General features: G+C 51.9%; 3 protein-coding genes, 1 long non-coding RNA gene and 3 other non-coding genes across 7 annotated transcripts; 3 read left to right on the plus strand and 4 right to left on the minus strand.

Moving 5' to 3' along the window:
• Window positions 1-5,559: 5,559 nt before the first annotated feature.
• On the minus strand, window positions 5,560-21,943 carry NAT16 (N-acetyltransferase 16 (putative)). The gene is made up of 5 exons (XM_033170535.1): window positions 21,819-21,943; window positions 16,934-17,068; window positions 12,586-12,804; window positions 8,600-8,824; window positions 5,560-6,155 (listed from the first exon to the last, which is right to left on the minus strand). The coding sequence occupies exons 3-5, from the start codon at window positions 12,772-12,774 to the stop codon at window positions 5,598-5,600; spliced, it is 972 nt and encodes a 323-aa protein (XP_033026426.1). The 5' UTR covers window positions 12,775-12,804; window positions 16,934-17,068; window positions 21,819-21,943; the 3' UTR covers window positions 5,560-5,597.
• A 4,501-nt stretch (window positions 21,944-26,444) lies between these two features.
• Window positions 26,445-26,516, plus strand: TRNAW-CCA. Its single transcript has one exon. It is a non-coding gene; the product is annotated as a tRNA-Trp (tRNA).
• Window positions 26,517-27,770: 1,254 nt separating this feature from the next.
• TRNAT-AGU lies at window positions 27,771-27,844 on the plus strand. Its single transcript has one exon. It is a non-coding gene; the product is annotated as a tRNA-Thr (tRNA).
• A 5,265-nt stretch (window positions 27,845-33,109) lies between these two features.
• Window positions 33,110-40,218, minus strand: MOGAT3 (monoacylglycerol O-acyltransferase 3). Its single transcript, XM_033170180.1, has 6 exons — window positions 40,214-40,218; window positions 38,149-38,248; window positions 37,683-37,887; window positions 36,918-37,089; window positions 36,262-36,479; window positions 33,110-33,264 (listed from the first exon to the last, which is right to left on the minus strand). The coding sequence occupies exons 1-6, from the start codon at window positions 40,216-40,218 to the stop codon at window positions 33,110-33,112; spliced, it is 855 nt and encodes a 284-aa protein (XP_033026071.1).
• Window positions 40,219-42,147: 1,929 nt separating this feature from the next.
• Window positions 42,148-44,792, minus strand: LOC117058370. Its single transcript, XR_004427856.1, has 3 exons — window positions 44,765-44,792; window positions 44,441-44,510; window positions 42,148-42,258 (listed from the first exon to the last, which is right to left on the minus strand). It is a non-coding gene; the product is annotated as an uncharacterized LOC117058370 (long non-coding RNA).
• Window positions 44,793-48,718: 3,926 nt separating this feature from the next.
• LOC117058812 (2-acylglycerol O-acyltransferase 3-like) lies at window positions 48,719-55,205 on the minus strand. Its single transcript, XM_033170181.1, is given in 11 exon segments — window positions 48,719-48,943; window positions 49,500-49,562; window positions 49,565-49,701; window positions 50,163-50,334; window positions 51,610-51,685; window positions 51,687-51,734; window positions 51,736-51,816; window positions 52,025-52,095; window positions 53,395-53,406; window positions 53,528-53,623; window positions 54,953-55,205. Coding segments are annotated over 11 exon segments (1,164 nt in total). The 3' UTR covers window positions 48,719-48,788.
• A 12,574-nt stretch (window positions 55,206-67,779) lies between these two features.
• LOC117059505 lies at window positions 67,780-67,914 on the plus strand. The gene has a single exon (XR_004427924.1). It is a non-coding gene; the product is annotated as a small nucleolar RNA SNORA13 (small nucleolar RNA).
• The last annotated feature ends 1,703 nt before the right edge of the window (window positions 67,915-69,617 follow it).

Raw genomic sequence — 69,617 nt, forward strand, 5'->3', positions numbered from 1 at the left:
AGATGACCCTGAGGGTCCCTTCCAACTCTCCAGTTCTATGATTCTATGAATGTGTGTGTGAGAGAGAGAGAATTCCCTTCTAAAGAACCTGCTGATCATTATTTCTAATGCGGCAGAACTGCCAAGCAAAGGCATTTAGTAGGGGCAGGAGGTTAGAGGAGGGTCTCCCACCAGGAGTAGCTGGCTAGCTAATAATAATGATAATAACAATACCGTACTTTTCTGTGTATAAGACTAGGTTTTTTTTTACTTTAAAATAAGGTTAAACATCTGGGGGCATCTTGTACATGGATAGTGCACATGCCCATTTTCTAAATTTGGGGTCCCCAAAAGTAGGGGCCATCGTATACATGGGGGCATCTTATACATGGAAAAATACGGTAATTTTATTATTTATACCCTACTCATCTGGCTGGGTGGCTTCAAGTGCAGCTAAGCCCACCTGCAAGGCAAAATAGCAGCCTCTCTCTCTCACACACACACACATAAACAGAGAGAGTAGGATACCAGTTTCCCACAAGCCGGAGGAAATGCAGGCAGGTGTGTATATTGGGGGGGGTGTGTTTTTCTGGGATCACCTGTCGGCTCCGCCTCCCAAGGGATCCCGCAGGCAGGCCGCCACGCACAGCGCAAGAAAGCTCCCCACACATTTTGCACACCATAGATTTATAAATATATCTCCATTTACAAGAATCTAATATTGCACGTTAGTCAGTCTGAAAGCGGCGCTAGGGGGAAAGGGCTGGGGGGGGCTGGGGGGAGTGCAAGGCAAGGTCATGGGTGGGGGGCAGGTGGGGGGGTGGTTCTGGTCCACCAGGGTCCGCTAAGCCCCACCAGGTCCCTTTCTGCATGGGCCGCGGAGGTCGCAGAGACCTTGGTGCCTTCTGCCATCAGTCATCACATCCCCGGCCTCCATCGCCACGTCAACCGTTGCCAGGCGCCGCCCTGTGCGTCAGCCTCGTTGCTAGGCTCCCTCAGCCGCTGCCATGTCAACCGTTGCAAAGGGTAGGGGGGCGCCTCCTCCGTCACCATGTCAGCTGTTGCTAAGCTCCTGGCTGGGGAGGGAGGGAGGGAGGTTGGAGGGGGGGGCTGCACAAGTGAAGGGGGCTATTGCTGTGCGACTATCGCTGCCCCCCCACCCGAAAACACACACAGAAGTCTGGGAGGAGCCCCGACTGGGGCCAGGGGCTCTCTGGTGGCCCACCCCCTCCAGGACCTCATATGGGCTTCCCTTAAAAGTGTCTGCTGCAGCACAACATCCAGGAGAACCCCAGCGTACTGGAAGAAGCAGAGATCACCAGCAACAATTCTTCAATGTCAACTTTAAAACAAAATCGAAAATTCTTTCTAGTAGCACCTTAGAGACCAACTGAGTTTGTTCCTGGTATGAGCTTTCGTGTGCATGCACACTTCTTCAGCTCATACCAGGAACAAACTCAGCACACGAAAGCTCATACCAGGAACAAACTCAGTTGGTCTCTAAGGTGCTACTAGAAAGAATTTTCGATTTTGTTTTGACTATGGCAGACCAACACGGCTACCCACCTGTAATGTCAACTTTGTCGGTTCTGGTCATGTTGTGCGGATGCCTGATTATCGTCTTCCAAAGCAACTACTCTATTTCAAACTTAAAAATGGAAAGCGTCATGCTGGTGGTCAACAAAAGAGGTTTCAAGAGGCAACCCCCCCCAAAGGTAGTATGAACCCTGACAACTGGGAAACACTGGCCTGCGAGGTGTCCAGTTGGAGAACAGCCTTGACCAAAGGTGTCGTGGGCGTTGAAGACGCTCGAACTCAGGACGCAAGGGAGAAAGGAGCTAAGAGGAAGGCACATTTGGCAAACCCTCACCGTGATCAACTCCCACCCGGAAAGCAATGTCCCCACTGTGGAAGGAAGGACGTGTGGATCCAGAATTGTCTTCCACACTCACTTACGGACTCACTGTTAAGACCGTGTTCATGGAAAACAATCTTACTTGGCTACAGGTGATCGCCAGAGAAGCCATCATGGACCTAGAGATGAGCTTGCAAAGATGGGATCCATTACAGGTGATATCTCAGCATCCAAACCTCGCGGCTCATCAGCAACAGAGCCAAGGGCTTTCGCAACAAGACCATTTGAATATGCTTGAAATTAGGTCCAGAGTACCTGTGTATCAGATCCTTCAGGACAGATCCTGAAGTTGAGGCTCCAGTACTTTGGCAACCTCATGAGAAGAGAAGACTCCCTGGAAAAGACCCTGATGTTGGGAAAGATGGAAGGCACAAAGAGAAGGGGACGACAGAGGATGAGATGGTTGGACAGTGTTCTCGAAGCGACCGGCATGAGTTTGGCCAAACTGCGGGAGGCAGTGGAGGATAGGGGTGCCTGGCGTGCTCTGGTCCATGGGGTCACCAAGAGTCGGACACGACTGAAAAAGAAATGCAATATGAAGATCCAAGCAGTATAGTGATCAAAGGAGCAAAGTTGGGGGGGGGATGGGGTGCCATTTGTGCTTCAGCCATTCCCTCCACCCACTACCCACCCCGCACTTTCTTTGCTAGGTTCTTCAGTCTTCTAAGGTTTCGGGACAAACAAACACACAAATGAGGAGGGGTTCCCCTCCCCGCCCTGACCTTACATGAGAGCTGTGTATTTTAACTTGCATTCAAGAATTGTGTTCAGAGGTACCCAGGGCTTCAGGTGGAAACTCTCTACAAATCCTGAGTGGAGTCCCTAAGGCAGTTGGACGGCGCATTGTCTGCCTCCTTCCGGCAACTCTTGCAGCCAAACGGGATTCCTCTGCTTTCCTTTGGTCCACCTCAGCCAGGCTGAGAGTCTTGTCATCCGGGCAGGAGCTCCAGGCACACAGCCCAGGCTTGCACCCCCCCCCCCCGAGAGGCCACTTCTTTCACTCCTGGAGGGACACTCCTTCGTCCCTCGAGGCATAGGGATGCCCAAAGCAGCTCAAAAGCGTAAGGACGTTAAGAAGAGCGTGCAGAACCAGGCCATTGGCGCACCGGGCCCAGCCTCCCGTTCTTGCAGGGCCCAAACAGATGCCCATTATGGATAACTCACAGGCAGGATCGGAACCCAACTCTCCCCTCCTGTGGCCACCAGAGCTGAACACAATATTCCAACGGCGGTTGCAAGATATACTGTCCTGTATCTTCCAAAGGCGTTTCAAACGAAACCGCAAATCTTAAGCAGAGAAAATGGTGGCCAAGGTGTATACTTTTTGTAATGCGTAGATATAGAGCTTCTATCGTTAGGCTGTCGTATTTCTTTATGTTAACCACCCCGTGCGCAAGAATGCGTTTCCGGAAGATGCAGTGCATAAATAAATATGTCTCATGATGGGAGAGCTCAGTGGATAGAGCAGGAGACTCTTGAATGCAGGGTGGTGGGTTCGAGTCCCACATTGGGCGAAAGATTCCTGTATTGCAGGGGGTGGGACTAGATGACCCTGAGGGTCCCTTCCAACTCTCCAGTTCTATGAATGTGTGTGTGTGTGAGAGAGAGAGTGAGAATTCCCTTCTAAAGAACCTGCTGATCATTATTTCTAATGGGGCGGAACAGCCAAGCAAAGGCATTTAGTAGGGGCAGGAGGTTAGAGGAGGGTCTCCCACCAGGAGTAGCTGGATAGCTAATAATAATAAAAACAACAATAATTTTATTATTTATACCCTGCACATCTGGCTGGGTTTCCCCAGCCGCTAACATCTAACAACCTTTCTCCCTCCTCTAAAAGGATGTCATATAGAGGAGGGTGAAAGGTTGTTTTCTGCTGCTCCAGAGAAGCGGACACGGAGCAATGGATTCAAACTACAAGAAAGAAGATTTTACCTAAACATTAGGAAGAACTTCCTGACAGTAAGAGCTGTTGGACGGTGGGATTTGCTGCCAAGGAGTGTGGTGGAGTCTCCTTCTTTGGAGGTCTTTAAGCGGAGGCTTGACAGCCGTCTGTCAGGAATGCTTTGATGGTGTTTCCTGCTTGGCAGGGGGTTGGACTGGATGGCCCTTGGGGTCTCTTCCAACTCTAGGATTCTATGATCTAAGTGCAGCTAAGCCCACCTGCAAGGCAGAATAGCAGCCCCCCTCCACCCCGCCTCTCCTCTGAATTTGAATCGGGGCCCTTGGCATCACCTCCAGGCATGTCACACTCCGTCTCTCTCACACACAGAGAGCAGGATACCAGTTTCCCACAAGCCGGAGGAAATGCAGGCAGGTGTGTATATTTTTTTTGGGGGGGTGTTGTGTGTTTTTCTGGGATCACCCGTCGGCTCCGACTCCCGAGGGATCCCGCAGGCAGGCCGCCCCGCACAGCGCAAGAAAGCTCCCCACACATTTTGCACACCATAGATTTATAAATATATCTCCATTTACAAGAATCTAATATTGCACGTTAGTCAGTCTGAAAGCGGCGCTAGGGGGAAAGGGCTGGGGGGCTGGGGGGAGTGCAAGGCAAGATCATGGGTGGGGGGCAGGTGGGGTGGTGGTTCTGGTCCACCAGGGTCCGCTAAGCCCCACCAGGTCCCTTTCTGCATGGGCCGCGGAGGTCGCAGTGACCTTGGTGCCTTCTGCCATCAGTCATCACATCCCCGGCCTCCATCGCCACGTCAACCGTTGCCAGGCGCCGCCCTGTGCGTCAGCCTCGTTGCTAGGCTCCCTCAGCCGCTGCCATGTCAACCGTTGCAAAAGGGTAGGGGGGCGCCTCCTCCGTCACCATGTCAGCCGTTGCTAAGCTCCTGGCTTGGGGGGGGAGGGAGGGAGGTTGGACGGGGGGGGGCTGCACAAGTGAAGGGGGCTATTGCTGTGCGACTATCGCTGCCCCCCACCCGAAAACACACACAGAAGTCTGGGAGGAGCCCGGACTGCGGCCAGGGGCTCTCTGGTGGTCCCCCCCCCTCCAGGACCTCATATGGGCTTCCCTTAAAAGTGTCTGCTGCAGCACAACGTCCAGGAGAACCCCAGCCTCCGTTTTAAAGGAAGCCGGGTTTCTAGTCCACATGGTCCTAGAGATGGGCTTGCAATGATGGCATCTGTTCCAGGTGAAATCTCAGCATCCAAACCTCCCGGTTCATTATCAGCAGAGCCGAGGGCTGCAAAGAGCAGTGTGCAAATGGAATCGAGGCCAAACTCCTCTTGGTTTCCTCGCAGCGCTAAGATCTGGCTTGTTTGGCTCCCGATTTCAAAACAGAGGCTGCCTGCTCTCTCCCCCACCCATGGGTGCCTGCTGCTCAGGGTGGAGGGTGGGGAGGGCTTTGCCAAGGACCACCTCCAAGCCCCGCCACCCCCCGACTTCTCTGCCACCGCCCCATCCAGTTCCCCGGACCCAGGGAAGGAAGGGAGAACTGGGGTTTATATATATCTAGTCATTCTCTACGTCAGGGGTGGAGCTGGGGGGGGGGGATCACTGGGTTTGGGTCGGGGTAACCAAGTATTTCCAGGATAAAATGTTAAAAGGCTCAGAAAGTGCTGCGTTGCAGGGGAGTGGGGGGAGGGCGGGGGAGGGAGGGAGGGGAGAGGGAGGGGAGGAGGGGGCCCCGCCGCTCCTCCCTCTCCCCCCCCCACCCCTGAGCCCCCAGCCGCTGCCTCCTTGGCCTCCCCCAACCCCTCAGATGTCGGACTCCAGCAGGTACTGTTCGGTGTAGTCCTTGGCCAGCTCCAGGCCCAGGGCCGATTGGCAGAAGGCGGCCATGTCTAACCACAGGGCCGGCTCCAGGAACAGCTGACACATGACCTTCCCCTGCTGGGCGGCCGGCACCTGGAGGCGCAGGTGGTGGAGCAGCTGGCTCTTGACGTGCGCCAGGTCGTGCCCAAAGGCGTCGATGTTGAGGTAGAACCAGTCCTCTCCCAGCGGGATGGGGAAGGGCCGGGTGCTGAGGGTGGCCACGGTGGGGCGGGCCTTCTGGTCGACCACCCAGCAGAGGTCCTTCTTCATCAGCAGGCCCAGGTTGCCGGCGGTGGCCTTGAAGGGCTGCCAGTCTTGGATGATGGTCTGGTTGGGCAGAACCTCCCGCCGGAAGGACTCCCGCAGAACCACCTCGGGGACCTCGCTCTCCAGGAGCAGCTCGGACGGCTCCGGGCAGAAGCCGCCCTCGGCCAGCGCCAGCACCACAGCGTCCAGACGAGAGAGGAGCTCTTGGGCATCGAAGCGCACCAGGAGGATCCCCTGGAGAGAGGGAGGAAGAGGAAGGGGAGGAAGAAGAGGAGGAGGATTCAGAGCAGCAGGAGGAGGAGAAGTTCCACCAGGAGGAGGAGGCAGTCTCCTCACCTGGAAAGGTCCTGAGATGGAATCGGAGAGTTCTTTCTCAGGATCTGACCACAAGCAACCCAGGACCATAGGGAGCAGGCAGCTCTCCACTTCCGAGACAGAGACAGCCCCACCCCACAGCGCTCTCTTTGCAGTCTCCCCACCCCCACCCACTTGGGACCTGACCTCAGCCCCGAAACATGCATGGGAAGAGGGGGGCAGGGGTAGATTTAGGGGAGCACGTCCGGTTTGCCCAAAGTGGGCTGGCGAGCCGAGAGGCTGCCACAACAAAGGACTCTCACGACGGAAGGGGAGAGGTGCCAAATTTTGGTGCCGCTGAAATTTGAAAGCCCAGAGTCCACCGCTTGGGATTGGGGGACGGGGGAGCTGGCACCCCCACCCCAGAACCTATTTGACATAGCTTCAAGGACGCAGAAGGCTGTCTGAGCCTCTTCAGAAAGGACCACCCCTCGCTCCACTTTGGGACGGGCCCCTAGAGTCATAGGACAGCAGGACAGCTCTGTGGGTTAGAGCCTGGTGCTGATCATGCCAAGGATGTGGGTTCAATCCCCATATCGGCCAGCTGCATATTCCTGCATTGCAGGGGGTTGGACTAGATGACCCTGGGGGTCCCTTCCTGTGGGATATTTACAGCGCAGTCAAACCAAGGATTCAGGTTTGCTAGATAGACACATGGTGGGAGCTGAAGCTCACAGAGTTTCCCTGTAAGCTTGCTAGAGAGGAGTCTGAGAGAGACACTCCCTCTGTGCCCTGACGGGGTGGGCGGCGTCGCCATGTATCTTCTCCCACCAGCCTGGGCACATCCTCTTTCTTCTCTTCCCAACAAGCCAACAGTGTGAGAACATTTGCATGTCCGAGCTCCAAAGCTCAGACATTGCTTTCAGCTAGACTGAAGGATGTCTTGGAAACTGAATTACCATTTTAAGCCGGTCTGAACGAAGCTGCTGTATCAGTTACTCTTCAACAAGAGTACAGTCATACCCTTGGTTCTCAAACGGAATCCGTTCCGGAAGTCCGTTCGACTTCTGAAAATGTTCGAAAACTAAGGTGTGGCTTCCGATTGGCTGCAGGAGCTACCAGCTCTCAGGCGGAAGCTGCGTCGGGACATTCGGCTTCCAAAAAACATTTGGAAACCGGAACACCGGAACCGAGGTATGGCTGTAAATGCTCTTTTTACCTTTTGCAACATTGTTTTGTGTGTGATTATTACTTTAAGGGGAGAAAGAGGGGAAATACAAGGATTGCTTAAACTGAAAGCCTAAAACATGGATAGGCAACCTAAGGCCCAGGGGCTGGATCTGGCCCAGTCAGCTTCTCAATCCGGCCCATGGACGGTCTAGGAATCAGCGTGTTTTTACATGAGTAGAATGTGTCCTTTTATTTAAAATGCATCTCTGGGTTATTTGTGGGACAAAGGGATTTGTTCGTTATTATTTCCAGGGCCGGCGCGTCCATTTAGGCAAACTAGGCAATTGCCTAGGGCGCCAAAAATGGAGGGGGCGCTTGCCAGCCCCGTCTCGTCCATCGAGGCTGGTGGCGCGGTGTGCCAGGGTGCCGGCCCCCCCAGGAGCACCCCCGCGAGCCCGCCGGCATAACGGGCGCCCTCTCCCCAACCCGCCCGCATGGGTGGGCAGGCGCTCTCACGCCGGTGGCACACCACTGCCGCCCATGCTGCTCCCAGGTGGCTGCGAGCCGGCCACCCAGCCCCGTCTTTGAGCGCAGCGAGCGGGGGGAGCCGTGCAGCCCCGCCGGCGGCCTCCCCCCGCCCCCATGGGCGGCTGGGTGCTTGCATCGCCCGCACTCCCCCCCGGACGCATGGGGGCACTGGAAGGATCACCGCGCCACGGCGGCAGATGTGCCTGAGACAGCCCTGGGGCTAGCTGCAGCTTCTCCACTGTAGCGGAGAAACTGCTGCTTGCCTCTCCACCACCCCCACCTCCCGCTAAAGCAGGCTTTGGCGGGGGGGGGGGAGCGCCAGAAGGTGGTTCGCCTAGGGCACAAGAAGCCCTAGCGCCGGTCCTGATTATTTCCCCCTTCAAAATATAGTCTGGCCCCCCACAAGGTCTGAGGGACAGTGGACCGGCCCCCGGCTGAAAAGGTTTGCTGACCCCTGGCCTAAAACTTCCCCATCTAAGCTGCAAAGGGATGCTCTCTGCTGAACTCACAAGGAAGGAAGTATAATCTCTAATGCCCTCTCAGCATCTATTCGCATCCCTACCATTCCAAGCCCTGGGAGCTCCCCTTCCGGCCAGGCTTGATCCCCAGTGACTCTGTGCATGTGCAGAGTTCCTCCCTCCCTCCACGTGCTCTGACACATACCCCTGTCCGCGCGGCTCCCTCACCTGCTTTGCGATGACACGGTACTTCTTGAAGTCCTTGGGTCCCAGCTTGTCGTCCCGGGTCAAGCGTGACACCTTGACCTCAGGGTGCTTCTCCTTGACCATCTCCGAGCAGAAGCGCTGCAGGACCCCGGCCACGCCTTTCCCTCGCTCCCAGGGGGCCACGCGGAGCCCCTCCACCAAGGCCGTCTCCCCGGCATCGATGATGTAGACCGACTGGAGCCCAATCTGGTTGTTGGGTTGGGTTGGGTTGGGTTAGGTTGGGTTGGGTTGGGTTGCGGATGGGAAGGGAAGGGAAGGGAAGGGAGGGGAGGGGAGGGGAGGGGAGATATAGGGAGGGAGGAGGGGGAGGGGAGAGAGCAGAGAGTTTAACCCTTAGTGCGCTGCACCAAGTCACCTACAATCTTGAAAAAATCTGTAATTGGAAAAAAATGGTGGCGTTAATTATACAAAGTTAGGTGAGGGAGGGGGCAGGGGGTGGGCGGGTAGGGGGGGTGTTGGGCGAGGAGGGAGGCAGAGAGAGAGAGAGGAGCGGGGGGGGGGGGACCGCTGTTCAAACGCCAAGCGTTGGCACACATTTTTAAGCAATTACACGAAAAGAGAACAACAAAAAAATACAGGCATATAGAGGGGTATATATATATATATTTATATATAGGGAAGATCACAGAGTAAGCTGATCATACTAGTACCATTGGACGGGGCCCTTTACGCTACGGGGGTCTCAAGAGCAGAGACACACAAAGAGGGAGACATTTATTTTGGAAACTTGTGTCCTGAGGCCGAACTGTAAGGATTTAGGATCCGCGATGCAGCAGCCCCTCCACGGTTCCTCCGAGGGAGCCCCGCCACCTTCCTGGACGGGGGGCCTGATCCCCCACACACCTACGTGAATAAAATCCAGCGAAAATCATTCGGTTTTTATCCATTGCTTTTTTTTTCTTTTCTTTTTTAATTATTTAAAAAAAATTAGAGAGAGAGAGAGATAGAAAGAGAGATAGAAAGAGAGAGAGAAAGAGATAGGGAGGCAAAGAGAGAGAGAGAGAAAAGGGGAAAGCCCAGAGTGAAGCTGGAAACAGAATCCCATTAAATCATCAGTAGACGGGAGAGAGAGAGAAAGAGAGAGAGAGAGAGAGAGAGGGTGAAGAACGCCCAGGCACCGGAACTGGAGGAATCGCAGTCGGGAGGGGTCCCCAAGGGTCATCTAGCCCAGCCCAGGAGTCACAGTTAAGCGGGCTTGTGGGTTTGGGGTTATGGAGGGCGTGCCAACCTCTTTCCATCCGCAGGTGACCCCAGCAAGCGAGGGCTTTAATACCCAACCCTTGCCTTGGAGGGATACAGCCTCCTCAGGACATCATCATCATCATCATCGTACCATCTCACTTGGTTTCCCCAGGCACATACCGTATTTTTCGCTCCATAGGGTGCACCTTGTTTTTAGAGGAGGAAACAAGAAAAAAAAATTTTTTTCTGGTTTTCCTCCTCTAAAAGCCCTGTTTGTTTGTTTTTTAGGATCAGCTAAAAGTTTTGCAGCTTTTTTTGCAAAGGGAACAGCCCTGGTTTTTTGAGGATCAGCTAAAAGTTTTGCAGCTTTATTTGCAAAGGGGGGAAAGCAAAGAGGAAAAGCCCCATTTTTATGGGGTTCAACTCACATTTCTGCAGCTTCTAAAGGAAAGGGAGCCTTTTCTACAGATTCCTGCAGACAGATAATCTAATCAGCCAGTCACATGTCGCTGGGGAAACAAACAACCTCCCTCTGCAGCACATTCAACAATGGAGGCCGGGGCTGAAAGGGAGCCGGGACTCTTATCTCTCTCCCGATCTCTTGCTGATCAGCTGCTGAGCGGGGTCCTTTCAACACCCCCTTTTCTCTTTGTAAAATAAAAAGCACGATCCTCTTTTGGCCCCTGGGAAATTCAGCTCCAGGGACCACCATTCGCTCCATAAGATGTACAGATATTTCCCCTTACTTTTTAGGAGGAAAAAAGTGTGTCTTATGGAGTGAAAAATATGGTACATAAAAGCAAATGGCACACTGAGCCCCCCCAGAGGGAAAGGCTCCAAGCCCACCCCCTGCAGTTCTCCCCCAAACAGTCCAGACTAAGATTTTATGCAGGGTGACCTGTAAGTGTTTGAGGTCACATGGGCCAGCGATGCAGATTTTGGGGAACATCCCATTACTTTGGGGGGGGGTGCTCCCCCACCACACGCACACACTGCCCTTACCAAGTGCCATAAGGCTAGGGGGGGGTCCAGTCGCATCCACCCCTGTAGGATTTAGGCTCCTGCTTAAATTGGCAGAATTAGCTGGCGGCAGATTTGATCCGACCGGACAGAGTTTGGCCTTATTTCTCAGCCACTTCCCGGCTCTCCCCTGCTTTCCCGGAAACCCCCGCAAAAGTCACGTCCAGTTCCGGTGCCGGCGTTACACACGCGTGTGCAACAGACTTACCCATAAGCTCCAGGCTCCCCCAATTTCCCCAGCCCCAAACCCGATGTGTGTGAAGAGTGCGATCTGGGGGGTGGGGGGGGGGAGAAAGCCACAGAGGACCCCTCTTCTCTGGCGCCCGGAAGCTGGCACCAGGGGCACAGAAGTGGGAGGGGGTGCCAGGATGTCTCGGGCTGCTCAGGACCCTGCTATGGAGCAAAAGGCACGGCCGACCGCAGGAGCAAGCGCTTCCCTCTGCTCAGAAGATCTGCCTGGATCGGGGCCGCGGAAATGCAGTTTGCCTCCCGCCGAAGGAGGCCAGAAGACCCCTGATGAAGCTGGATCAGGCCGGGTGGGGGCCAAACAAGTGACCCAAAGGGAAACTCACAAGCAGAATCCGAACACGGGGTCCGAATCCCGTCCTGCAGATCCCAGCAACTGGGATCCAGAAGCATCGCTGCCTCCAGGTGTCTAGGCAGAGCCCAGCGCATGAATTTCCCTGGTCCTGTTTGAATGCCATCCAAGTTGGCGGCCATCCCTGCCTCCTGAAGCAGGGAGTTCCATAGTTTATCTGTGCACTGTATGAAAAACGACTTCCTTCTCTCTGCCCTGAGTCGCCAGCATCCGATCCACCGGGTGTTAGGAGAGAGGGAGGGAAGCCTTTTCCTCTGCACTGTCTCCTCGCCCCTCCCTCACCCGTTCTCTGAATCAAAAAGTCCCAAACACAGCAACCTTCCCCGTACAGGGGAGTGGCTCCATCTTCCTCCATCGCTTTGGCTGCTCTCTCCTCAACCTTCTCCAACTCTGCGATATCCTTTTTGTTGTGAGGCGACCAGAACGGCACACCGTATTATTTAAATTGTGGTTGCACGATGGCTACTTTCCTATTGATCCCTAGCGTGCGAGAGATGCTGTATCACTTGAATCACCTCCGTGTTGGTTTTGTGGTTATAGATCACCATTTTCCTCTCTTTTTTTTTGTAGAATCATAGAGTTGAGAGGGACCCCCAAGGGTCATCCAGCACAACCCCGGCAGTGCAGGAATCAACTGGCCTCTCCTTAAAAACCTGCAATGAATCGCGGAACCGTAGATTTGGAAGGGGCCCCCAACGGTCATCTAGCTCAACCCCACTGCAATACAGGAGCCGCAGCTAAATTTTATTTGCAGGCTCTGGGAGTTTCTGCTTCTGCTTACTGTCATTCCTATTCCCATGCAGGAAAACATCAACGGTAAGGATAGAACCGTAAGAGTTGCAAGGGACCCCCCAGTGGTCATCTAGCCCAACCCCCTGCCATGCAGGAAGGAAATCCCTAGCAAGGATCCTGGCAGGCAGCGACTTTACTGGGCCCTCCTTAGTCTGAGTTGCTCCATAGCAGCACCCACCAAGACGACCCCCCCCCATCCATTTCAGCCTCCCAGGTGGCAGAGGTCCTCTCCCCCCAGCCTCAGCCTCCCAGGGACCACGGTGGCTGCTCAGGCCAGCCGGGGGCCCCGGGAGGAATGGCTCTCGTGGGGGGAGAGGATGAAGCTGGCCGGCCCGGCTCCCCCCACCGCTCTCACCACAGCTCCGTTCTTCTTGGCCAGCACGACGGTGCGGTTGGGCTCCCGGATCCAGGCATGGTAGCGGCTGGGGAGGTAGTCCAGCCCCCCGTAGATGCCCTTCGACATGGCCATGATCTCCTCGAACTCCTTCTCGGTGGCCACCACAAACTCCAGCTGCGAGTCGGCGCTGGGGCTCTCCAGCTTCATGTCTACACGCGGGGCTACAGACTTGTGCGGCTGCAGGGAGATAAACCTCCATGAAAACCACCCTGGGGGGGCTCCGCGCTGGCCGGGGGTCCCCAAGCTCCATGGGCCTCTGAAAACAAGCCGGTTAGACAGACACAGACGGGCAAGAAGGGGGGGGAGCAGGGAAAGGGCTTTGCTGCCTGGGGAGGGAGGGGAAGGTGGCGACGTGGCCCCCCTCCCACCCCAACCCACTAGTCCCAAATCCAAAAGGGGACCGGCCTGGAAGTGGGGGCATATAGGTGTGGTCCCTGCCTTGCAGGGGGTTGGGCTGGATGACCCTCGGGGTCCCTTCCGTCTCCACAGTTCTGTGATCCTAAGAGCCCTGCCCGATCATATTCTAGTCATAGAATTGGAGAGTCGGAAGGGACCCTGAGGGTCATCTAGCCCAACCCCCTGCGAGGCAGGAATTGTCCAGCCTCCTGTTCTCTGTAGTGCCTGTTATGGGGAAATCCCCAAGCAGGATCCGAGTGCGAGAGCTGAGCTCGCCCCTCTCCAGGGACTGGTATTCAGAGGCATTTGCTACCTTTGACCGTTGAGGCCAGGAGCCCATGATGGGCTGATTCTCCTCCACGATTTTGTCTGGTCCTCTTTCCAAGTTGGTGGCTCTCACAACCTCTTGTGGGAGGGAGTTCCGTAGTCTAATTGTGTTTGTAATCTTCCTGGTATCCATCCTGAATCTCCTCCCTTGGGAGATCAAGCGGGGGGGGGCGGGATGATGTGGGGCAGGCCATGTTTAAGACTGCACCTATCCCAGGCTCTGGGCTTCTCCCCCCACTGCCTGGGGTCTGTCTGTCTGTCCGTCCCTCTCTCTCTCTCTCTCTCTCACACACATACACACACACACTGCAAAAATATTTCTTGTGCACAGGGCTTTTGGAGGTGACGGGGAGGGTTAGCTTCTCGTATGATTCCTCCCCACCCACCCCAAAAAATCTTGTTTTCTCTGCCCTGTTTACAGTTCATCTCTGTGGCTCCGCTCTTATTTCTATCTGGTTGTTTCCCCCTCCACAGCCACACCTTAAGATGCCATTTTGGACAGATTTTTTTTTTTTTTTTTTAGGGCACATAGAAAATACAAACAAGCAGAAGTCTTATTATGGGCTGCCTTTGTTCCTTATTGCCGGTGTGTCAAAGCCAAACCCTTCGCTGTTGCCGCTTCATCCAAATCGTGTTTGCAGGGAAAACAAACGTTTCAAAGGCAAAAAAAAAAAAAAACTAAAAGGAAGGGGGGTGGAGAGTGTGTTTTTCAAAAGGTGATGTCACCAAAGGTAAGGTCTCTTCACGGAGGTATAATGCACAGGGGCCGGTTCATCCATTCACACACACACACACACACACACTCCAGAAACTGGGATTCCTGGGGAAACTAAGATGGGGCATTTCTCATTTTCCAACTCTGTGCAGAATAACGAGACTCAAACCATGTGGACAGGACTCAGCTTCGATATGGAGATGTGCTCCTCCTGATCTTTCTCATCCTCCCCACAAATTCTCCCTGCCAATTGTCCGTCAGATTAAAAATCCAGGTAACCCCTAGAAAGCAGCACCAGGGCAACACCGGGACAAGGTCCACTTTACCTGAAGTGTCACAGCAGAAAATCCTCCCCTCCCCAAATCAGGTGCACGGAGCCTGCGTCCCACATGGAGAGTCCCCCCCCCCCGCTCTCCTGATCTAACCAGTGCAGAACTAGCCTCTCTGTGTTCCTGCAAGCTTCCCACCCCCGGGCAGAGGAGGGGAAGGGTACCTGCAGAAGAATGTCAGCAGAACCTGCTGGATCAGGCCCAAAGCGGCCCATCTAGTCCAGTATCCTGTCCTCACAGGGGACAACTCGATGCCTCAACTGGGGAGCCCCCAAGCCAGGACCCGAGTGCAAGATTTACACTCTCTCCCCCCACCCCCAGGTTGTTTTCAGGCACTGGTATTCGGAAGCATTTGCCACCTCCGGCTGTGGAGACAGAAAACAGCCCTCTCCTCCTCCTCCTCCTCCTCTTTTGCAGCCATCCAACTTGGTGGCTGCCATTCCCTCTTGTGGCCGGGAGTTCCAGAGTTTAACTCTGGGCTGCGTGAAGAAGGGCTTTCTTTTCTCCATCCTGAATCCTCCAACATCGGGTGTCCACAACTTCTAAATTACAGCACTTTCTGTTCCGTTGGCTTGTCAGCTATGTTTAACTATAGTTCTGCTTCGCGTTACGTGAACTTTTCCCCGTCCCGAATCTCCTAACGTTCGCCCACACCGGCTGGCGGGAGGGGGCAGGTGGGGGCCGTAACATTTCAGGTTAAATGGGCAGCTCTGACGGGAGCCAGACCACAGGGAGTGAGGATGTCGTATTCTGAAGGGTCCTGTGTTATCTGAAAGGGGGCAGAGGCTGCAGAGCCCAGAGGCGGGTGGGCAGAGTGAGTTTCCGGACTGTCCGGAGTGGGTGTGGGAAGGAGAAAAAGGCCCAGCGCCCGGCTCCAAGCTTGTCCCCCTTGATTTGGGAGTTGCAGTGCTGGCTCCAGACCTCGTTGCACAACAAAATGAGCATCGATCCACAGCCTAAAGCAGCGGGGTGCGGGGGGGGGAATCTGGGGGGCCTTTTCTCGTCCAGGAAAGGACTAGCCTGGGCTCCACCCCAATTTCCTGGCAGAGGCAGTATTCAGTCTACGGTAATCCCCCCAAAAAATATTTTTTCCCCCTATAGAATCCTAGAATCCTAGAGTTGGAAGAGACCCCAAGGGCCATCCAGTCCAACCCCCTGCCAAGCAGGAAACACCATCAAAGCATTCCTGACAGATGGCTGTCAAGCTTCCGCTTAAAGACCTCCAAAGAAGGAGACTCCACCACACTCCTTGGTAGCAAATCCCACTGTCAGGAAGTTCTTCCTAATGTTTAGGTGGAATCTTCTTTCTTGCGGTTTGAATCCATTGCCCCGTGTCCGCTTCTCTGGAGCAGCAGAAAACAACCTTTCTCCCTCCTCTAGATGACATCCTTTGATATATTTGAACATGGCTATCATATCACCCCTTAAGCTTCTCTTCTCCAGGCTAAACATACCCAGCTCCCTAAGCCGTTCCTCATAAGGCATCGTTTCCAGGCCTTGGACCATTTTGGTTGCCCTCCTCTGGACACCTTCCAGCTTGTCAGTGTCCTTCTAGCTTTCATGGGTGCTGTTGATACAGACCTCTTGACACATCCACAGGCCAACAAACAGCTCCTTTGTCCATTGTGTCTCAGCCACAGCCCAGAGCCTCCTTTGCTCTTGTGTGGGGACATTGACTTCAGTGGGTTTACTCAGAAGTAGGTGTGTTGTCAGCTGCAGCTTAGGAACTTGCTCCCCACTCCCCGCCCCGCATTTGCCAAGCTTGGGAACTTAAGAGAAATTGAAAAATGCCTTCAGAGGCCTCCATATCCCCCCCATCAAAGAAGTGCTTAGGAAGGGGCACCAACTATAGGGTGCCCTGGGGATCCGAGCACCCGCAAAACTTTGGTGCCACCGGAAGTCAGGTTCCGAGGCTGAAGGGCGCATGACATCATGACGCCCATAACCTGGGGGCCAAGTCAGAGCTCCTGTGCTTACCAGGTGAGGAACCCCCAGCCCCATTTATTCCAGACAAAGGGATGCAGCTCAGTGCCTGAGTCCTGGCAAAACACCCATTTGGCACCCCAAAAACGAAGGTGGCCAGATGGCCAAATCCACAATAACTGTCAGGGAGGGAGGGGGTTCCATTCCATGCTGTGCATTAAGAAAGTGGGGTGCCCCCAGGCTTCCCCTATTCCCAGAAGGGGCTTACGACCATACAGTTTACCCCCCAGATATGTTATTAAGAAGCAAAACATGCAGTCAGGGGGGAAACCCCCCCCCACAGGGGAGTCTCTTCTTCAAGGCACAGCAAGTTACAACCCTGACTCTCGCAGATGGTGCCCACCCACGAAAAGCCCCATTATGTGGGCCTAAGTTCGCTCTTCCACCCCCGAATCCAGAACTGCCCCCCGCCCTCGTTCCACACGTGCTCCCCCTGCCCTTCCCCACAGCCCCCCCAGAGTCAGCCACTGTGCCTTGAACCCACAGTTCCCGCCACTGCCGCTACAGGCATTTGTGAGAAGTTCGACACCAGATGGAAACAAAAGCAAAAGGAAACCTCTGCTTTACGGCTCGTCGTTACTTGGCGGATCTGCTCCCAGGGACGCTCTCACTGGTGGGGAACTGGTGGTACTGGTTGGACTGGTGGCCGCGGTGCTCCTGGCTCTGGCAGCCTCTGGCCTCAACCCAGGCGCTTTGGAGACAAAATCAGGACAATGGGGGGGGGGGTATTTTGATTCAGTCTGCCTTGGGGTGAGTGGGATGGGGAGCAAACAGGCATCCTAGCTGACTTTAGAAACACAAAAAGTTCTCTCTCTCTCTCTCTCTCTCTCTCTCTCTCTCACACACACACACACACACAATCTCACCACTCTGCCATGGGATGAGGCCTTGGGGGCATGTAAGCTCCCCACTCCCCTCATATATTCGATTGTACAGTTGGGATCCCCCCCCCGCAAGGGTCATCTAGTCCAACTCCCCACAATGCAGAAATCCTCGCCAAAGAATCCCTCCCAGGTGGCCGCCCAACCTCAGCTTAAAAACCTCCAAGGAAGGAGAGCCTCCCACCTTCCGAGAGAGACTCTTCCACTGTCAAAACGGCTCTTAATGTCTTCCAAGTTCTTCCGGATGTTGAGTCAGGATTGCCTCCCATGCAACTTGGAGCCATCGGTTTGAGTCTTACAGTCCAGAGCAGGAGAAAGCAAGCTGGGCTCCTTTTCCCATGTGCCACCCTCCCCTCGGGTGACCTCTCCGTCTTCTCTTCTCCAAGTTAAACACCCCCAGCTCCTTCAACCATTCCTCACAAAGCTTGGGTTTCCAGGCCTTTCATAGTCTTGCTTGCTTGCCCTTTTCCTGCGCTCCTTCCAGCTTAAACTGGGGTGCCCAGAACTGGACATAGGACTCCAGGTGGGGCCTGATCAAGGCAGGAGAGAGCAGCGCTATTCCTTCCCTTACGGACTGACGCCATCCTGTCTCTCTCTGCCAGAGGAACTCAGAGAATCTCCCAGGCCTGAAGAGGAACAGTTGAGTGAGTTGGGTCTGTTTAGGCTGGAGATATGAGAGCCATCCTCAAACATCTGAAGGGCTGTCTCGTCGAAGTGGGAGCAAGCTTGTTTCCTGCTGCTTCAGAGGGGAGGACCCAAACCAAGCGCCCTCCCCACTGAAGGGAGATTCCGACTAAACGCCAGGAAGAAGAACCATCCGACAGCGGAAGGGACCCCCTCAGAAGATGGTGGACTCTCCTTCCTTGGAGGTTTGGGGGCCACCTGTCATGGACCCCTTCCAGCTTTACAATTCGTCGTTCTATTAGGAACTGCAGCTTATTGCTTATTGTGACCTCTGGGGCTGGCAGGGGGGTGGTGGGTGAAGGGGGCCACGAAGGAAGACAGCGGGATCTCAGCAAGCAGAAGAGTGGCTGATTTCGTGGGGTTGTGGAAAGGACAGCTCTTCCCCCCCCCCCAGACCGCAACGGACACTGGAAACGCAAGCCCAGCCTTGACTTGCAGGACCTGAGCTCCGGAAGCCCTTGACCCAGGTAGGGACTCGCACCTGAGACGCCGGCATCGTGTTTCCTCAGCAACTGGTCATGAATATTCCATGCCGCGGAACTCGAGGCCCCTTCAGCCGGGAGACGGAAGAAAGAGGCCCCCGGGAGAAACGAGGCCTGGAATATAAAACCAGGCGGAAACACTCGAAAGACCGATATTTTCCATCTCCCTGCAGGTGGGTCAGAGGGATCCGTTTGCTCCTGCGGCAGGAGGGGCTTCACGTGAGGCAGATCTCAGGTTCTCTCTCCCCCCCCCCCAGCCGTCCTCCCATCCCCAACGCCACCAGCCAAAGAACCGTGTTCATTGCCAGCTCTTGGCCTTGGAAGGAATCATGTGACACCCGGCAAGAAGGAAGGATTTCTGCTCACCTGCAAAGGGCACACAGAGGAGGGGCCTCTCTGCAATTCTGGGCATGAGGGGTAAAGCTGACTGCTTTGGGACTGGGCTACTTGTATGCAAGACTGACCCCCCCACACACACCCTGCCCCTGGAGAGCTGCATCGCAGGCCTGCTTAAGTGCCCCCACCAGTGAAGGAGATTCAGCGGACAGGCCAGCCTTACAGCAGGGCCTTCTTAGCAATGGCCCCACGGTGACTAATAATAAGCTAAGCAAATGAATTCAGTTCCTGAGGAGGAGGAGCCTACATGCCTCTCCTCCCCCTGAGCCCCATGGAGACACCTCCACTGCCGGACTCTGGGGGCTGGCCCGCAGGGGCTCCTTCCTTGTGCTGATGGGGTCAAGAGAGCCCTGAGAGTGGCATATCCACACCTGGGGACCCCTTTGCCCCTAAGGAGGCAACAGCTGCCAAAGGTGGAACTGGCCTTTCAACTGCCAGGAGGCAACACACTTTTTAGAGGGTCAACGAATGTCAAGGCCTCTTATGAAACTCAGCCGGTCTCTCTGCAGAATCTTAGAATCCTAGAGTTGGAAGAGACCCCAAGGGCCATCCAGTCCAACCCCCTGCCAAGCAGGAAACACCATCAAAGCATTCCTGACAGATGGCTGTCAAGCCTCCGCTTAAAGACCTCCAAAGAAGGAGACTCCACCACACTCCTTGGCAGCAAATCCCACTGTCTGACAGCTCTCACTGTCAGGAAGTTCTTCTGAGGGCAAAGACTGTTTGGCCGCCTCTGGGGGCCCTGAACCCACACAGATGTCTCCCCTCTGTTGCTGGGCCTGGCCTGGCCTGAGCCATCACCCCCTCCTCGTTCGAGACGCAAACGGCACCGAAATGACCTCTCCGGGGCACAAGCGTGTGCCATGCGCCTGGAGGTCCTGGGCTGCCCAGATGACAAGACCGCCCCCTCGGCCTCACTGGTGTGCTCAAAGGAGAGCAGATCAAGACACTGGGCACCAGTCTGGCTGCAGGAGTTGCTAGAAGGAGGCGTACAAGGAACCATCCAATTCCACTCTGGGTTTGTGTAGGGTTTACTCCTGCCTCTTTTCTTCTCCTGAAGAGATCCCTCAAGGCAGCGGAGGCTGAGGGTCAGTTTTCCAAGATGGGCTCCCTTCCCAGGTGGACGGGCCCCACCTGCCCCTCACTTCCCTCTACGGCAGGTGCGGAAACCCCTCCTTGACCGCTGGACCCCTTCCCTAACACCCCACACGCCCCGCTTTGATTATATGTGTGTACACACAGACGCACAACTATAGACCCACTTTGTGGCGCTCTGTCCTCGGAAAGCGTCTAGGAGATCCACTTTCCATAAACAAACAAATAAATAGAGATTTGCAGCTGGATCGGCCAAAGGGCTCCCGTCCGGCCCAGCATCCTTTCCTCAGGATGGCCAACCACCTGCCCCCCTCAGGAGCTCTTCCCCTCCCCCCCACCCTTGCGATTCCTAGAAACTGCCCTTGCTCAGAGACTTTCGCTGTGTTATCCGATTCTGGCAGCAGAGGGAGAAGCACAAATCGCGCAGCCTCTGAGGCTGGGAGTCATCCTTGGCCTCCCCCCCCCCACTCTTCCCTGAATTTGCCTGGCCCTTCCTGCGGGAGGGAGTTCCGCAGTTTATCTGTGTGCCGCATGAAGAAGAGCTGCCTTTTGTGTGTCCTGTCGGGTTCTGCTGCGACAGGGCAGAGATACATAGTACGTGGGAGAGGCGCCCCCTCCACCTGTACGGAGGAGGGGGAGGGGAACCTGCGCCCCCCCCCATACCCTTGGCGTGACCTCTGCCGCCACGCTCCCCAACCCCCGCCGGTGCTGCCCCACAATCAATCCCCATCGATCTTCATGGGGATTAATCAGGAACTGCCAAGACTGACGGGAATGGAAATTAACCAGGGGGGGGGCCAATTAAAACGATCACCTCACCAGACTCCTCCCCCGCCCCCGCTTTCCCAGCTTTGAACCAGTTCCATATAAAGCAGATGGTGTTGGGGGGGGAGCAAGGAGCTTTGCAGCAACGCAGAGAGATCCTGATAGCCCTCCCCACCCTCACCCCCAAAGATCTGACGTGGGGTGGGGGGGGGAGGCAGGGCGGGGGTGGCAATGAGGCCCTGCTCCTTCTCCTCCTCCTCCTCCATCTTTCCTGGCCGCCCTCCCTCCATCTCCCATCCCATCCCCTCCCTCCCTCGCCCCCCCCCCTCTGGGCTCCATCTGTGCCGATGAGCCCCCCCCCCTTCCCAAGTCACATGCCCAGCCCTATAAATAGCAGGCACGAAGAAAGGAAATGTAACACCACCACCCCACCCCTGGAAGTGGGGCGGGAGGTGGGGGGGGGGAGAGAAAGCGGAGCGGGAGGGGGGCACCTGAAAATTCATTGGGGATCCACGCCGCCGCCAAGCATCTCTGGGCGAGCCGGCTGTTCGTCGCCTCCCCCCACCACCCACAGGACGAACCGGCGCCCCCTCCCCAGCCAAAGCACAGGCCCCCTGCTGGGAGGGGCTTCTCTCTGAGGAGATGGGAGGCGGTGGCCGGAAATGGACCCCCTCTTTCCCCGGACCATTCCTGGTAGGGGCATTAATTGGCAGAAGGGGGGCGGGAGAAGGCATAGCCAGGAGCGATTCCCCCTTCCAGAGGTTTTGCAGTGGGGAAGTGATGGGGGCGTCGGACGCGTCTCCCTCCCAGCTCACTTCGACCGGGGGGGGGGGGCTCTCATCGGCAGCCGGGAAGAAGACAATGCCGGGAGGGTGGGGGAGAGAAATATGAAAGGAAGTCCTAGCACAATCCCCCCCCCTCAAAGATCAGGGCGGTTCCCAGGCCCCCACCCATCTGCTCTCCCCAGGCGACCCCCTTCGTGCACCTCCCCGCAAATCCTCCCTGAGCCCCCAAAGACCGATCCCCGTAAAATGGGTTGCCCTATAGAAACTCGTTCCCCCTCCCGGAATGAAAAAGGACGCGGAGATTCTGGGCTGGTAGAGGTGAGCTGCCCCCCCCCCAACCCAATCCGCAGTACCTGCTGCGCGCAAGGAGAGAAGGAGAGCCGGGCAGACGCCGGGAACCGAGGCTGGGTCGGTGGGTCTTCCTCCTCCTCTTCTTCCTCGGTCCCTTTTCGCCCAGGCTGCGCGCGGAGAGCCCTCCTCCGCCTCCCCCTATAAAGATGGAGAGAAGCCCCGCCCACCGCCGGGAAGCCCCGCCCTCTCCTGGCCTCCCTCCGGGGCGGCGGGGGGTTCATCACTCCGGCTCGGTGGGAGGCCCTCCCCCTCCTCCCGACGTCAGAGACGAGGATGGAGGAGGAGAAAGTGGGGAGAGAGGGCACTTGGGGACAAGGGCGCAGGGCGGGGAGGAGGACCCAGAAAGGAGACGGTGCTCACGACCCCCTCCCCGCCCCCCAACCATGCTCCCGCGCCGGCTTCGCTGGATGGACGGCGCCCCCACCCCCCGAGTTAGGCAGGACAGAAGACCCACCCACGGCACCTGTTATGCGCCCCCCCCCCTCCAGAGCGCACCTGGCAGGTCGCGCAAGAGAGGAGTCCCCCCCAACAACAACAACAACAACAAGCACGCGCGCGCGCTGCCAGGCTCACGAGCCGCGAAGGAATCGCGGAACTGTAGAGTTGGAAAGGGACCCCCAGGGGTCATCCAGACCAACCCCCTGCAAGACAGGAGGGAGAGGCCGCTTCGGACTGCCCAACCAGCCCCGACGGGTGCGAGAGCGCTCCTCGGCGCTTGCACAGTCAAGCGAGGGCGCTCAGACCTCGAGGCTCCTGGTAGCCGCCGGCAATGAGCGGCGTCGCCTTAACAAGCTTCTTCTAAGCCTGTGCGTGGAGGGAGGGGGCAGGGGGAGACCCAGCAGCTCTTCGTCCAAGCCTTTGATGTCCCTTTTAAATGGAGAGGGAGGGGTTTTGAAGGGGGGTATTGTATTTTATGTGTGTGTTTTTTATCTTGTAAACCGCCCTGAGATCTGTGGAGGGAGGGCGGTATACAAATTGAACAAATCAAAATTTTCAAACCGTTAGCGTTAGACAAACTCGGCGGAGGTGGGGGGGGGGGACGACGACGACGACTGCAGGACTCGAAACCCGCAGATCCGGAGGGAGGCAGCGCCCTCCCAGGTGACGGGCAGGTTCACACAAGCACGCGCACCCTCCCAGATGCAGGACCGTGAAAGGCACCTGCGCTGCCTCTGGGTCAGGCCGGGACTGGCGCGGTGCGTTGGCCGAAGGCATCATCCGGAAGCGAGCCTCCCGCGAGAAACTTCCAGACCAGCCGCCAGGGGCGCCCCCCTTTTCCGACCACCCCCAGCGATCCCAAGTGGGGCAGCATGGAGGTGCCGCTTCTCCAGCCAGCGCCACACGGGACCCCCGGGTGACTGGGGATTCCTAGACCTCCTTTCTTCTTCCTCTTCCTCTTCCTCTTCCACTCCTCTCCCCCCCACCCCCGGGGCTTCTGCCTTTTGCTGTCTGCTTGAGCCTGATTCCACCGGGGGCCACCCATCTTATTTCCTCTCTTTTTTCCTGCTCTTCTTTCTTCGCTCGATGACTTTGGCCCTTTGTAGTGCAGGCCATGTGCTCGCTCTTCCTTCCTTCCTTCCTTCCTTCCTTCCTTCTTTCCTTCCTTCCTTCCCGGTCACTGTCACATGTCAGGGGTTGGACTACAATAGATCAGGCGTAGGCAAACTCCGGCCCTCCAGATGTTTTCGAACTACAATTCCCATCATCCCTAGCTAACAGGACCAGTGGTCAGGGATGATAGGAATTGTAGTCCCAAAACATCTGGAGGGCCGGAGTTTGCCTATCCTATCCCTGGACTAGATGGCCCTTGGGGGTCCCTTCCCTCCCCACCTGGAGACGTGCTCTCCTTCAGAGTCTGTTTTCTACGCATCCACGTTCCCTCTTCCCTCTCTGGCTCCTGTTTCCCCCACGGTCCGCGAGCAGCAGGTGCCCCTTCCGGGAAGCCCCTGAGCAGGACATCGTCCTCTTTATCTATTCAGTGAAAGCAGATTTTAGCGTGGATAAAAAGATTGTTTATAAATATACAACCTTTAATAACTATATAAAAGTATGGAATTAATAAAGGCATCCACACAGAGCATTCATAGGGGAGTCACAGCTATATTATAATCCCACACTATACAAAATCAGAACAGTTTCTTTCGAGCTCTTTTGGATGCAGACATCAATTATTTCATTCAATTCAGTTTATCATTTTCTATGCAGAGAAGGCTTAGATCAGAAAACTGATCTTGAGGAGGTCGCAGGTCATTTTATTTTAATACTTTTTAAGTCTCTCTCCTTCAAAACGGTCTGCCACCAGCACACCGGAACAATACGTCAATCCACATCACCCGAATTTTCTCCAGGAATATATATTGGTGGCTGAGATTTTCTTTCTCAAGGTGAGTTTGTTTGAGGTGCAGGCGGAAGCGCAAAAGTCCATCGGCTAGGCTAAGGTCAACATCCTTTGCATATTCTTGCATTAACATCTTGACGCCATTGTGAACCCGATCCTTGGTTGCTCGCAGGTTCACCAAAAATGAAAAATTGCCATCTTCATTCCTACACGCACTTCTTCTGTCTCGCTTGGCTACAAGAGCATCCATGACAGGGATAAATGAACTCGCCCTAAACTTCCCTCTTGGAGAAAGTTCGTCTGAGGCTCCAAAGCTTGTCTCACAGCATACTTTTGGTTTTTTCCGTACCCTCTGCCTTCTTTTGAGAGTTTTGTATTCTGCATCCGGTAGAGTAAATGTCGCTTGCTGTTCAACTTCATCAATATTAGCACGAGTGTTTGATAGGAAGTGCAAGAGTGAGCTGTAAATATTTGCACATGTGCTCAGTGAAATTTGCAAAAAGGGCCTTGCTAACTTTATGAAATGTGAAGCATGGAAATAAATTCAAATTCTTCCTCTTTTTTTGCAGAAGATTTTCCGCCTGTCATCTAGTAGCTCCTTTTTCAGTTTCATCACAGTGAATATGCTTGAGGGCTTCAACAATAATAGAAACCATACAATTGCAGGCCCATCTTGTGTCTGATTAAATGTTTAGGAACTTATAACTCAACAAGCAATTCCACACACACACACACACCCCAGCGCTGCCCGTATTTTTGTAGAAGCTGAGAAAAAACATAAAGCTCATGTATTGTTGCAAATCAATCGATCAATCAATCACTGCATCCAGGCATGAGTCAACGGCAGTTGGTCCAACTAGATTTAGGGGGATTGTCCAGAACATGGAATAAATTTTGTTCCTTTCCAGATTTTTTTGTTGAATGCCGTTATATTTTGCAGTCATATGATTGTACATTTATTTACTGAAATCTAATTCAAGTTCCCTGAAGTAGTATTAGCTCAGCCATACTTGCACTGGTGTGGTCTTTCAGCTCGATGAAACTCAGAAAGCATTCCATCACGAGGAGAAACACATCTAACAATGGCAGTAAGTTGATCGATATCGAAAACATCAGGGGGTTGAATCGATGGATAAACTAAGACAGGCTGCCTGTGTCGGGTACCTCCCTCTGGGGGCATCGTTTTGCCTTGGTCAGGCGACCCTACCTAGAGTCCTGGGTCCAGTTCTGGGCACCACATTTTAAGAAGGATATTGACAAGTTGGGAGGGGGGCAGAGGAGGGCAACCAAGATGACCAAGGGTCTGGAAACCAAGCCTGATGAGGAACGGTTGAAGGAGCTGGGTATGTTTAGCCCGGGAAAGAGGAGACTGGGAGGAGATATGGTTGTTGTTGTTCAGTCGTTCAGTCGTGTCCGACTCTTCGTGACCCCATGGACCAGAGCACGCCAGGCACGCCTATCCTTCACTGCCTCTCGCAGTTTGGCCAAACTCATGCTAGTAGCTTCGAGAACACTGTCCAACCATCTCATCCTCTGTCGTCCCCTTCTCCTTGTGCCCTCCATCTTTCCCAACATCAGGGTCTTTTTCAGGGGTCTTCTCTTCTCACGAGGTGGCCAAAGTCTTGGAGCCTCAACTTCAGGATCTGTCCTTCCAGTGAGCACTCAGGGCCGATTTCCTTGAGAATTGATAGGTTTGATCTTCTTGCAGTCCATGGGACTCCCAAGAGTCTCCTCCAGATATGGTAGCCATATCTGGAGATATGGTAGCCATCTTCAAATATCTAAAGGATTGCCCCATGGAAGAGGGAGCAAACTTGTTTTTTTCCTGCTTGGGGGGGGGGGGGGCGGAGGACCAGAACCAATGGAGTCAAAGTACAAGAAACGAGGCGTGAGAGCTGTTCGATGGTGGAACAGACTCCCACGAGAGGCGGTGGACTCTCCTTGCTTGGAGGTTGGATGGCCATCTGTCATGTATCATCATAGCTGTCAACTTTTCCCTTTCCTTGCGAGGAATCCTATTGGGAGTAAGGGAATTTCCATTTAAAAAAGGGAAAAGTTGACAGCTACGTGTATGATCTAGTTGAGATTCCTGTATGGAAGCGGGTTGGACTAGATGACCCTAGGGATCCCTCCCAACTCCACAATATTCCCTCTGCCTCTTGCCGCCTCAAAAAGGGAGAGTCCAGCTCCGGAGGAGGAGGAAAGAGGCTGGGCAGCCTCAGGAAGAGAAGCACCGCCGAGGAGGCACGCACCGCCTTGCAAGGGCCTGCCCGGAGCGCCTGGTACGGCAGACCTCGTGGCGCAACGGTAGCGCGTCTGACTCCAGATCAGAAGGCTGCGTGTTCGAATCACGTCGGGGTCAAGAGCAGCGGGCGCCCAGTGGGGGCTCCTTTTGCGCGGGTGCCGGGTGGGACACGCGGCAAGGCGCTGCTCCTTTTCAGCCAGGAAGCGCGAGAGGAGAAACCTTTGCGCAGGAGAGGAGGTCGTCTCTGCACATGGTCAGAGGCACTGCTCCTCCTCTGCTAGGTTGCAACCTTGCGGAGCTGAGAAGGAACAGAACGCCCACCTACCCCACCCCTCTTCTACCCCACAGCTTCCTTCGGGGCTTTGACTCCCAGACCCCCCCCTGCGTGTGGTGTGACCCCCCCCCACCTCCTGGTTGGAGGTTGGCAACTGACTGGAGGTTGGGTGCTGGCAGCCGGCGCGCCCCCCTCCCCACCCCCGCGCCCTGTGGGTGGCCCCTTAACCAACTCTTGGCAGGCGATGGCAGGCAGGTCATTAGCGGATAGGGCGGGGGGGGGGGCGAAAAGCAGCAAGGAACATTCCTCCCCCCCCCACCCGCGCACACAAAGCATCCATCCACGACAAGCGCCCCATTGAATCATCCCGTGTGGCCTGGCACGGGTGCGACGCTTCTCCCGCTCGTTAAAATGAAGCAACGGAGTGGAAGGAGGACGGGGTGGGGGTGGGGGGCTGGCAAGGGAGGGTTTGGGGTACGGGGGGGCGAGAGAGGGGAAGAAGGGAACATCAATTAACCCAGCCCCCCCGCGGCGAATCACAGAATCACAGAGCTGGAAGGGACCCCCAAGGGTCATCTAGCCCAACCCCCAGCAGTACAGGGATCTCAGCTAAAGGATCCCTTTGACGTTGCTCTCCGGCAAAGCAAAAGGCAGGCCGGGTGTGGGGGAAAAGGTCTGGCATCTCCCCTGCATCCCTCCAATTCCCCCAATATTCCGATTGCAGCCTCATCGGGGCAGGCGCTCCTTTTCAATTCTCATCTATTGCTTATTTTGGAGCTGGATTTGGAGCCGGGGGTGGCGTCGTCGTATTGCTTCTGGCCCTCATCTCCCTCTCGCCTCTGCACCCCCTTACATCATCCACCCAGCCTCTTCTTTCGTTGTTGGCCCCCCGGAAAAGATCCTCTCTCTCTCTCTCTCGAACTGGCATTTCTGCGCAAAACAAAACACCAACCAAAAAAAGTACTCCAGTCCGGGATTTCTTTCTTCCGCCTTCCGTTCCGTCCGAATACTATCCGCGCCGGGTCTTGCGGCTCTCTCTCTCCGCCCGCCGCCCTTGCAATGAACAGCTCCGGCCGCCGAAAGGGAAGGCAACGCGCGGCGCCGTGGCTTAGTTGGTTAAAGCGCCTGTCTAGTAAACAGGAGATCCTGGGTTCGAATCCCAGCGGTGCCTGATGCTGCCGTCGAGCGAGAGGAAGCGCCCCACATTTTCCACCCGGAGCAAAGCAGCCTCGCCTCTTTTAACCGCATCATATCTCGCTTTTGCACGCCGGGGAAGGAAAGAAAGAAGGAAGGAAGGGGACTCTCGTATCCTAACCCTCCAGAAATCCTGCGCAGGGGCTGAGCGCCTCCTGCAAGACTGGCTGAGAGTGCTCGGGCGTGGATGTGCGCGGCAGGGCTGCACAATGCAGCTCACCACCACAATACACGTGTCCCCCCGTTCACACACACACTCTCCACCCATATCGGCGCCCTCTGCTGCCTTGTGCATGCATCGCGGGTTAGGGGCTCCATGTGGGTCTCGTCCCAGACACTGAACCAAACCAAGGTGCAAGCTCGGAAGGGGATTGCTTCGGGGCATGCACAGAGTGCTCACGACGCGCGCGGATGGGAAAAGGGGAATGCTGAACCGGAGACCCGCTCCGCCATGCCCTTTTGGCCCGAGGCTCCTGCTGGCACACACACACACACCCCACCCCCGTTGCCCACCCACCCATATTTGTGGTTGTTGTTGTTCAGTCGTTCAGTCGTGTCCGACTCTTGGTGACCCCATGGACCAGAGCACGCCAGGCACGCCTATCCTTCACTGCCTCCCACAGTTTGGCCAAACTCATGCCAGTCGCTTCGAGAATACTGTCCAACCATCTCATCCTCTGTCGTCCCCTTCTCCTTGTGCCCTCCATCTTTCCCAACATCAGGGTCTTTTCCAGGGAGTCTTCTCTTCTCATGAGGTGGCCAAAGTACTGGAGCCTCAACTTCAGGATCTATCCTTCTAGTGAGCACTCAGGGCCGATTTCCTTCAGAATGGATAGGTTTGATCTTCTTGCAGTCCATGGGACTCTCAAGAGTCTCCTCCAGCACCATAATTCAAAAGCATCAATTCTTCGGCGATCAGCCTTCTTTATGGTCCAGCTCTCACTTCCGTACATTACTACTGGGAAAACCATAGCTTTAACTATACGGACCTTTGTCGGCAAGGTGATGTCTTTGCTTTTTAAGATGCTGTCTAGGTTTGTCATTGCTTTTCTCCCAAGAAGCAGGCACTTTCTAATTTCGTGACTGCTGTCACCATCTGCAGTGATCATGGAACCCAAGAAAGTGAAATCTCTCACTGCCTCCATTTCTTCCCCTTCTATTTGCCAGGAGGTGATGGGACCAGTGGCCATGATCTTAGTTTTTTTGATGTTGAGCTTCAGACCATATTTTGCGCTCTCCTCTTTCACCCTCATTAAAAGGTTCTTTAATTCCTCCTCACTTTCTGCCATCAAGGTAGTATCATCATACCATATTTACGTCCCCACCAACGCAGAGCTTTTTCCCTTGCAAGACTTGACGTCGCGCCACCCGCGACCCTGAGGCATCGTCTTTGCTGTGGCGCAAGGAAGGCAGGTGGAAACCATTGCACGTGCTTCATTTCACCGCGCCATTCACACGGCAAATATCTAAACCCCGTGCAGAAAGAAAAAGGTCAAATTGCTCTGGCTTCTCCGCTGTTTCCTTTCTACCCAACAGCCTTAGGCAAAAGTATAAAGGGAGCGGAATTTCTGAGAGATGCTATGAAACTACGTCGCTATAAACGGAGAGACACTTTTTAACCTTATTGTGCTTGCCTTAGTTTTACCTTAAAATAGAAACAGACTCCAGTTTGACTTATATACTTTTGTACTCTCTGCATGCCAGTTAAGGAGACTGATGGATTGATTATTGGAAATGGTGTGTACAGACGGGGGTGGGGTGGGGGAATAAAGTCTCCCGTGTGTCTCCCCCCAACCACAACCTTGTGTCCCCTGATGCTGCTTCGGGTCGAGTCCGGGTCCCTCAAGGTGATGAGGAGCTGCCGGGAGGCCGGGAGGCCGCAGGACACTTGGTGGGCATCGAAAAGCTCCTTCAGGGCCTCGAAGGAGAGAGCGTGGAAGCTGTTCGCCTCGTCCTCAGTGGGGCGCGGGCAGAGCGGGACTTGGATAGGCTTCCCCACTGCAGGAGGGAGAGAAAGAGGGGTAGTTTGGAGGGGTCTGCTCTATCCCTGCATCTCCCAAGACCTCACCCCCCACCTCAGCGGCCTTTGCACCCTGGCTTGGGTTTCACGGGTGGGTTAAGTGCAGGAACCGAAGGGACCCCCGAGGGTCATCCAGCCCAACCCCCTGCAATGCAGGAATTCTTGATTAGTGGCCAACCAGCCTTTGCTTAGGAACCTCCAAGGAAGGGGAGAAGGAAGTCGGTGTGTGTGTGTGTGTGTGTGTGTGTGTGTGTGTGTGTGTGTGTGTGTGCAATCGCAGCTCCTTCCATAGCAAGCCCCATAAAACGAGGCGGCTCGTTTGATTCCTGCATCGCAGAGGGGTTGGACTAGATGACCATGGGGTCCTTCCAACTCCACAGGTCTCCCGCTCAGTTGCTGGAGGCATGGTGCAGGCAGGGGGCGAGAGAGAGGCGCGCCAGACGCTGCCGCTTTGCACGAGGCTGGAGAGTTTGCGGCTCCTGGCAAGCAGGTGGGTGAGTCGGGGGTGTTTCGGGGCGGCAGACGGGAGGCTACGGAAGGGATGGGGAGCCTGGTGGGTCCTTACCCAGCACCGTGATGGGGGCGGCATTGGGCACGATCCACCAGCAGTAGCTGGAGAAGATGAAGCGGACCTGGCGGCTGCGGACGAAGCTGCCGTCGCGGAAGCGGAGATGCCGGTAAATGTCGTTCTCCTCGAAGGTGTAAACGGGCGTCAGGTCAGCCCTGCGCGGAGGAAAAGGGAGAAGTGAAAACGTTGTCCTGCCTGGTGCTGGGGCTGCCTCTGCCGCCTCCTGGGGTGGGGGGGGGAGAACTTGGGGGCAGCAGCCAGGTCTTTGAACCGCCAAGAGCTGCACCTGCAGGTGTGTCCAGCACAAGTGACCTCTGACCTGCGCCCCAAAGCCCACCTGCTCCCCTCCAGCCCATCCCTCCTCGGGAGGGAAGCAGCAGTTGGGGTGGCAGGAGGAAAAGGAAGAAGGAACACTGTCGTAAGTTCAGTGTATCTGAAGAAGTGCGCGTGCACACGAAAGCTCATACCAAGAACAAACTTAGTTGGTCTCTAAGGTGCTACTGGAAGGATTTTTTTTATTTTTTATTTTGTGTTGTCCCAAGTGAAACTGTTGTCCTGCCAGCGGCTCCAACGCAGATGTCTCCCTCTGTCTGCCCCCTGAACTTTGGTCCCCAGGTGAGTCTGCGATAAGGAGGCTGCTCTCAGACAGGTGAGGCAAGGGATACCTGTCTGAGCTCTCCTCCAAAAGGAGACAAGGCGTACTATTTCATTCCCGGTCTTTTTTCACCCTGACTCTCCTCCAGGGAGCTTAAGAAGGTCAAAGTTAGCATCTCCCAAACTCGATTCCACAAACATATTACGAGCGCCCTCCTTTCCTTACCCCTACAGAATAACATCTTTCATTAAGTCGGAGTGAGGAAGACAACAGTCTGATAAAATTCAGAACAGCGGAAATTAATTGCAAGCCTATTCAAAACCCGGCTAAGACCCGGCTAGGCTGAGTGTGTGTATGATTAGCCCAGTGTCCCCTAGGAAGCTCAGGGTTTTGGCCCAGGTCAGCCTCACCCCTTGTGCTGACCCCATTGCCCTCTGCCAAAATTGCTCCAGCCTTTGTGGCTACCACAGTTCATGTTGCCAGTGCCAGTCCAGGGCGCTGATGGGAGTTGTAGTCCAAAAATTCCGGAGGGCGCCAGCTTGGGGAACACTGGTCTGTGTAACCTGCCAGAGCACATGTCTGGCTTTTGCCTCGCAGGGTGCGGTGCAACCAGGGATGCCCAGATTTCAAGTCACCTTGGCAACCATGATCGGGCTGAATAGCCGCCTTTTGCTTGCATGTATTTCTCTGAGGACCTCTGGCGATAACTTGCTCACTGCAACCAGCAATGCCCAGATTTCCATTCAAAACCAGGGTGCAAAGTCGGGAGCAGGGACTCCACCGACCTGCTGGAGGTGAGCGAAAGGAGCAGCCACAATGCCAAACTCTCGTCCCGTAACTGCGTTATAGCCAATTAAGGCGGAAACTAGCAAGATGGCATCAAACCCTCCTGGGCAAGGGTTTCAGAATAAAAACAGGGTTGCGATTTTGGCAGAGCTAGATAAGGAGAAGAGGAAGCTGCTGATGCAAAACCAGTCTTCCACAAATCACCCTGGAGCCAGAGTTCTGCAGCCGCTCTACCAAACATATGAAGACTATGGAGCCCTGCATCTCTCTCGCCAGATCTTCCCTTAACAAGGATTTCCGTGATCATGCAGAACTACAGCACATCGCTGCACAGCAGAAGGCTGCTCTACTACAGCATGCTCATGCACATTCCTCAGGATACTTCATAACCCAAGACTCTGCCTTTGGAAACTTTATTCTTCCTGTGTTGCCACGGCTTGATTTAGAGTGAGAAACCATCCTTGGAACGAAGAGCATCTGTGTTCCTCCAGTCTCACAGCTGCTCCCTTGCCAAACTTTGCTTCTGGTTTATGAAAACAAGAGGAATCAAAAATGAATGTTGTTGTTGTTTTGTTCACTGTAATGGCTTTCCGTTTTGAATCCAGGTGTTTTGTTTTCAGCGAACGTTAAACTACTTCAAATAAAACTGGGGGTTGCCTCGGGGCATGCACAGAGTGCACACGATGAGTGGGCAAAGGGGAATGCTGAACCGAGGGCCCTCTCTCCCACCCCACTTTGGCCTGGGACTCCTGGCACCCCCCTGCCCTGCTTCGACCCAACTGGGCATGTCCCGAGTTGCTCGTGCAGTCAGAGAAGGGTCCTCGAGCCCCTCGGGAAAACAGATCCACAAGCCCAGCTTCTGCTCCCTCTTTTTCCTGGCCCATAAGAGCAGGGCCCCCATTTTCCAAGTAAGAGCTGGGCCTGCACGTCTGAGTGTTCTTTTCACTTGCAGACAGGCAAGCTCCTGGCTGCTCACCCGGAGGGCATGTGGCCAGCCCCCTCAAGCCAGCGCCACGGATCCAGGGCCCCGGCCTGCTTCTCTGGCTGCTGGGCTCTGCAAACCTCGCCTTAATAATGCACGTGTGAATGAGACAACCAGCCTTAGGCTCTGCAGGCGGGCACAAAAAGGGGGTTCGGGCACCAAGGACCCAAAATCAGACATCACACACGGCGCCTTTTATTAGAAATGCGGAAAAATAAAGTCTCCCGTGTGTCTCCCCCCAACCACAACCTTGTGTCCCCTGATGCTGCTTCGGGTCACGTCTGGGTCCCTCTAGGTGATGAGGAGCTGCTGGGAGGCCGGGAGGCCGCAGGATTCTTTATGGGCATTGAAGAGTTCCTTCAGGGCCTCGACGTAGAGGGCGTGGAAGCTGTTCACCTCATCCTCAGTGGGGTGCGGGCGGAGCGGGACCGGGATAGGCTTCCCAACTGCAGGAAGGAGAGGAAGCATGGACGGTTGGGGGGGGGGACTGTTCTGCCCCTTGCCCCCACCCCATAGCAGTAAGGGCCTCCCCACCCCAGCAGCCTTTGCACCCTGGCTTGGGTTTCAGGCGTGGATTAAGTGCAGGAATCGAGGGGACACCCAAGGGTCATCCAGGCCAACCCCCTGCAATGCAGGAATCCCTGATTGGTAGCCAACCAACCTCTGCTTAGTAACTTCCCAGGAAGGGGAGAAGGAAGTCAGAGTGTGGGTGGGTGGGTAGGTAGGTGTGTGCAATCACATCTCCCTCCGTAAAACGAGGCAGCTCTTTTGATTCTTGCCTCGCAGAAGGGTTGGGCTTGATGACCCTTGGGGTCCCCATGCAACTACAGAGGTCTCGGATTCAGTCCTAGGAGGGGGCGAGAGAGAGGCACGCCATAACCTGCCGCTTTGTATGATGCCAAAGAAGGATGTTCTTCTCATTATAGGGGATTGGAATGCTAAAGTAGGGAGTCAAGAGATAAAAGGAACAACTGGCAGTTTGGCCTTGGAGTTCAAAATGAAGCAGGGCAAAGGCTAATAGAGTTCTGTCAGGAGAACAAGCTGGTCATCACAAACACTCTTTTCCAACAACACAAGAGACGACTCTACACATGGACATCACCAGATGGGCGACATCGAAATCAGATTGATTATATTCTCTGCAGCCAAAGATGGAGAAGCTCTATACACTCAGCAAAAACAAGACCTGGAGCTGACTGTGGCTCTGATCATCAGCTTCTTATAGCAAAATTCCAGCTTAAACTTAAGAAAGTAGGAAAAACCACTGGGCCAGTAAGATACAATCTAAATCAAATTCCTTATGAATACACAGTTGAAGTGAAAAACAGGTTTAAGGACTTAGATTTGGTGGATAGAGTGCCTGAAGAACTGTGGATGGAGGCTCGTAACATTATACAGGAGGCAGCAACGAAAACCATCCCAATGAAAAAGAAATGCAAGAAAGCAAAGTGGCTGTCCAATGAGGCCTTAAAAATAGCGGGGGAGAGAAGGCAAGCAAAATGTGAGGGAGATAGTGAAAGATACAGGAAATTGAATGCAGATTTCCAAAGAATAGCAAGGAGAGACAAGAGGGCCTTTCTAAACGAGCAATGCAAAGAAATAGAGGAAAATAACAGAATGGGAAAAACCAGAGATCTGTTCAAGAAAATTGGAGATATGAAAGGAACATTTCGTACAAAGATTACCACAATTAAGGACAAAAGTGGAAAGGACCTAACAGAAGCAGAAGACATCAAGAAGAGGTGGCAAGAATACACAGAGGAACTATACCAGAAAGATATAGAGGTCTCATACACCCCAGGTAGTGTGGTTGCTGACCTTGAGCCAGACATCCTGGAGAGTGAAGTCAAATGGGCCTTAGAAAGCCTTGCTAACAACAAGGCCAGTGGAAGTGATGATATTCCAGCTGAACTATTTAAAATCCTAAAAGATGATGCTGTTAAGGTGCTACACTCAATATGCCAACAAGTTTGGAAAACTCAGCAGTGGCCAGAGGATTGGAGAAGATCAGTTTACATCCCAATCCCAAAGAAGGGCAGTGCCAAAGAATGCTCTAACTACCGCACAATTGCACTCATTTCACACGCTAGCAAGGTTATGCTTAAAATTCTACAAGGCAGGCTTAAGCAGTACGTGGACCGAGAACTCCCAGAAGTGCAAGCTGGATTTCGAAGGGGCAGAGGAACCAGAGACCAAATTGCAAACATGCGCTGGATTATGGAGAAAGCTAGAGAGTTCCAGAAAAACATCTACTTCTGCTTCATTGACTACGCAAAAGCATTTGACTGTGTCGACCACAGCAAACTATGGAAAGTTCTTAAAGAAATGGGAGTGCCGGATCACCTCATCTGTCTACTGAGAAATCTCTATTTGGGACAAGAAGCTACAGTTAGAACTGGATATGGAATAACTGATTGGTTCAAAATTGGGAAAGGAGTACGACAAGGCTGTATATTGTCTCCCTGCTTATTTAACTTATATGCAGAATTCATCATGCGAAAGGCTGGGCTGGATGAATCCCAAACCGGAATTAAGATTGCCGGAAAAAATATCAACAACCTCAGATATGCTGATGATACAACCTTGATGGCAGAAAGTGAGGAGGAATTGAAGAACCTTTTAATGAGGGTGAAAGAGGAAAGCGCAAAATATGGTCTGAAGCTCAACATCAAAAAAACTAAGATCATGGCCACTGGTCCCATCACCTCCTGGCAAATAGAAGGGGAAGAAATGGAGGCAGTGAGAGATTTCACTTTCTTGGGTTCCATGATCACTGCAGATAGTGACAGCAGTCACGAAATTAGAAGACGCCTGCTTCTTGGGAGAAAAGCAATGACAAACCTAGACAGCATCTTAAAAAGCAAAGACATCACCTTGCCAACAAAGGTCCGTATAGTTAAAGCTATGGTTTTCCCAGTAGTAATGTACGGAAGTGAGAGCTGGACCATCAAGAAGGCTGATCGCCGAAGAATTGATGCTTTTGAATTATGGTGCTGGAGGAGACTCTTGAGAGTCCCATGGACTGCAAGAAGATCAAACCTATCCATTCTGAAGGAAATCAGCCCTGAGTGCTCACTAGAAGGACAGATCCTGAAGTTGAGGCTCCAGTACTTTGGCCACCTCATGAGAAGAGAAGACTCCCTGGAAAAGACCCTGATGTTGGGAAAGATGGAGGGCACAAGGAGAAGGGGACGACAAAGGATGAGATGGTTGGACAGTATTCTCGAAGCTACTAACATGAGTTTGGCCAAACTGCGGGAGGCAGTGAATGATAGGCGTGCCTGGCGTGCTCTGGTCCATGGGGTCACGAAGAGTCGGACACGACTGAACGACTGAACAACAACAAATTGTATGATGCTGGAGTTTGTGGCTCTTTGCAAGCAAGTTGGTGAGTTGGGGGTGTTGTGGGGGGGGAGGCGGAGGTTAAGGGAGGGACGGGGAGCCTGGTGGGTCCTTACCCACCACCGTGATGGGGGCAGCCATGGGCAAGATCCCCCAGGAGTGGCTGGAGAAGAGCCCCCTCCCGCTGAAGAGGCAAGGGGCGAAGCCGATCAGTTGCTTGAAACGGAGCTGGAAGCGGCGAGCGAAGCTGCCCTCAGGGAAGCGGATCTGTCGGAAAATGTCATTCTCCCCGAAGGTGTAAACGGGCACCAGGTCAGCCCTGCGAGAAGAGGAGGAAGAAGGAATGTCCGGTCAGGGAGAGCATTTAATCCGACCAAGAACCTTGCGAGGTAGACCAGGCTGTGGGAAGGCAGGGACCTGAGGATATGGAATTCACGGCCTGTTATACATTGAGAGAAAACTATCTTAAAATGTTGTACAGGTGGTATTTGATAGATAAAAAGACAACGCAGTAGAAAAGGTTTGAGTAAAAACACTGTGGGGGTGGGAAGTCCACTTATGGAACAGTGGAATTATTCGTTAGGAAGGTTATTGTGAAAACATAAGAAAAATGTAATAGAAAATTACACAGCAAGGACGGGCAGGGACATTGAGACCTCGCAATTGTTTCATTGGGGCAAGATCCACCAGGAAGCGCTGCCATGCTCACGCACCCCGAGATATTGCTGACACCCCCTTGCCCCCTTGGTGCCCCTACCCGTGTTGCAGCGCCAGGCGCACGAATCCCCTCCTCCCGTGAAGGCGGACGCGCTGCTCTCCGGGGGCACAGTCCAGCGACTCGGCCGCGCCCCCCACCACGATGACCACTGCGTGCCCAGGGGGCCCGCTCAGGAGGAAGTCCAGGGAGCTTTTGTTGACGGGGACAGCCCCTGGAAGTGGGAGAAAGCAAAGGGGATCCTGATTTTCCTCCAACTCTGAAATTCTGCGAGTCGATTAAAGCGCAAACGGGTCGCTGGCAAAAGATCGGCGCGTCTGGAAGCGGTTGAAGGATGGATGGCAGCTAACTGATTGAGGTTGAATCCTGACAAGACAGAAGTACTGTTTGGGGGGACAGGGGGCGGGCAGGTGCTGAATGGGGTAATTGTGGCCCTGAAGGACCAGGTGTGCAGCCTGGGAGTCATTTTGGACTCACAGCTGTCCATGGAGACGCAGGTCAATTCTGTGTATTATTTGCGCAAACGCCCCTTTGCACAGGAGCAAAGAATGGCAGGGAAAACAGACATTCTTGCTGAGGAATTCTATTCCCAGGGGTTCAGGGAGGGCATTCCCGAGACTGGGGGGGGGGTGGTTCCTCCCATTTGATGGGCCAGGCAGGGTTCTTGAAAATGCTCCTTAGGGGAGCGGCCACCCCACTTCCCCGCCCTTGCTAGAAGCGCAAGACGGCCTCTCAACCCGCTGTGGACTCCATTTGTCATGTGCCCCCCCTTTCTTCTCCATCTCTTGCCCCGGGCGTTGGCCTCACCTAAGCTCATCATGTAGTCCCGGTAGACGGGCAGGTAGAACAGCCCTGCGAGGACGGCCAGGCTGGGCCGGAGGCCAGGGAAGGTGCGGGAGAAGCCCGTGGCCTCTGTGCAGGTGGCGGAAAAAGCCCCCGCGCAGATGATCCCGTGGGGGTGGGAGCCCAGGACGTAGTTCCGCGTCGGGGGCAGCTCGGCCGTCTTCACCAGCTGCAAGGCAAGAGGGGTGAGTCCTTCGGCAGGAGTCAGGACACGAAGGCAGGGGCATTTGGACCCCGACCCGAATGTCGTATTCAGAGGCGTGCCCCCGCTTTCCTATTGGAGACAATGCGCAGATCCCATGGCCGGCAGCCTTTGACAGCCACCACCTCCTCCTTCTCCGTGATCTGGTCTCCAGGAGTGCCAGGGACTCCTGGCATCCTTCAGGAGGAAGGCAGACCCTCCATCGCCCTGCCAGCCCCTTTCTCATACCTTGATGGGGAAATAATCCCGGTGGAGCTCCCAGACTCTCCAGCGCCTCATCCAGTCGATGCGGCGCCCACCTGTGAAGGCAGGGGATGGAATCAGAGAACTGTGGGGTTGGAAGGGGAACCCCAAGGGTCATCCAGCCCAACCCCCTGCAATGCAGGAATCAAAGCTAAGGAATCCCTGGCAGATGACCACCCGACCTCTGCTTAAAAACCTCACAAGGAGGAGAGCCTGTCCCCTTCCGAGGGAGTCCGCTCCACTGAGGAACACCCCTAACCCTAAAAAAGTACTTCCTGGTGTGGAGTCGGGTCTCCTTTCTTTTTTTTTTCCACTTTTTTCGGGTCTCCTTTCTTGCCATGTGAAGTCATGGGTTCAGATCTTGCCCTCTGGAGCCGCAGGTGAAGATAGCTCCACCTTCCGTGTGTCAGGCCTTTGGTGGTCCTGTGGTTCCCTTTGGGGGAAGGACGTTTGCCTGAGGCTGGAACCCCCCCCCCTGCAAGACCTTCCTTCCTACAAAACAAAACCCTTGCCACTGTTGCTGTCTGCATGTGTGTATTTAACTTTATAACATCAATGCGGTTTTAAGGCCTTGGATTTTAGGAGTTTGCACACCGCTTGGAATGTAAGTCACGGATACATTTTTTGTATTTCGGCGAATACCAACTGTTACGTATTCCGTAGGTCTGTGTTTGCCTGAACTAAGGATTCTGAGCTCCTGTGTTCTGATTTGATACATGATGTCCAATCACAGAACACTTCAGGATCTGGGCCTCTGCCATTGGCCCTTGAACTCTGAGTCGTGATTCGCAGCTTGGGAGTTTAGGCAGCCAATCACACTGGGAGTGGGAGTGCCCCAGGCTTTCAGGAATGTATATCAACAGTTCCTTTGCCCCTGTTTCCCAGTCATGTAGTTCAACAAAAGTTCTGCTGTTATCTTTGCGTCTTGCCTCGTGGGAACCCACCTACACTTCACCCACCGTTTTTCCCTAGAGGGGACCCCCTGGCAAGACGCCCACCCCCGAGCCTCACAAGGGAATGAAGAAATCATAGAATCCTAGAGTTGGAAGAGACCCCAAGGGCCATCCAGTCCAACCCCCTGCCAAGCAGGAAACACCATCAAAGCATTCCTGACAGATGGCTGTCAAGCCTCCGCTTCAAGACCTCCAAAGAAGGAGACTCCACCACACTCCTTGGCAGCAAATCCCACTGTCGAACAGCTCTTACTGTCAGGAAGTTCTTCCTAATGTTTAGGTGGAATCTTCTTTCTTGTAGTTTGAATCCATTGCCCTGTGTCCGCTTCTCTGGAGCAGCAGAAAACAACCTTTCACCCTCCTCTATATGACATCCTTTGATATATTTGAACATGGCTATCATATCACCCCCTAACCTTCTCTTCTCCAGGCTAAACATACCCAGCTCCCTAAGCCGTTCCTCATAAGGCATCGTTTCCAGGCCTTTGACCATTTTGGTTGCCCTCCTCTGGACACGTTCCAGCTTGTCAGTATCCTTCTTGAACTGTGGTGCCCAGAACTGGACACAGTATTCCAGGTGAGGTCTGACCAGAGCGGAATACAGTGGTACTATTACTTCCCTTGATCTAGATGCTATACTCCTATTGATGCAGCCCAGAATTGCATTGGCTTTTTTAGCTGCTGCATCACACTGTTGACTCATGTCAAGTTTATGGTCTACCAAGGGAGTCTGATCCTTTTAAAATGCAGCTTAACAGTTTTGGGTTGGGCAGCTGGGCAGTGAGAGAGGAGCATCTCTTTTGGGAGGCAACCTGGGATGGCGGCTCTTTTGTCTCTTTAATTCAATTTACATCAGTTTTCTATTTATCCAAGATGAAACACAGTTACAAAACCTTTTGCTACCCATCAACAAAATAGAACAAAATGTGAAATTTAAACCAGATCTCAAGAAGTATGATAGAAAACACAAGGGTTTTTTGTGTGTGTTTTTAGGAAGAAGGTAGGGGACGCAGGTTAAACCGGGTAAATGATTTTGATGATTACCCATCAATGAATTTATGTTTGTGCACTTTTAATTATGTCCATTAGTTACAGACCTCATGCCTTCATTTCCCAAACGAAAAGCAAAAGTACATCAGGAAAAGAAGAGAAAAATGGAGAGGATTTATAAATGGGTTGCTTTTGAGAGTCAGTATATTTTTAAATCTCTCACTGGAGGCAGTGAGAGATTTCACTTTCTTGGGTTCCATGATCACTGCAGATGGTGACAGCAGTCACGAAATTAGAAGACGCCTGCTTCTTGGGAGAAAAGCAATGACAAACCTAGACAGCACCTTAAAAAGCAGAGACATCACCTTGCCGACAAAGGTCCGTATAGTTAAAGCTATGGTTTTCCCAGTAGTAATGTACGGAAGTGAGAGCTGGACCATAAAGAAGGCTGATCGCCGTAGAATTGATGCTTCTGAATTATGGTGCTGGAGGAGACTCTTGAGAGTCCCATGGACTGCAAGAAGATCAAACCTATCCATTCTCAAAGAAATCAGCCCTGAGTGCTCACTAGAAGGACAGATCCTGAAGTTGAGGCTCCAGTACTTTGGCCACCTCATGAGAAGAGAAGACTCCCTGGAAAAGACCCTGATGTTGGGATGGATGGTGGGCACAAGGAGAAGGGGACGACAGAGGATGAGATGGTTGGACAGTGTTCTCGAAGCTACTAACATGAGTTTGGCCAAACTGCGAGAGGCAGTGGAAGACAGGCGTGCCTGGCGTGCTCTGGTCCATGGGGTCACGAAGAGTCGGACATGACTGAACGACTGAACAACAACAACAACAAATATTTTTAAGATCAGAATCCCTTGCAATTCCTTCACGTATAATATTTTAAATTGAATTGTATTGTCTAGTGCAGTGTTTTTCAACCACTGTTCCGTGGCACACTAGTGTGCCGCGAGATGTTGCCTGGTGTGCCGTGGGAAAAATTGAAAAATTACTTTATATATAGTCAATATAGGCACAGAGTTAAATTTTTTAACATTTTCTAATGGTGGTGTGCCTCGTGATTTTTTTCATGAAACAAGTGTGCCTTTGCCCAAAAAAGGTTGAAAAACACTGGTCTAGTGAGAGCGAACGGCATTCTGTGTATGTATTCTGTGTTGCTGAAATCTCTAATATCCATTCTAAAAGTTAAAACTAATAAGGGACTCTCCTTTCTTGCAAAATGAAGGGAAATGTTAATGTAAAGGGGAAATGTGTAAAGGGGGTGGGGAATTAATTATCACTTGCTGGTGTTTAATCTTAGTGTTTATTATTGGATTCTAATGGATTAGTGCATATTGCTTTATTTGATGTAAGTTGTTTATTTTAAAGTTATTGTGACTTTTTATACAGCATCTGATTGTTACTATTAATACTTTGTTGTTGTTGTTGTTGTTGTTGTTGTTGTTGTTGTTGTTGTTGTTGTGTTGTGTTGGAAGCCATCCACAGTGGCTGGGGCAGCCCAGCCAGATGGGCAGCGTATGAATAAAATAAAATAATTATTAATTAATGAGGAGGAAGATTATCCTCAGGGCCCCTTCCAACTCTGATTCTATGTTATATATTTGGGGGGGGGTCTTTTGATGCATGTCAATTACAGGATTTTGTGTGTTTTTATAGTAAAATTTAATAAATAATTATAAATGCAGCTGGTTTTTCTGCCCTCCATGCACACACACACACACACAGAGAGAGAGAGAGAGAGAGAGAGAGAGAGAGAGAGAGAGAGAGAGAGAGAGAGACAAAAAACCCTTCTGCCATTGTGTCTTTTATTGGAAGCTGTCTTGGAAAATAGATAACAGCAAATAGCAGTGATAAAAACAGGTTTGGGATGCTCGCAAGCTGCCCCAGGGGAAGGGGGCGACCTGGAGGAGGAGGGGCAGGGCGAGACAGCAGCTCAAGGTGTGTGGGTCTGGGTGTGGGGCTCAGCACCCTTCTCAGACAAGGAGAGGCACCTTTCACCGGGCCTCCGGGTAGGGTTGGGGGGACTCGAACTCACCTCTCTCTGGCATATCCCAGTCATAGATCCACCAGGCGAAATACAGGACGCTGATAGACCAGTAGGAGGTGAAGAGCAGGTAGACCAGGAGAACAGAGAAGAAGGCACCTGGGGGGGGGAGAGAGAGAGGTTAGAGGCAGGTGAGGGGCCAGCCAGCCTTCATGGTTGGGGGAGTTGTCTCCATGGGTCCATCTAGGGCAGGAGGGACGCTGGTCCACCTAGGTCAGGGGTCTGCAACCTTTAAGACAAAAAGAGCCACTTGGACCCATTTCCGAAGGGAAAAAAAAAACTGGGAGCCGCAAAACCACTGCGACATTTAAAACAAATATAACATTGCATTTTATTTTTAAAAATCCGATTTAAATTTTAAAAAATCTGATTTAATTTTTTTAAAAAAAATCCATTTTTTTTTTTGAAAATTCATTTTTATCCACCCTGGGGACCACTACCAGGTCACAGCCTGATCCAAGGTGGGTTGCAACAGCATACAAATATTTGATTTGTTGTTGTTTTTTAAAAAAATGAGTCCTCAACTGCACACTTGTGTTAAATGTTTGTCCCGTGTCTAATTGAAAACTGCTGGCTTTTACAATAATCCTAGTGTCTTTTACCCTTAATATTCCAGACCAGAGGCTATGCTCACCTCTTCCAACCTCCTCTCTTGCTAAATAAAGCACAGAATTGCACCAGAGAAGCCTGTGATGTTTGTGCTGACTTGCATACAGGTGGCTTTCCCTGCAAGACTAATTGCAGCCGTTTAGAGTCGTCAACAGGTTTTCCACACTTATCAGCCGATCACCCATTCCCACCACCCTTCTGAGTAATACCCCTCCCCACTCCCCCACTATATTTAAGGATCTGGTGACTTCTGTTTCAGTGTATCTGAAGAAGTGTGCATGCACACGAAAGCTCATACCAAGAACAAACTCAGTTGGTCTCGAAGGTGCTACTGGAAAGAATTTCCTATTTTGTTTCGAGGTGGCTGTAGTAGTTCATAATGTTCAAACCTTTTTAGGGGAGTTCCCTGCCCCCTTAATGACAATGGGGATAGATTTTGCACATGAACACAGATCCAAGTTAGGACTCCTCTCTTCCACGCCAACAGGTGCTTTGTCAAGGCTCCCCTAACACACACTCAGGACAGAGGAAAAACTGCAACCTTTTGGGGCGTCCTGGCCTTGCTCCGGGGCAGAGAGAGATGCGCGCCCGCGAGAGCGCGGTCTGAGGCTGCGAGCGGAACCAGGAGCAAAGGAGGCAGCGGCAGGGAAACAGGCACTGCTTCCTCGACCATTTTTAAAAAGAGGGCTTCCCCCCTCGCCCGCCACCCGCCGCCCCTGGCCCAGCCCGCAGCTGCCTACCTCGTCGTCGCCTCGACGCAGCAGCCAGCAGCAGCTCCACGCGAGCAGCAGCAGCCACACCTCCGGAGGGAAACTGCTGCTGTCTGCTGCTGCGCCTGCGCTGGCAGAAACGAGGCACGGCGCATGAGCAGAGCAGCACAGCAGCAGCGCCCTCAGCCTCCGGAGGGCGGGCCGCCGGCCACCAGGAGGGCGGCCGCTGCCGCTGGCCAGCTGGAGAAGTGGACGGGTGTATCCGCCCCGGAGCCCCGGCAAAGGTGTAAAAGAGCCGCATGCGGCTCCGGAGCCGCAGGTTGCAGACCCCTGACCTAGGTCTATAGTTCTCATCTGAACATAAGAAGAGCTGGCTGGATTAGGCCAACACCCCCAGCCCCGGCAGCCCAGCATCCTGCCCTCACTGTGGCCAAACAGATGCCCATGAAGGGAAGCCCACAACTAGGGCTGGGCGATCTCTGGCTTCCAAAAGATATCAGCAGCTAAACGCGGTGTGACCAGAGGCATCGGCCGGCTTCATGGTTTCCCCCGCACATCGTGATTTTTGCAGAGCACACACAAACATTATAGTTCGTGATATACTGCCAAGTTCAAAAAACTATGAAACCAAAAGAGGACAAAGTCCCGACTGGAGAAGGATGGCAGATTAAGTTGATGGATTATGCCGAAACAGCAAAAATGACCAGAAGAACCAGAAATCAGGAAGAACAATATTTTATTTTATTTTATTTTATTTTATTTTATTTTATTTTATTTTATTTTATTTTATTTATTTTATTTTATTTTATTTGTAAATGCTCTATATTGATTTTAAGAAGGAATGGGGGAAATTTATAACATACCGTAAAAACATTGTCAACAGCTAAAATCTTAAAGCCCCTCTTCCCTGCTGAGCGCCCCCTGCTGCCCCCCTCTCCCACCCACCCCAGTTCCCAACTTACCAAAGAAGAGGAAGGTGAGGACCCACTGGAAGACGCTAAGGGCCTCCAAGTGCTTCTGCCGATCCATCTTCTGAAGAGGAAAAGGAAGAGATCCTGGGGAGAAAATCCACAGGGCGGGGAGGAGTGGGGGACGACGACGACTCTGCAACAGGACTCCAGCCAGGAGGTGCCCCAGCCTCGATTAAGACGCAGGTGTGTTCAGCGCAGGTGGCCTCCGACCTGCATCCCAAAGCCCACCTGCTCCCCGTCAGCCATGCCCTCGGGAAGGGGGCAGCATTTGGGGCAGGAGGGAGGAGGAGGAGGAGGAGGAGGAAAGAGCCTCACTTGTCCAGGAGAAGATGTTGTCCTGCTGCCCGCGGCTGCAACGCACACGTGTCTCTCTCTGCCGCCTGCACTTTGGACACCCAGGTGAGGCAAATGGGACCTGGGTGAGGTCTCCTCCAGGCTCCAGGGAGCTTTAAAAGGTAAAGTTCGGCGCCTCCCAAACTGTGCATGCCCAGAGGCACCTTCGGATTCGTTTCTTTTGACTCCCAGCCAGGGCACTAGGGCCAAACTCTCTGGTGCACAGAAGCCCCCAAACAGCAGCAGGTAGTGAGAAGATGCCAGAGGGGAGGGGAGGGGGAGGGTGCCCCTGCCAGCCCCATAGCCACGGGGTGGGTGGAGGGAGACCAGGAGCTGCAGGGCTCCACCCCCAGCAACCAGCAGCTGCCTTGCTGGCCCTCGGCTCCTTCGCCTTGGCCCTCATCCCAGGGCCGCCCTGCCCTCTCGGCCCACAAGACAAAGGTTGGGGTGCCAGGATCGATCGGGCCTTCTGCCTTCTGCAAGCTGCTTCAGACAGAGACCTTTGGCCCATCTACCTTGTTGTGACTGGCAGCAGCATCAGTGCCCCTCCAGGGAGGAATTCCCTGCCTCACCTGGAGATGCTGCCCTTGTGGGATAGAACCTGGGCCCTTCTGCATGCCAGGCAGGTGCCCTAACCTGCTACGGTCCTTCAGCAGCCGTAAGCCCAGGGGGAGGGCTGGCTGGGGCAGATTTATGGGTCCCTAGATGACAGTGGGGCTGGAGGACCTTTGAGGGTGTTGTTCAACTATTCGTTCTGTCAGTGAAAGCATTTCCGTGTGCCCTCTGGAACAATCTCCCCTCCCCTCCTCCTGCATGTTATTCTGGGGGGTTCCCCTTACATCCTGGAGTGGATTGGGGGGTCCCCCATTATTCCAGCAGGAGTCCCTGCACTGGCTTCTGCTAGCACCCCAGATTAGCTGAATCCAGGTAGCCACCCATCTGTATCGGGAGACAATGGAGGAGGGTGCCTTTGAGGGTTAGGTCAAACTCTAGGACGTTTACAGGGCCTGCTGTGGTTTTAGAGACTGATGCAGGAGAGAGATGTTTTGTTGCAGCTGGGGCAACTGAAGGTGTCTGGTTGTGCTGCTGCAGAGGCGCCATGGGGTTTCTTCTCTCTGCTCCCCAAAGCAGTCATTCCTCCTCTGGTCACTGTCTGTCTCCAGGCATCACAGTTGCCTGCAAGGGACTTGCACAAGGCAGGGCTGAGATGATTGCCAGCCTTCATGGTCACGTTGGCAGACATCTTTGTAATTCAGAGTTGGTCCCATTCCATCATCATCATGATAATGACTAATAAATTCACCTCCTTCCATGCATATGGTTCAAGGAGATGCACAAAATGCAATAAAATGCAGCTCAGAACCAGTCTAAAAACAAGTATTTTTTTAAACAGTACAAAGTTGACAGAGCACAGTGCGGCAAAGACCATGACGCTGATTGTAGAGTCATAAAACAGAAGAGTTGGAAGGGACCCGAAGGGTCATCCAGCCCAACCCCTTTGGTTGGCATCTGTTCACCTGGAGAGACAATGGAGTGTGCTTCCCGGGGTGAACTGAAACAACTGTGTTTAGCAGCACCGAATTGGCCTCTCTGGGGCGCAAGCCTGGGAAGTGTGTCTGGAGATCCTGGGCTGCCCAGATGACAAGACCCCCCACCCCTCTCGGCCTCGCTGCAATGCAGTTAATGCAGCTTTTGTGACACAGTAGCTCTAGGAAAGAAAGAGTGCCTCTGAGCAGGTGAAGAGTCCTCTGAGGATCCCCAGTTGCAGCTGTCTTCTTTTCAAAGGGACCGGGCGCAGCTTCTCCTGGTTCCCCTGGAAGAAAGACAGGATGAGAAATCACTGGGATTTCTAAAGCACCCTGTGGGTGGGGGTGTTGGGTGCAGTTCAAAGGTTGCCGCCTCCGCCTCCTCCTGCCAGTCAAGGCAGTGAGATCCAAGCTGACCTGACCCGGGAGGGTGCAAAGGTAGAAATTACGCAAACCTTTCGCTGGTAATGACATTGCTTCCTGCCTCAGGGCAGGGCACCCTCTCCCCTCTCCCCTCTCCCCATTTTTGAGGGGTAAGGGGAGAGCTTTGTGCCCTCTGTGGAGCCTCGCTCTTTTTAGCTAGATCTCAGTGAAAGGCCCTTCACATAGAATTGTAAAATTATAGAGTTGGGAGGGACCCCTAGGGCTATCTAGTCCAACCCTGCTCCCCTCCCCAAATCAGGTGCACACGAACGTACGTTCAACTCCCGACACACAGGTGCATTCACAGCATTATGCCAAAATAAGACGAGAAACTTCCATTTCCCTTGTAACCTGAAAACTGACCAATCAGGAGGAGCCACTTCGTTTGACAGCCACCCAATCAGATACAGCACTGGCAGCCCCTTAAACCTTAAATCCCCTTAATGGACAATGGCTTTTATAAGAATAGCTGTGCAAATAGCAGGAAAACTCTGCAGCGCTCTGAAAAACCCTCTGCAATGAGCAGATCAACATCTCACCCATCAAACAGCAGGGCATCAAATAGAACCATAAAATCATAGAATTGTAGAGCTGGAAGGGACCACGAGGGTCATCTAGCCCAACCCGGTGCAACGCAGGAATCTTTTGCTTCGTGTGGGACTTGAACCCATGACTCCGGGATTCAGGGTCTCGTTCTCTACCGACTGAGCTTTCCCAGGTTTGTGGAAATCATCAATTAAGTCAATAAAACCCTATTGTATGACTGGAAAGCAATGGAAAAACTCTGTAAATATCCAAACTGTTTTATTTTGTACAGGAGGGTAAAACAAGAAATACAAAAGCATAAATAGTGTTTCTGAGCCGCAGTGGTGGGCAGAGCAGGGGCGGCCATAATCCCAGAGGCAGAACAGCACCTCTTCGGACCTTTTCCTCTCAGCTGATAAAGGGAAAGACAGAAAATCAGACTGGATAATCACAATATTGGCACAAGAGATGGATGAGCAGAACTGAGTTGACATGATTGTGATGCCAAAAGGAAAGTAAAATATTTCCTCCGAGAGGGAAAGGCAGGCGATACACTGACACCTTGACTGACAGGTAACAGGTCATGGACTCAAATGTCTGTCTGTCACTCCACCTGTTTTATGCCAAATAATGAGGATTGAATGATGCTTTTCTGAAATGAATAGGGGAGGAGAAGGGGGAAATGTAACTTCTAAAAGGAGTTCCTTGCCTTTCTTTGGGACTTATTCTTTCCTGGCTCAGAAAATTGAAACCTTATCGCAACAATAAAGATGGGGTTTAATAGCTGCTTCTTGCTTTCCTTATACCTGCCCGTGGTCTCTTGATTTATCCTGACTGGTGAAAGGCCCTCGCAGGGTGCGGTGCAACCAGCAATGCCCAGATTTCCATTCAAAACCAGGGTGCAAGCTGGGGGTTGCCTCGGAGCATGCACAGAGTGCACACGATGAGTGGGCAAAGGGGAATGCTGAACCGAGGGCCCTCTCTCCCACCCCCCTTTGGCCTGAGACTCCTGGCACCCCCCTGCCCTGCCTCGACCCAACCGGGCATGTCCCAAGTTGCTCCTACAGTCAGAGGAGGGTCCTCGAGCCCCTCGGGAAAACAGATCCACAAGCCCAGAATTCCCCTCCCTCTTTTTCCTGGCCCATAAGAGCAGGGCCCCCGTTTTGCGAGTAAGAGCTGGGCCTGCACGTCTGAATGCTCTTTTCTCTTGCAGACAGGGAAGCTCCTGGCCGCTCACCCGGAGGGCATGTGGCCAGCCCCCTCAAGCCAGCGCCACGGATCCAGGGCCACGGCCTGCTTGGCTCTGCAACCTCGCCTTAATAATGCACGTATGAATGAGACAACCAGCCTTAGGCTCTGCAGGCGGGCACAAAAGGGGGTTCGGGCACCAAGGACCCAAAATCAGACACCAGGCACGGCGCCTTTTATTGGAAATGGTGTGTACAGATGGGGATGGGGGGTCTCCCGTGTGTCTCCCCCCCAACCACAACCTTGTGTCCCCTGATGCTGCTTCGGGTCACGTCTGCGTCCCTCTAGGTGATGAGGAGCTGCTGGGAGGCCGGGAGGCCGCAGGATTCTTTATGGGCATTGAAGAGTTCCTTCAGGGCCTCGACGTAGAGAGCGTGGAAATTGTTCACCTCGTCCTCAGTGGGGTGCGGGCGGAGCGGGACCGGGATAGGCTTCCCCACTGCAGGAAGGAGAGGAAGCATGGACGGTTGGGGGGGCCTGGTTTGCCCCTCACCCCCACCCCATAGCAGTAAGGGCCTCCCCACCCCAGCAGCCTTTGCACCCTGGCTTGGGTTTCAGGCGTGGATTAAGTGCAGGAATCGAGGGGACACCCAAGGGTCATCCAGGCCAACCCCCTGCAATGCAGGAATCCCTAGCCAACCAGGCAACCTCTGTTTAGTAACCTCCAAAGAAGGAGAGAAGGAAGTCAGGGTGTGTGTGTGCGCGCACGTGCAATCACAGCTCCCTCCATAGCAACGCCCTTAAAACGAGGCGGCTCGTTTGATTCTTGAATCGCAGAGGGGTTGGACTAGATGACCTTTGGGAGACCCATTCAACTCCACAGGGCTCTGATTCAGTTTTAGGAGGGGGCGAGGGAGAGGCACGCCATAACCTGCCGCTTTGTATGATGCTGCAGAGTTTGTGGCTCTTTGTAAGCAGGTTGGTGAGTTGGGGGTGTTGGGGGGGGGGGGGAGTCGGAGGTTAAGGGAGGGACGGGGAGCCTGGTGGGTCCTTACCCACCACCGTGATGGGGGCAGCCATGGGCAAGATCCCCCAGGAGTGGCTGGAGAAGAGCCCCCTCCGCTGAAGAGGCAAGGGGCGAAGCCGGTCAGCTGCTTGAAACGGAGCTGGAAGCGCCGAGCGAAGCTGCCCTCAGGGAAGCGGATCTGTTGGAAAATGTCATTCTCCCCGAAGGTGTAAACGGGCACCAGGTCAGCCCTGCGAGAAGAGGAGGGAAGAAGGAATGTCCGGTCAGGGAGAGCATTTAATCCGACCAAGAACCTTGCGAGGTAGACCAGGCTGTGGGAAGGCAGGGACCTGAGGATAGGGAATTCACGGCCTGTTATACATTGAGAGAAAACTATCTTAAAATGTTGTACAGGTGGTATTTGATAGATAAAAAGACAACGCAGTAGAAAAGGTTTGAGTAAAAACACTGTGGGGGTGAGAAGTCCACTTATGGAACAGTGGAATTAATTGTTAGGAAGGTTATTGTGAAAACATAAGAAAAATGTAATAGAAAATTACACAGCAAGGACGGGCAGGGACGTTGAGACCTCGCAATTGTTTCATTGGGGCAAGATCCACCAGGAAGCGCTGCCATGCTCAGGCAGCCCGAGATACTGCTGGCCTGCGCCCAACACCCCCCAGACACCCCCTTGCCCCACTGGTGCCCCTACCCGTGTTGCAGCGCCAGGCGCACGAATCCCCTCCTCCCGTGAAGGCGGACGCGCTGCTCTCCGGGGGCACAGTCCAGCGACTCGGCTGCGCCCCCCACCACGATGACCACTGCGTGCCCAGGGGGCCCGCTCAGGAGGAAGTCCAGGGACCTTTTGTTGACCGGGACCATCCCTGGAAGCGAGAGAAAGCAAAGGGGCTTGTGGGTGCGAAACATCTCCAGGGATTCCCTGCTTTGCAGGGGTTTGGACTTAGAGGACCCTCACGATTCAACTCTGAAATTCTGCGAGTCGATTAAAGGGCAAATGGGTCACTGGCAAAGGATCGGCGCGTCTTAAAGCGGTTTGAAGGAGAGACGGTGGCTAACAGATTGAGGTTGAATCCTGACAAGACAGAAGTACTGTTTTTGGGGGACAGGGGGCAGGCTGGTGTGGAGGACTCCTTGGTCTTGAATGGGGCAACTGTGCCCCTGAAGGAGCAGGAGCACAGCCGGGAGTCATTTTGGACTCACAGCTGTCCATGGAGCCGCAGGTTAATTCTGTGTCCAGGGCAGCTGTCTACCAGCTCCATCTGGTACGCAGGATGAAACCCTACCTTCCCGCGGACTGTCTCGCCAGAGTGGTGCATTCTCTAGTTATCTCCTGCTTGGACTACTGCAATGCGCTCTACATGGGGCTACCTTTGAAGGAGACCTGGAAACTGCAACTAATCCAGAATGTGGCAGCTAGACTGGTGATTAGGAGCGGCCACCAAGATCATATAACAGCGGTCCTGAAAGACCTACATTGGCTCCCAGTATGTTTCTGAGCACAATTCAAAGAGATGGTGCTGACCTATAAAGCTCTAAACGGAGCGTCTCCACCCCCATCATTCAGCCGGACACTGAGGTCCAGCTCCGAGGGCCTTCTGGCAGTTCCCTCACTGCGAGAAGTGAAGCTACAGGGAACCAGGCAGAGGGCCTTCTCAGAAGTGGAAATAAACAACCATCTGACTTTTAGAAAACATCTGAAGGGTGCCCCGTCTCGGGAAGTTTTTAATGTTTGGTGTTTTATCGTGTTTTTAATATTGTGTTGGAAGCCACCCAGAGTGGCTGGAAAAACCCAGCCAGACGGGCGGAGTATAAATAATTATCATCATGATTTGTGCAATCTAACACCCCTTTTCATTTGCATAGGAGCAAAGAATGGCAGGGAAAACAGACATTCTTGCTGAGGAATTCTATTCCCAGTGGCTCAGGGAGGGCATTCCTGAGACTGGGGTGGTTCCTCCCATTTGATGGGTCAGGCAGGATTCTTGAAGATGCTCCTTAGGGGAGGGGCCACCCCACTTCCCCACCCTTGCTAGAAGCGCAAGACAGACTCTCAACCCGCTGTGGACTCCATGTGCCATGTCCCTAAGGTCTTCCCTGCCCCACTCTTTCTTCTCCATTCCTTGCCCCGTTGGCCTCACCTGAGCTCATCATGTACTCCCGGTAGACGGGCAGGTAGAACAGCCCTGCGAGGAGGGCCAGGCTGGGCCGGAGGCCCAGGGAAGGTGCGGGAGAAGCCCGTGCCCTCGGTGCAGAAGGCAGAAAAAGGCCCCCGCACAGATGATCCCGTGGGGGTGGGAGCCCAGGACGTAGTTCCGTGTCGGGGGCAGCTCGGCCGTCTTCACCAGCTGCAAGGCAAGAGGGGAGAGTCCTTCGGCATTTGGACCCCCACCCGAATGTCACATTCACAGGCAGTGCGCAGATCCCATGGCCAGCAGCCTTTGACGGCCGCCACCTCCTGCTTCTCCGTGATTGGTCTCCAGGGGTTCCAGAGACCCTTGGCATCCTTCAGGAGGAAGGCAGACCCTGCATCGCCTGCCAGCGCCCTTCTCATACCTTGATGGGGAAATAATCCCGGTGGAGCTCCCAGACTCTCCAGCGCCTCATCCAGTCGTTGCGGCGCCCACCTGCGAAGGCAGTAGACGGAATCAGAGAACTGTGGGGTGGAAGGGGACCCCCAAGGGTCATCCAGCCCAACCCCCTGCAATGCAGGAATCAAGCTAAGGAATCCCTGGCAGATGACCACCCGACCTCTGCTTAAAAAAATAATTATTTAATTATGACTTGCTGATGTTTAATTTTAGTGTTTATTATTGGATTCTAGTGGATTATTGCATATTGCTTACTTGGTATAAGTTATTTTAAACTTTTCTATAGGATCTGATTGCTACTATTAATACTTGATGTTTATTATTGTGTGTGTGTGTGTGTGTGTGTTGGAAGCCAAGCCAGACAGGCAGGGTATAGATAAAATTATAATTAATTAATTAATTAATTAATTATGAGGAGCAAGATGATCCTCGGGGTCCCTTCCAACTCTGATTCTATGTTATATTTTGGGGAGGGTTCTTTGATTCGTGTCAATTACAGGATTTCGTGTGTTTTTTTATAGTAAAATTTAATAAATAATTATAAATGCAGCTGGTTTTTCTGCCCTCCACACACACACACACACACACAGAGAGAGAGAGAGAGAGAGAGAGAAGAGAAACCCTTCTGCCATTGTGTCTTTTATTGGAAGCTGTCTTGGAAAATAGATAACAGCAAATAGCAGTGATAAAAACAGGTTTGGGCTGCTTGCAAGTTGCCCCAAGGGAAGGGGGCGACCTGGAGGAGGGGGGGCCAGGGCGAGACAGCAGCTCAAGTTGTGTGGGTCTGGGTGTGGGGCTCAGCACCCTTTTCAGACAAGGAGAGGCACCTTTCAATGGGCCTCCGGGTAGGGTTGGGGGCAGTGCCGGATTACGTATAAGTTAAACAAGCTATAGGGTTAGGGCCCCCACTATCTCGGGCCCCCCCAAAAAATTAAAGGGAAAAAACCCGGATGTACATTTTCCCAAATATAACATAAAAAACAAATAAAATAAAACTGACATACAGCAACAGTGTTTTGTGTTATGTAGGCTCCTATGATGTAAGTCATGGGCCCCGCTGCTAGCCCACTCCCTAAAATATCACTGGTTTGCTCCTTTCTATATATCGGGTGCCTACATTCTGCATGGACTGGTTGCATGGCAACATGGGCAAATGGCTTGAGATACCTATTAGGTCCATAAATGACCGTATTATAGCATATATTCAACACAAAAAACAGTGACAATTGGTTGTGGACAAAGGACAGCTGGACATGTTAAAGGGCCCAATCACCTACAGTAGCTTAGGACCTCATGAAACCAAATCTGGCCCTGGTTGGGGGGACTCGAACTCACCTCTCTCTGGCGAGACAGCAGCTCAAGCTGTGTGGTCTGGGTGTGGGGCTCAGCCACCCGTCTCAGACAAGGGAGGTGCCTTTCACCGGGCCTCCGGCCTTGGTTGGGGAGAATCGAACTCACCTCCTCTGGGTATCCCAGTCGAAGATCCACCAGGCTAAATACAGGACGCTGATAGACCAGTAGGAGGTGAAGAGCAGGTAGACCAGGAGAACAGAGAAGAAGGCCACTGGGGGAGGGGAGGCCAGAGGCAGGTGAGGGGCGGCCGGCCCTCCAGGCTGAAAGCTCCACAATATACCAATCTATCACAATGTGACCAGAGGCATCGGCCGGCTTCATGGTTTCCCCCGCACATCGTGATTTTTGCATAGCACACACAACAATCATAGGTCATGATCTATTGCCGGGTTCAAAAACTATGAAACCAAAAGAGGACAAAAGAGGACAAGAGCATTAAAGACCTCTAAAGAAGGAGACTCCAGCACACTCCTTGGCAGCAAATTCCAAGGATTTACTTAAGAGCTTGTTCGGGAGTGGAATTTGCTGCCAAGGAGTGTGGTGGAGTCTCCTTCTTTGGAGGTCTTTAAGCGGAGGCTTGACAGCCATCTGTCAGGAATGCTTTGATGGTGTTTCCTGCTTGGCAGGGGGTCAGACTGGATGGCCCTTGGGGTCTTTCCAACTCTAGGATTCTAGGATTTCAAAGTCCCGACTGGAGATGAATGGCAGATTAAGTTGATGGATTATGCTTGAAACGGCAAAAATGACCAGAAGAATCAGAAATCAGGAAGACCAACATTTTATTTTAAAACATTTTTTGGTAAATGCTCTTTATTGATTTTAATAAAGAATTGGGGAAAATTTATAACTTACCATAAAAACCATTGTAAACAGTTAACATGTTAGTAGGACTGCAATAACACTTGTAGTTTAATGGTGAATTTTGGATATAATGGAGATGTAAAAGATTTGGATTATTATGAAAGATGCAGGAGGAAATGATAACAGTAGGACCCACAAAGGGGAGGAGGGAAGTTCAAGAGATTCCTTGGAATCCTGTCTTTATTTTGTATGTGGATATGTGATTGTAAAACTTTAATTTGGAAACCAAATAAATAATTAAAAAAAAATGAAACCAATATCACAATGTGGACTTCAAACCAGTTTGGGATGATTATACTGATATATCGCCCAACTGTACCCACAAGCAAGAGCAGCCCCTCCCCACCGCCACTGGGATTCAGAGGCCACAGTCCCAATTTCACGGGACCCCAAGGATGTGATCTGAAGCCCCCCTAAATCCAGAAGGACATTTAGGTGGGAAGGGGCACCAGGGTCATCTAGCCCAACCCTCTGCGGGTGCTGACTCCCTAGTCCAGACACACCTGGCCCAAAGCTGCTTTGAAAAGAAGAGGGGGCTTGTCTTTTGGGGGAGGGGGGCCTGGCCTGCCAGAGGACCTCCCAAAAGCCCTGGCCCCAGGAAGAGGAGGAGGGCAAGCTGCCCCCTCCCCTGCTGAGCGCCCCCCTGCTGCCCCCTTCTCCACCCACCCCAGTTCCCAACTTACAAAGAAGAGGAAGGTGAGGACCCACTGGAAGACGCTAAGGGCCTCCAGGTGTTTCTGAAGATCCATCTTCTGAACAGGAGAGGAAGAGATCCTGGGGAGAAAATCCACAGGGCGGGGAGGAGTGGGGGACGACGACCTCTGCAACAGGACTCCAGCAGGAGGTGCCCCTGCCTCGATTAAGACGCAGGTGTGTTCAGCGCAGGTGGCCTCCGACCTGCATCCCAAAGCCCCCTGCTCCCCGTCAGCCATGCCCTCGGGAAGGGGGCAGCATTTGGGGCAGGAGGGAGGAGGAGGAGGAGGAGGAGGAGGAGGAGGAGGAGGAGGAAAGAGCCTCACTTGTCCAGGGGAAGATGTTGTCCTGCTGCCCGCGGCTGCAACGCACACGTCTCTCTCTGCCGCCTGCACTTTGGTCCCCAGGTGGGCCTGCGATAAGGACACTGCTGTCACCCAGGTGAGGCAAAGGGGACCTGGGTGAGCTCTCCTCCTCCAAAAGCAGACAAGGCGTGTCATTTCATTCCTGGCCTTAAAAAGGTCAAGCCCAGAGGCTCCCAAACTGTGCATGCCCAGAGGCACCTTCGGATTCGTTCCTTTTGACTCCCAGCCAGGGCAACTGGAGCCAGTCTCTCTGGTGCACAGAAGCCCCCAAACAGCAGCAGGCAGTGAGAAGATGCCAGAGGGGAGGGGAGGGGGAGGGTGCCCCTGCCAGCCCCCTAGCCACGGGGTGGGTAGAGGGAGACCAGGAGCTGCAGGGCTCCATGTCCAGCAATCAGCAGCTGCTAGGCTGGCCCTCGGCTCCTTCCCCTTGGCCCTCATCCCAGGGCCACCCCGCCCTCTTGGCCCACGAGACAAAGGTTGGGGTGCCAGGATTGATTGGCTCATCTGCAGACCTCCCTTCTCCGAGCCACGGGGAACAGAGGAAGCTACGCTCGAGCAGATGCTTAAAATGCAATAAAAAGCAGGGGAGAACCGTTTTAAAAACAAACAGATGCATTTCAAAAAACAGTGGGACTTACTGTAGAACCATAAAGCGGTATAGTTGGAAGGGACCCCCCAAGGTCATCCAGCCCAACCCCTTGCAAGGCAGGAATCACAGCTTTGGTGGTGGCGCTGTAGCTCTAGGAAAGAAAGAGTGCCTCTGAGCAGGTGAAGAGTCCTCTGAGGATCCCCCAGTTGCAGCTGTCTTCCTTTCAAAGGGACCGGGTGCAAGCTCCTCCTGGTGGCCTTTAGGTGCCCCTGGAAGAAAGAACAGGATGAGAAATCACGGGGATTTCTGAAGCACCCTGTGGGTGGGGGTGTGGGGTGCAGTTCAAAGGTTGCCGCCTCCGCCTCCTCCTCCTCCTGCCAGGCAAGGCAGTGAGATCCAAGCTGACCTGACCCGGGAGGGTGCAAAGGTAGAAATTACGCAAACCTTTCGCTGGCAATGAATTGCTTCCTGCCTCAGGGCAGGGAAAACCCTCTCCCCAAATTAGCATTTATACATCCCAATACTTTCCTCCAAAATCTGTAAGCGTCAGACATCGCATAAGCATATGCTTCAAAGAGGCATGCTCATTTTGGCACCTCCAGCAACACGTCATTGTAGATCATCCCTTTCTATATTAATGTATCGGAGCCCAATAAATATTGTTTTTGGTTGTATAAGACGTAGTTTATAATCCAATGGCACATTAGCTAGAGAAGGTAAAACGCTGGTTTCCAAAAAAGTAATAACCATCAAAACAATCCAGTGAAAACATGAACATCCACAATTAAATAAGATAACATGCAATATGGAGAGGCGATGAGAATAAAGGCCAGCTCTTCCTCTCCTGGCAGGGGAAATAGGGTCATTCTGGAGTCACATCAGAAGTTCTGGGACCGTCCCTGGGAAATCAAGACACTTGGAGGGTATGGCAGGAGACTCTTAATCTCAAGGTCGCGGGGTTCGAGCCCATGTTGGGCCAAAGCTTCCTCTTTTTCGTTGTTTTTTTTTCAATTTTACAAACAACCACAAAAACAAAGAAACAAAATGCAAACATCACATTTCCTTTGACTCCTCCCCCCCCCTTTGTGGATCCTTATGTTATAATTTTCGTTCTGCCTCTCCTCACTGACTCCAGTTATTATAAATCCTTAATCCAATCCGTGATTCGAATTTTTACTACAAGTTTCCTGTCAAACCTACGAAGGATTGTAGTTGCTTACAATAATTCCTTTCCAAATGCATTTTTAACTCTCCCCATTCTTTATTGAAATTTGATTCTTCCTGGCTCCTGATTCTTCCGATGAATCCTCCATTGCGGGGGGTGGGGGTGGGGGCTGGACTAGATGACCCCCAGGGTCCCTTCCAGCCCTACACCTCATCTGTGTTTTAAGTTGCCCATATATAAAATAATAGAATAGTAGAGCTGGAAGGGGGGCGTCATTAGTCTACCCCCCCCAGGCGATGCCAGGAATATTTGGCCCCAATGTGGGGCTTGAAACCCGTAACCCAGGAATGGGGAGGTGGGTTGGCTTGGGGGTGGGAGAGGAAAGAGACCCAGCCAGGAAGAGCAGGATTTTTAAGGAAGAGGGAGGAGGAGGGATAGGGGGAAGACTTGATTTCCACTTATAGTACAGTATTTCAGTCAAAGTGTGCTCTGTCCCTGCCCATGGGGGAGGACTGAGCATGCGGGGGGGGGGCAAACAGCCTCCTGCCCCCTTTTAAGGTTTCAAGGCGAGACTGTTTATAAGAATTCTAAGGTCTCCAATATAAATTAAATGCTCATAAACTTACAAGGTAAATGCATAGAAACCAGGTGTCTGAAATAAATAAAATAAAAATTCTTTTCCAGTAGCACCTTAGAGACCAACTAAGTTTGTTCTTGGTATGAGCTTTCGTGTGCATGCACACTTCTTCAGATACCCAAACTTAGTTTGTCTCTAAGGTGCTACTAGAAAGAAATTTTTATTTTATTTTGTTTTGACTATGGGCAGACCAACACGGCTACCCACCTGTAACTGTGTCTGAAATAGTACAGGACAGCAATCCCAAAGCCATTTGGACTCCCCCAAATTGACCTCAAATATTTCTCCGCAAGGAGAGGAAGGAAATGGGGGAAAGAATAAAGGAGGGAATATCTTGCATGTGTACTCTGTTTAAAGGCAGTCAGCCAAACAGGCTCACATTTCCATCCACTGATACAAACAATGCTTTCTCTTATTTTCTTTCTGCACCTTAGTAAGACGAACGATACATTTAATAGTGACATCTGTCCGGTTGTATTTCCGAAAACATAAAACAAGCATTTCATTAAAAATGAAGTGGCCTGTTGTCAATTACTCATACCAAAAAGTAGCTTAGAACATTTAATATAGGAATTCAGTCAGTGGGTCCCTTTCTGTTTAGCTGCATTAGCTGGTGAAGAGAAGGGCCCCGAGGAAAATGCTCTCGGCATATATTAAAAAGTATTAAAAGGATCAGCATGATGCACACATGCTTTTTCCCACACACCGCTGAAGGAGCAAAGTTATAAAGACCTAAAGCCAAACTGACCCTGTTTACGTGTAATCGGGCTTATTCTCAAGGACCGCAGATTGCACGAGACCCAGTCTATAATATCATATAACCAGATTGCACGAGATCCAGGTCTATAATATCATATAACCAGATTGCACGAGATCCAGGTCTATAATATCATATACAGATTGCACGAGATCCAGGTCTATACTATCATATAACCAGATTGCACGAGATCCAGGTCTATAATATCATATAACCAGATTGCACGAGATCCAGGTCTATAATACCATATAACCAGATTGCACGAGATCCAGGTCTATACTATCATATAACCAGATTGCACGAGATCCAGGTCTATAATATCATATAACCAGATTTGCACGAGATCCAGGTTTATGATATCATATAACAGATTGCACGAGATCCAGGTCTATAATATCATATAACCAGATTGCACGAGATCCAGGTCTATAATATCATATAACCAGATTGCACGAGATCCAGGTCTATAATATCATATAACCAGATTGCACGAGATCCAGGTCTATAATATCATATAACCGATTGCACGAGATCAGGTCTATAATACCATATAACCAGATTGCACGAGATCCAGGTCTATAATATCATATAACCAGATTGCACGAGATCCAGGTCTATAATATCATATAACCAGATTGCACGAGATCCAGGTCTATAATATCATATAACCAGATTGCACGAGATCCAGGTCTATAATATCATATAACCAGATTGCACGAGATCCAGTCTAATATCATATAACCGATTGCACGAGACCAGGTCTATAATATCATATAACCAGATTGCACGAGATCCAGTTCTATAATATATAACCTGATTGCACGAGATCCAGGTTATATATCATATAACCAGATTGCACGAGATCCAGGTCTATATATAACCAGATTGCACGAGATCCAGGTCTATAATATCATATAACCATTGCACGAGATCCAGGTCTATAATCATATAACCAGATTGCACGAGATCCAGGTCTATAATATCATATAACCAGATTGCACGAGATCCAGGTCTATATATCATATAACCAGTGCACGAGATCCAGGTCTATATCTATAACCAGATTGCACGAGATCCAGGTCTAAATATATAACCAGATTGCACGAGTCCAGGTCTATAATATCATATAACCAGATTGCACGAGATCCAGGTCTATAATATCATATAACCAGATTGCACGAGATCCAGGTCTATAATATCATATAACCAGATTGCACGAGATCCAGTCTATAAATATCATAACCAGATTACACAGATCCAGGTCTATATCATATACCAGATTGCACGAGATCCAGGTCTATAATCATCATAACCAGTTGCACGAGTCCAGGTCTATAATATCATATAACCAGATTGCACGAGATCCAGTCTATAATATCATATACCAGATTGCCACGAGATCCAGGTCTATATATCATATAACCAGATTGCACGAGATCCAGGTCTATAATATCATATAACCAGATTGCACGAGATCCAGTTCTATATATCATATAACCATATTGCACGAGACCAGGTCTATATATCATATAACCAGATTGCACGAGATCCAGTCTATAGATCTATAACCTATTGCACGAGATCCAGGTTTATGATATCATAACCAGATTGCACGAGATCCAGGTCTATAATATCATATAACAGATTGCACGAGATCCAGGTCTATATATCATATAACCAGATTGCACGAGATCCAGGTCTATAATATCATATAACCAGATTGCACGAGATCCAGGTCTATAATATCATATAACCAGATTGCATGAGATCCAGGTCTATAATATCATATAACCAGATTACACGAGATCCAGGTCTATATCATATAACCAGATTGCACGAGATCCAGGTCTATATATATTAACCAGATTGCACGAGATCCAGGTCTATAATATCATATAACCAGATTGCACGAGATCCAGGTCTATAATATCATATAACCAGATTGCACGAGATCCAGGTCTATAATATCATATAACCAGATTGCACGAGATCCAGGTCTATAATATATAACCAGATTGCACGAGATCCAGTCTATAATATCATATAACCTGATTGCACGAGACCAGGTCTAATATCATATAACCAGATTGCACGAGATCCAGTTCTATATATATAACCTGATTGCACGAGATCCAGGTTATGATATCATATGCACGAGATCCAGGTCTATACTATATATAACCGATTGCAACGAGATCCAGGTCTATAATATCATATAACCAGATTGCACGAGATCCAGGTCTATAAGTCAGATAACCAGATTGCACCAGATCCAGGGCTATAATATCATATAACCAGATTGCACGAGATCCAGGTCTATATATCATAACCAGATTGCAACGAGATCCAGGTCTATAATATCATATACCAGATTGCACGAGATCCGGTCTATAATTCATATAACCAGATTGCACGAGATCCAGGTCTATAATATCATATACCAGATTGCACGAGATCCAGTCTATAATATCATATAACCAGATGGCACGAGATCCAGGTCTATCATATCATATAACCAGATTGCAACGAGATCCAGGTCTATAATATCATATAACCAATTGCACGAGATCCAGGTCTATAATATCATATAAACCAGATTGCACGAGATCCAGGTCGATAATATCATTAACCAGACTGCACTAGATCCATGTCTATAATATCATATAACCAGACTGCACGGATCCAGGTCTATAATATCATATAACCAGATGCACGAGATCCAGGTCTATAATATCATATAACCAGATTGCACGAGATCCAGGTCTATAATATCATATAACCAGATTGCACGAGATCCAGGTCTATATCATATAACCAGATTGCACGAGATCCAGGTCTATAATATCATATAACCAGATTGCACGAGATCCAGGTCTATAATATCATATAACCAGATTGCACGAGATCCAGGTCTATAATATCATATAAACCAGATTGCACGAGATCCAGGTCTAATATATCATATAACCAGATTGCACGAGATCCAGGTCTATAATATATAACCTGATTGCACGAGACCCAGTTCTATATCACATAACCAGATTACATGAGATCCAGGTCTATATCATATAACGATTGCACGAGATCCAGGTCTATAATATCATATAACCACTTGTTTGTCTTGTCTATACCCTCAGCTGTTTTGTTTTCTTGGTTTAGGATGATGGACGGCCAAGAAAAGGACCACTAAAGGCCACAGTTTGGTGTGTTTCCTGACCCAACGTTACGGAGCATATTAAAATAAAACAGAGCATTCGCCCATCAGCAGAAACTGAAGCCTTTCGTCCTCTGTGACCCAGGCAGGGAATCTGGTTAAATCGCCAAATAAACAGAAAAGGATCGTTAACTGCTGCGCCGCCAAACCCTTCAAGATGTTGCGCAGCGGCGGAGCGGAAGCTGCTGGGCAGGCGGGAGGCCCCAGCATCTAACCCGCGGCGGCATCTCCACGTGCATTTTTGCCCCTCTTCTCCTGCTGCGAAATGCAGATTCCCAAATCAATAAACAGAAGAAGCGAGCGCGGGAGAGAGTTGCGCTTACTCTGCCCTGTTAGCTCTAGGGTCCAGCAACCGTTTGAATTTGAACCATCGTGAAGAAAGAGGAAGTGGGTGGGGGGGGGGGAAGCACAATTGGTACATTCCACGTCCTCACGTTTCGACAAGTGACCTGAGTGCCGGGCTCGGTATATATGCCAGGCCTTTGAAACCTGTCTGGCCTACGATGGTTTCCTGAGAAATGAAGGAATGGCGTGTTCTCTCTGGCCTGGTCTTCTCTCTCTCCTTCCCTGCACCCCCCCCCCGCTCCAGCAGCAATGGTTTGGCCCGGAGGGGAGGCTATAAGAAGCGGGTCGGAAGGAGGGGAAGGGCCTCTCTTTTCCCCGCGCGAGGGTAAGCGGCGGTTGAGAGCGGTTGAAAAAGCGCGGGAAGAGCGGCGAGGGCCGGAGCCAACCAAGTGAGTAAGGCTGGTGGGGGGAGAAGGGGGGGCTGATATGTGTGGCGGTTGGCAGGGGAGCGGGAAACAGAAGGATGAGGGGGAGGCGCAGGCCATGGAAGGGGAGCGAAGTGAGCCGGCTTCCCACAGCCGCCGCCGTTTCGTCTCTCCCTCGGAAGAATCCAGGATCTGTGCTTATTCTCCCCCGTCCGCGGAGAGATGGTATGTCCCGGCAGCCCTTTTAAAGGAACCGCGGCGCCCTGACTTAAAACGTGAGAGAAGAGAGCGCTTCTTTCGAAGGCCTCTGCCGGCGGGAGGGTCTCTGCGCGCCACGCTTTAAGCTTCCGCGTGGATCAGCGCAATAACGCCGAGGGATGAACGACCCCGACCCCCCCCCCCAAATAAGCCTGGCGTTAAAAGTAAAGGCTCTACTAAGCGCTGGGGAACTGAGGGAGGCGGGCATGCAGGAGGCCTCGCTGGGCCCTGAGGGAGCTCGTCCTCTCGCGAGAGTGGAGGGGGGGGAGAGCGCCGAGGCAAGCAATGGCGGCAGAGCCTGGCTCGCCTCGGATTCGCTCCCTGTCCAGCCTCGGGAAGAGGCGATGTTGGTTGGGCTTGACGGGGCAGGCAAACTGTTACAGAGAAATCTGGGGGTTCCTTGGACAGGGGGTCGGCAACCTTTTTCAGCCGTGGGCTGATCCACCGTCCCTCAGACCTTGTGGGGGGCCCGGAGTATATTTTTTAAAATAAAATAAATGAACGAATTCCTATGCCCCACAAATAACCCAGAGATGCATTTTGAATAAAGGAAAAATCTAATCATGTAAAAACACGTTGATTCCCGGACCGTTGATACGGAAATTATGGGGGGGGGGTCACCTAAGCAAAGTCTCCTCCTGAGTAAACTCATTTGGGGTATAGAGTGATGCCCTTAAGGCAGGGGTCTGCAACCTTTAAGACAAAAAGAGCCACTTGGACCCGTTTCTGAAGAGGAAAAAAAACCTGGAGCCGCAAAAACCATTGCGGCCCACAAAAATATAAACACCAAGAAGCTCATAGCACAATTTAGACAGGTAATGAAGGCAAAATGGCAAAATATCACGAAACGCTCCCCCCCCCCAGCCAAACAACAAGCACTGTATTAAGGAACCGTCCGAACGCCTGACGCTGCAGGGGCAAATCTAGAAGGGGAAATCCAAACCCCCAGAATACTTCCGCCCCATGAACAGCACAAATGCAACCCTAAAAGTTTAGCAAACTTATGCAAAAGCACACAGCATGCACACTGCCCCAATCACTATTGGCCAGCAGAGGGGCTGGGCAAGGCAGCTGAGAGGGGCTGAAGCAGGGGGCTGATCACATCCCCCCTGCAGGCGCAGGAAAACATTCCTTCAGAATGGATAAAACCCTTCTTTCAGTCCATGGGACGCCCGCTTCTGGGGGGGCAGGGGGCTTCTAGGGGGTCGCTGCCTCCTCCTGCTCCCCCCCCCGTCGGTACGCCCATGCTCGGGCCCGTTTCGCCATGCTGCTTAAGGGAAGTCTCCTGCGCGCCCCCGAAACAGAGCCCGAGACCGGTCATCCCCTGAGCTTTTTCCCGCGCCCATCTCATCCTTTTCCTTCCCAGACTGCCACGTGTCCTGGAGCCGGGCCCTTCCACTTTTTAAAAAAAGGGCTTCCCCCTCGCCCGCCACCCCTGGCCCAGCCCGCAGCTGCCTCCTTACCTCGTCGAGTCGTTGCGCCTTGTCGAATCACAGCCGCCAGCAACTCCACCAGCAGCAGCCAAACACAAGCGCCGGGACAGGCGCCAAGGAGGGAAGCTGCTGTGATCTGCTGCTGCGCCTGCGCTGGCACGAAACGAGGCACGCATGAGCAGCACAGCCGCCGGCAAGGTAGAGAAGTGGGTGGGCGCAGGCGGGCCAGCAGTGCGGCGCAGCGCCCCCTACATTTCGGCGCTAAACGCACCGGCCCTGCCCGGAGCCACAGCAAAGGTGCAAAAGAGCCGCATGCGGCTCCGGAGCCGCGGGTTGCAGACCCCCGCCTTAAGGGGACCCATCTCTCTGCCATGATCCAGTGGGCGAGAGACCTCGTACACAGGGAGATGCCTCAGCAGGTAATCTCTGGGTGCTTCAGGAAGCCACTGGGCTAATATCCCTCAACCGGAATCCCATTGTTCTCTCCCAGATAAGTGCTCAAGGTATCCTTGCCAATACTTAACACCAATTCACATTGGCCCATTGGGATGCCAGGGATTATCACTCAGGCAGAGGGGCTGCTGAGTAGCTGAGCTCACATGTCCATATGAATTTCTGAATTTTCCCAGTGAGCCAGGACTTGCTGCATTTGGTGTTGTGCACCAGAGGCCCTTTGAATAGACAGGAAGAAACTGTGATGGAAGTGTTTTGTGGGGACAAATCACAGAAGTGCAACAAGGTAAATGAGATTTTGTGAGAAGCCATAGACCAGGCATCCCGAAACTCAGCCCTCCAGATGTTTTGGGACTACAACTCCCATCTCCCCTAGCTAACAGTACCGGTGGTCAGGGATGATGGGAATTGTAGTCCCAAAACATCTGGAGGGCTGAGTTTGGGGATGGCTGCCACAGAGGAAAGAAAAGCAGAGGAGCGGTGACATGAATGGAGGAGGGTTGGTTAAAGGCTTAATAGTAGTTTTTATTTATATCGTTAATCTTTTTCCCCCCACTTCGGTATTCTTACAAACAGACAGGCTTATTAAAATTCAGTATGCTGAGCTGCAGATCGGAGGGCAGCGATGCATGCAGGTCTACGACTGCGAGGGGGAAGATGACGTCTGTCCAGACTCCCGTCAGCAGCAGCGTGCCAGGCACCAGTGTGAGGTAAGTGAAGTGATGCCTCGGGGGGGGGGAGCCCGGCCCACACACTGCATTGAAGGGGGCATGTATGGTGGTCTCTGCATATTGTTAATTTAACGTTTATTTCTATGAGGAGGAGTAATTCTGAGGGGTCAAACAAAGAAATAATAAAAAAGTGACAAAAAAGTTATTTTTATAATGATGAGGATGACATTGGGCCCTCATTATTAATTATTATTTACATCAGGCACTGATTATGATTTATGGTACACTGGGGACCTGATTAATTTTCTATGGCATTTTGGGGCATTGATTATTGGGCATAGCAAATTTTGCTATGGGGCCCTCTGATTTCTAATTACGTCCCTGTTTTGGACCCCCGGTAGGCCAGCCATGGATAAAGGCAAGAAAAGAAAAATTTCTGAAGAAAACAGAGTGTTTAATGATACATGGACTTTTATAGCCGCTCAGGAAATAGTCAAGCACGGGAAGCCGTTCACAGATGGAGAGTATATAAAAGAAGCATTCATTAAGGTTTCAGAACATCTATACATGGACTTCGAAAACAAGAATGAAATTGTGCAGAAAATCAAAGACATGCCTCTCTCTGCGAAGACTGTTAAAGACAGAACCCTAAAAATGGCAGAAAACATTAGCAAACAGCAAATTCAAGACATTAATTCAGCTGTGGCATACTCCATCGCCTGTGTTGAGTCCAAAGATGAAGGTGATATTGAACAAATAGCGCTGTTCTGCCGATATGTGAACTCTTTTGGACCACAGGAAGAACTGATTGAGCTGATACCACTAAAGGACCAAACAAGGGGTGAGGATATCTGTAAGGCTGTCCTGGACTTTTTAAGTGCTAAAAAAATAAACACCAACCACCTGGTCTCAGTGGCTACTGATGGGGCACCGAGCATGAGAGGAGCACAGGAGGGCTTTGTGGCTCTACTGCAGAAGGCGCTGGGTAGAACGCTGCTGTCATTTCATTGCATCCTGCACCAAGAGGCATTGTGTGCTCAAACATTTCCCCCTGAATGCACAAAAGTGATGGATGTGGTCATTCAGATTGTTAATGAGATAATGGCAAAGGGTTTAAACCACCGCCAGTTTCATTTGCTATTGGATGAGGTAGAAAGCACATATTCTGACCTCCTGCTCCACGACAAGGTCCGGTGGCTGTCCAGAGGCGAGGTGCTAAAACACTTTGTCACATGTTTGGAAGAAGTAAAAACCTTCCTGGCCAGCAAAGAGCTCACCTTTGCTGAGCTGGAACAGCCAGAGTGGCTGGAAAAATTACATTTTATGGTAGACATGACAGCCCATCTAAACACACTAAATACAACCCTTCAGGGGAAAGGAGGCACAGCCCTGCACATGCTGGAGGAGGTTTTGGCATTCGAGCGCAAGTTGACAGTGTTTGTCAAAGATGTCCAGAGAGGTACACTGTCTCACTTTCCCTCTTTGAGAGAGTTCAAACAAAGCCATGATACGATAAATTTGGAATATTTCAAGTCTGCAATCGCCGCAATGCAAAGCTCGTTTGGGAAACGATTCTGTGAGTTCAGAGAGGAAAAAACCACATTATCCTTCCCTGTCACTCCCCTGGCAATCGATCCATCCCTATTGAATATGACTGCATTTGCAGCTGTAAGTCAACCTGATCTTGAGCTGGAACTGGCCGATATAGCCGACAAAGATATATGGATGTCCAAGTTCAAATGCTTGAACACTACTCTTGAGGATGTTGCCTGTCAGAAGGCCATTCTGGCTCAGAATCATAAATGGAGTGATATTGAAAACCTTCCCCAACAGGACAAACTTGTATTCGAAACATGGAATGCCATCCCCGACACTTATATAAACATGAAAAAGTATGCATTTGGAGTCCTGTCGATCTTCAGTTCCACATATGTATGTGAGCAGGTCTTCTCCAACATGAACTATATTAAAAACGAACATCGATCACACCTCACAGATGACAGCTTGCAAGCCTGTGTGAAAATGAGGGTGACGTCTTACAGCCCTGATGTGCAGACACTGAGCACTGAGGTTCAGGAGCAAAAGTCCCATTAACCAGGTAAATTAAATATTTTAATTAGCTATTAATTTGCAAAAATATATTTTACATTGTTAAGTGAAAGTCCTTTTTTTCTTCAGATTGACAGCTGACTGCACGATCCTGTATATATAGCATTAAGGTAAGAAACAATATATGCAGTGTTATATTTGTTTTAAATGTCGCAATGGTTTTGCGGCTCCCAGTTTTTTTTTCCTTCGGAAACTGGTCCAAGTGGCTCTTTTTGTCTTAAAGGTTGCAGACCCCTGCCCTACACATAATGTATCCAGTTCTGCAGATCTTTCCTTGCTTGCTTGGTTTTGGTTCCTTTGTGTCAGGCATAGGCAAACTCAGCCCTCCAGATGTTTCGGTACTACAATCCCCATCACCCTTGACCACTTGTCCTGCTAGCTAGGGATCATGGGAGTTGTAGGCCAAAAACATCTGGAGGGCTGAGTTTGGGGGTGCCTGCTTTGTGTCATATTGCCTTCAGTGTTGCCCGTTCATTTTGGTTGCTAATGAACGTGGTGTCAGAGAAGGCATAAAACAAATACCCCCCTTGCAGCTTTTTCCTATGCTAGGAATTATTCCTAGTGGGTTTGCTGTATGTGGGACATCTCTAGGTTTGTCTGCCTGTGGCTCCTTGAAAGACTGTTGTGTAGCTTCTTAGTGTTCATTTTAAGTTTTTTGAAAACTCCTTCCATGATTGTAGATACAGGTAGGTAGCCGTGTTGGTCTGACGCAGTTGAAATAAAAAATAAAATATAAAAATGTTCTGCAGCACCTTACAGACCAACTATCTTGATTTCAGCAAGGCCTTTGACAAGGTGCCCCATGATATTCTTGTAAAGAAGCTGGTAAAATGCGGACTAGACAATGTTACCATTCAATGGATTTGTAACTGGCTGACTGACCGAACCCAAAGGGTGCTCATGAATGGCTCCTCTTCATCCTGGAGAGAAGTGACTAGTGGGGTGCCACAGGGTTCTGTCTTGGGCCCAGTCTTATTCAACATCTTTATCAATGACTTGGATGATGGGCTTGAGAGCATCCTGATCAAGTTTGCAGATGACACCAAATTGGGAGGGGTGGCTAATACCCCAGAGGACAGAATCACACTTCAAAATGACCTTAACAGATTAGAGAACTGGACCAAAGCAAACAAGATGAATTTTAACAGGGAGAAATGTAAAGTACTACACCTGGGCAAAATGGGTGACACCTGGCTTGAGAGCAGTACATGTGAAAAGGATCTAGGAGTCTTGGTAGACCACAAACTTGACATGAGTCAACATTGTGATGCAGCAGCTAAAAAAAGCCAATGCAATTCTGGGCTGCATCAATAGGAGTATAGCAGGAGTGGCCAACAGGTCGATCGTGATCTAATTGGTTCCTTAGTGACCGGCAGCCTAAAAGGGGGGAAAAGCTCTCCCCCTAAAGCTCTCCAACTCTTATCTTTTCCCCATTCCCAAAATCTCAATAACAATGGGCCATTACTGGGAGAGCGTCTTCCTCTTGCCCAAACGGAGCTGGCCACTCTGTGTGTGAGTGTGTGTGTTGTGAAGGATGGTCCCGCCTCCCTCTTGCCAGCAAAGAGTCCACAAGGCTTAGGATGGAAGTGTGAAGCTTCCTTCCCAAGCCTCCCTCCCTCACCCCACTCCCCAGTCTTCCCTCTGTGAAAGTACGGTAGCATTTATTACTACTCAGGAGGAGGAGGAGGCGGCAGCATCAGCAAGATAAACATTTGGGGAAGGTGTGAATTACTGGTAGGTAGGTTTGACTTTAAATGGAAATTGAATCAGATTTCTCCCTCATTCCTCCCTCATATGAAAGCCCCTAGAGGTCTCTGTAATGAACAAAAAAGAAGTCCCACTTCTTTTGCCTTTATTAAAATAATTGTGTAGGTCCAAACCATACTGTCCTTAGAGCTAAGGGACTCGATGTGGGAAGCTCATATATTTATTGTCTGCCCCCCCCCCTTGTTGTTGTTGTTGTTGTTCAGTCGTTCAGTCGTGTCCGACTCTTCGTGACCCCATGGACCAGAGCACGCCAGGCACACCTATCCTTCACTGCCTCTTGCAGTTTGGCCAAACTCATGTTAGTAGCTTCAAGAACACTGTCCAACCATCTCATCCTCTGTCGTCCCCTTCTCCTTGTGCCCTCCATCTTTCCCAACATCAGGGTCTTTTCTAGGGATTCTTCTCTTCTCATGAGGTGGCCAAAGTACTGGAGCCTCAACTTCAGGATCTGTCCTTCTAGTGAGTACTCAGGGCTGATTTCTTTGAGAATGGATAGGTTTGATCTTCTTGCAGTCCATGGGAC

Source organism: Lacerta agilis, chromosome 14, assembly GCF_009819535.1.
Source record: "Lacerta agilis isolate rLacAgi1 chromosome 14, rLacAgi1.pri, whole genome shotgun sequence".
Taxonomy (NCBI): domain Eukaryota; kingdom Metazoa; phylum Chordata; class Lepidosauria; order Squamata; family Lacertidae; genus Lacerta; species Lacerta agilis.

Coding starts and splice junctions, on each gene's coding strand:
- MOGAT3 (XM_033170180.1), bottom strand. Junction 37,888..38,148: donor GGGATTATTTCCCCATCAAG/GTATGAGAAAGG, acceptor CTTGCCTTGCAG/CTGGTGAAGACGGCCGAGCT. Junction 37,090..37,682: donor GGACTACATGATGAGCTTAG/GTGAGGCCAACG, acceptor TCCCACTTCCAG/GGGCTGTCCCCGTCAACAAA.
- NAT16 (XM_033170535.1), bottom strand. CDS start 12,774: ATGAAGCTGGAGAGCCCCAGCGCCGACTCGCAGCTGGAGTTTGTGGTG. Junction 8,825..12,585: donor CCAAGAAGAACGGAGCTGTG/GTGAGAGCGGTG, acceptor CCCAACAACCAG/ATTGGGCTCCAGTCGGTCTA. Junction 6,156..8,599: donor ACCGTGTCATCGCAAAGCAG/GTGAGGGAGCCG, acceptor CCCTCTCTCCAG/GGGATCCTCCTGGTGCGCTT.